The 71,658-nt window shown below is 46.0% G+C and overlaps 3 protein-coding genes and 1 pseudogene across 6 annotated transcripts; 2 read left to right on the top strand and 2 right to left on the bottom strand.

Annotated features, from left to right (window-relative positions):
- Positions 1–25,310: 25,310 nt before the first annotated feature.
- Positions 25,311–38,446, bottom strand: LOC109750690 (fructan 6-exohydrolase). Of its 4 annotated transcripts, XM_020309642.4 has the most exons (5): positions 30,085–30,335; positions 29,932–29,940; positions 26,612–27,471; positions 26,019–26,516; positions 25,311–25,935 (listed from the first exon to the last, which is right to left on the bottom strand). In XM_020309642.4, exons 1-5 carry the CDS (start codon positions 30,254–30,256, stop codon positions 25,702–25,704), a joined length of 1,773 nt encoding a protein of 590 aa, XP_020165231.1. In that variant the 5' UTR covers positions 30,257–30,335; the 3' UTR covers positions 25,311–25,701. The 4 variants fall into 4 exon arrangements, with proteins under 4 accessions (XP_020165231.1, XP_073365184.1, XP_073365183.1 ...); XM_073509083.1 differs by lacking the exons at positions 29,932–29,940; positions 30,085–30,335 and adding an exon at positions 37,949–38,446; XM_073509082.1 differs by lacking the exon at positions 29,932–29,940 and having other exon boundaries at positions 30,085–30,443.
- A 2,228-nt stretch (positions 38,447–40,674) lies between these two features.
- Positions 40,675–43,324, top strand: LOC109750715 (uncharacterized). The gene is made up of 3 exons (XM_020309666.3): positions 40,675–40,900; positions 41,028–41,104; positions 42,961–43,324. Exons 1-3 carry the CDS (start codon positions 40,765–40,767, stop codon positions 43,006–43,008), a joined length of 261 nt encoding a protein of 86 aa, XP_020165255.1. The 5' UTR covers positions 40,675–40,764; the 3' UTR covers positions 43,009–43,324.
- LOC109750693 (DEAD-box ATP-dependent RNA helicase 50-like) lies at positions 43,211–50,529 on the top strand (annotated as a pseudogene).
- Positions 50,530–50,663: 134 nt separating this feature from the next.
- LOC109750716 (uncharacterized) lies at positions 50,664–52,261 on the bottom strand. Its single transcript, XM_020309667.4, has 4 exons — positions 52,129–52,261; positions 51,341–51,547; positions 51,156–51,229; positions 50,664–51,067 (listed from the first exon to the last, which is right to left on the bottom strand). Exons 1-4 carry the CDS (start codon positions 52,174–52,176, stop codon positions 50,938–50,940), a joined length of 459 nt encoding a protein of 152 aa, XP_020165256.1. The 5' UTR covers positions 52,177–52,261; the 3' UTR covers positions 50,664–50,937.
- Positions 52,262–71,658: the final 19,397 nt, after the last annotated feature.

The following is a 71,658-nucleotide window of genomic DNA, read 5'->3' as shown; positions in this document are numbered from 1 at the left end:
ATCATGATAAATGCTTATTATTCATGCTAGAATTGTATTAACCGGAAACTTAGTACATGTGTGAATACATAGACAAGCAGAGTGTCCCTAGTATGCCTCTACTTGACTAGCTCGTTAATCAAAGATGGTTAAGTTTCCTAGCCATAGACATGTGTTGTCATTTGATGAACAGGATCACATCCTTAGAGAATGATTTGATGGACAAGACCCATCCGTTAGCTTAGCATGATGATCGTTTAGTTTTATTGCTATTGCTTTCTTCATGACTTATACATGTTCCTCTGACTATGAGATTATGCAACTCCCGAATACCGGAGGAACACCTTGTGTGCTATCAAACGTCACAACATAACTGGGTGATTATAAAGATGCTCTACAGATGTCTCCGAGGTTGTTATAACAGTGTGTAAAATAAAGGTGGATTAGGTTCAAGTGGAGGCAGCATGTGGTGCATCTCGAATCTATACTACTAATCCAAACTTGATCTAGTTTGGATTAGTAGTACTTTCGATGTGCACCACATGTTGCCTCCACTTGAATCTAATCCGCCAACACAAGCTATTTAATCATCATCATAGTCATTACCACCAACACTAGCTATTTAATCATCATAGTCATAGTGTAGCACATTATCATCTTCAAACTCATTCTAGCTAGCTAATCACTACCAACACTAGTTACGGTAGCTATCTAATCACCACCAACACTAGCTATTTAATCATCATAGTCATAGTGTAGCACATCATCATCTTCAAACTCATTCTAGATAGCTAATCACTCCTGCTGCTCTCTCACAGGTAAAATAGCATAAAACATGTGTAGCACTCCTGCTTCATCATATTGGAGCATGCAGATGAACCTGTCTCCTAATTGTGGGTTGCGCTTCTTATTGCTGCCCCCTAGTACTTCTCTGCGATCCTTCACAATTTTGCTCCAGTCTTTGACTATTAAGCATTCCTCGGTGTTAGAAATCCTGAATGCACTAAAGTGCAATGTAGGATGTCTTGGCCGTAAACTAACCATTCTCATGCGACCTTTAGTCTCGATCCAATGAGGCACAACATTCATCGGGAGTCCCTATTGAAGAACATCGTAGTAACATACTTAGCAATGAAGTTTACGTTAAAAAATAATATATGCAAAAGATGCACTGAGGACAAATAGTAAAAATCTTACCATCTTTCCTAAATAGATGTGACCGTAGTTCAATACGAACACTATTGGTCGCACGTTTTGAGTACTAAGATTTTTAAGTCCAGGAAAATAATTTGTCTTGACAGCATCAAGATCCTGAAGCCATGAAACCTAATGACCTATCTCCTCGCAGTTTAGTTCAGCCCTGGGACAGTGGACGGTCATGTCTACCAAGCGCCGGACATGTTTGCTTGAATGGAAATAAGCTGTCAATGAAATTAGTTGTCAACTATTTTTGAATAAACAATATCTGTGACATAAATATGGTTGAGAAACTCACATAGTGGTAGAACTGGAGGCGTCTACACATCGACCCAGATGTCTCTATTACCTTCAATATCATCTTCTGGATGAATATCAAAGGTGATAACCATATCAGGCTCAAATGCATAAGCCTTGCGTAGTGCTTGCCAAGTTTTGCATTCAAAATAGGTGTAGGTGTCTGCATTGTATAATTTTGCGTCGAAAGTATAACCATGCTCGGTCTTCAAGTAAACTCTCTTTACCTCCATAATTTTCATAGGACTGAAACCTATCTTATCCAAGACAAAAACTCTTGCATCGCAGGGGATACGCTAGTAGAATAGTAAAAAAAAGTATAAGTTGAAGCAAATGAAGCAGAATCATGCTTAATTACGAAAAAGACTTCTCGTTGTGACTTACTGTATCCACTTCGAAGGTCTCGTCCAGCTTGATGTTGAAGCGCCTACCATCAACTAGGAAGATTCTGTCGCACAGGCCGCGCTCGTCTTCGCAGTACTCGCAAATACCGAAATCCTTTTCGTCGTCAGACATTTCCTATGTTCATAGTTGAAACATTAATTGAAAATCGATCGAAGGCAACTAGTAGGAAACTCAACACACAAATCCGGGGCACTCGATATTTCCTACATATTCTAGCACAAGTCATCCTTAAATTCACGAAAAAATCCGGCATGACCTTTGCTAAAAATAGGACATATCGAGCGCCTGAAATTTGTCGGAACGGAAATGAATCAACACTCCGGCAAAACATAGGCCACTCGGATTTTCCCAGCGATACAAATATGTTCATAAACATACAATGATGCATGCTTAAACTTGCAATTCCATCCGGATCAATTATCATAAGCATTCGCACATGAGCTCACCGACTAAACACCCTAGTTCTACTTTATTCAACACACCGAGAAGTGGATAAAGAGGAGGTGGACTTTTAGCTCACCGACTCGGGTGTAGAGGAAGTAGAGGTAGCTCGGATGATGATCACTCCAATGAGACACGACCGTACAAAGCCTGCATATTCCACCGAGTAAAATTTTAATTAGATCATCAAATCTCATATAGCATTCTTTGATGACAAAGTGATAATGACATAAATTCAACTAGTTCTATTAATTCAACTAGTTCTATTAATTCAACTAGTTCAACTAAGCACTTGCCAAAAATAAACTACTTCTATAGTAAAATTTTAATTAGTTCATCAAATCTCATATACCTAAATTTACTTACTAAAAATAAAACAGTTCTATTAATTCAACTAGTTCAACTAAGAACTTACTATAAATAAAAATAATTAATTTTCTTACTAAAAACAGTAAAAAAAACTACATTATACAAGAACAGTACAAAAAAGGTTTAGGGTTTAGGAGAGATGGAGGGAGGAGGGAGGAGGAGGAGGGAGTAGAGAGGAGGAGGAGGGAGGGGAGGGAGGAGGGGGCGGCCGGAGGAGGAGTGGAGGGGGGAGGATGAGGAGGAGGAGGGAGGGGGAGGAGGGGGCGGCCGGAGGAGGAGGGGCGTGTAGAGGTTTGTAGGACAGTAGCAAATTTCCCTCAAGTGGATGACCTAAGGTTTATCAATCCGTGGGAGGTGTAGGATGAAGATGGTCTCTCTCAAACAACCCTGCAACCAAATAACAAAGAGTCTCTTGTGTCCCCAATACAATGGTAAATTGTATAGGTGCACTAGTTCGGCGAAGAGATGGTGATACGAGTGCAATATGGATGATAGATATAAGTTTTTGTAATCTGAAAATATAAAAAAAGCAAGGTAACTAATGATAAAAGTGAGCGAAAACAGTATTGCAATGCTAGGAAACAAGGCCTAAGGTTCATACTTTCACTAGTGCAAGTTCTCTCAACAATAATAACATAACTGGATCATATAACTATCCCACAACATGCAACAAAGAGTCACTCCAAAGTCACTAATAGCGGAGAACAAACGAAGAGATTATTGTAGGGTACGAAACCACCTCAAAGTTATTCCTTCTGATCGATCTATTCAAGAGTCCGTCGTAAAATAACACGAAGGTATTCTTTCCGTTCGATCTATCCTAGAGTTCATACTAGAATAACACCTTAAGACACAAATCAACCAAAACCCTAATGTCACCTAGATACTCCAATGTCACCTCAAGTATCCGTGGGTATGGTTATATGATATGCATCACACAATCTCAGATTCACCTATTCAACCAACACAAAGAACTTCAAAGAGTGCCCCAAAGTTTCTACCGGAGAGTCAATACAAAAATGTGTGCCAACCCCTATGCATAAGTTCACAAGGTCATTGAACCCGCAAGTTCATCACAAAAACATACATCAAGTAGATCACGTGAATATCCCATTGTCACCATAGATAAGCACATGCGAGACATACATCAAGTGTTCTCAAATCCTTAAAGACTCAATCCGATAAGATAACTTCAAAGGGAAAACTCAATCCATTACAAGAGAGTAGAGGGGGAGAAACATCATAAGAGCCAACTATAATAGCAAAGCTCGCGATACATCAAGATCGTGCCATATCAAGAACACGAGAGAGAAAGATCAAACACATAGCTACAGGTACATACCCTCAGCCCCGAGGGTGAACTACTCCCTCCTCATCATGGAGAGTGCCTGGATGATGAAGATGGCCACCGGAGAGGGATTCCCCCTCCAGCAGGGTGCCGAAATGGGTCTAGATTGGTTTTCGGTGGCTCTGGAGGTTTGCGGCGGCGGAACTCCCGATCTAGGTTATTTTCTGGAGGTTTCTGTATATATAAGAGGTTTTGGCGTCGAGAACAAGTCAGGGGGGTCTCCGGGCTGTCCACGAGGTAGGGAGGTGTGCCCAGGGGGTGGGCGCGCCCCCCACCCTCGTGGGCAGCCAGGGACTCTTCTGGCCCAACTCTTTTACTCCATGGCCTTCTTCTGGTCCCAAAAAATAAGCTCCGTGAAATTTCAGGTCAATTGGACTCCGTTTGATTTTCCGTTTCTGCAATACTCAAAAACAAGGAAAAAACAGAAACTAGCACTGGGCTCTAGGTTAATAGGTTAGTCCCAAAAATCATATACAAGAGTATATTAAAGCCCATTAAACATCGAAAACAGATAATATAATAGCATGGAACAATCAAAAATTATAGATACGTTGGAGATGTATCAAGCATCCCCAAGCTTAATTCCTGCTCGTCCTCGAGTAGGCAAATGATAAAAACAGAATATTTGATGTGGAATGCTACCTAATATATTTATCAATGTAATCTTCTTTATTGTGGCAAGAATATTCAGATCCATAAGATTCAAGACAAAAGTTTAATATTGACATAAAAACACTAATACTTCAAGCACACTAACAAAGCAATCATGTCTTCTCAAAATAACATGGCCAAAGAAAGTTCATCCCTACAAAATCATATAGTTTGGCTATGCTCCATCTTCGTCACACAAAATATCCAAATCATGCACAACCTCGGTTTCAGCCAAGCAATTGTTTCATACTTTAGCCTTTTCAAACTTTTTCAACTTTCACGCAATACATGAGCGTGAGCCATGGACATAGCACTATGGGTGGAATAGAATATAATGATGGGGGTTATGTGGAGAAGACAAAAAAGGAGAAAGTCTCACATTGACGCGGCTAATCAACGGGCTAGGGAGATGCCCATCAATTGATGTCAATGCAAGGAGTAGGGATTGCCATGCAACGGATGCACTAGAGCTATAAATGTATGAAAGCTCATCAAAAGAAACTAAGTGAGTGTGCATCCAACTTTCTTTCTCACGAAGACCTAGGGCATTTGAGGAAGCCCATCGTTGGAATATACAAGCCAAGTTCTATAATGAAAAATTCCCACTACTATATGAAAGTGACAAAACAAGAAACTCTATCATATGGATCATGGTGCTACTTTGAAGCACAAGTGTGGAAAAAAAGGATAGTAGCATTGTCCCTTTTTATTTCTTTTCTTTTTTTTCTTTTTCTTTTTTTTTGGGCCTTTCTTTTTTTTTCTTTTTTTTGGCCTTTCTCTTTTTTTGGGACAATGCTCTATGAATGATGATCATCACACTTCTATTTATTTACAACTCAATGATTACAACTCGATACTAGAACAAAGTATGACTCTATATGAATGCCTCCGGCGGTGTACCGGGATAGGTAATGAATCAAGAGTGACATGTATGAAAAAATTATGAACGGTGGCTTTGCCACAAATACGATGTCAACTACATGATCATGCAAGGCTATATGACAATGATGAAGCGTGTCATAATAAATGAAACGGTGGAAAGTTGCATGGCAATATATCTCGTAATGGCCATGGAAATGCCATAATAGGTAGGTATGGTGGTTGTTTTGAGGAAGATATAAGGAGGATTATGTGTGATAGAGCGTATCATATCACGGGGTTTGGATGCACCGGCGAAGTTTGCACCAACTCTCAAGGTGAGAAAGGCACTGCACGGTACCGAAGAGGCTAGCAATGATGGAAGGGTGAGAGTGCGTATAATCCATGGACTCAACATTAGTCATAAAGAACTCACATACTTATTGCAAAAATCTACAAGTCATCAAAACAAAGTACTATACGCATGGCCCTAGGGGAAGGGTTGGTAGGAGTTAACCATCACGCGGTCTCGACCTCCACACAAAGGAAGGCAATCAAAGAAATACCTCATGCTTCAAATTTGTCACACAACGGTTACCATATGTGCATGCTACGGGACTTGCAAACCTCAACACAAGTATTTCTCAAATTCACAACTACTCTACTAGCATGACTCTAATATCACCATCGTCATGTCTCAAAACGATCATCAAGCATCAAACTTCTCATAGTATTCAATGCACTTTATATGAAAGTTTTTATTATACCCATCTTGAATGCCCATCATATTAGGACTAAATTCATAACCAAAGCAAATTACCATGCTGTTCTAAAGACTCTCAAAATAATATAAGTGAAGAATGATAGATCAAATATTTCTCCAAAATAAAACCACCGCCGTGCTCTAAAAAGATATAAGTGAAGCACTAGAGCAAACGACAAACTACTCCAAAAGATATAAATGAAGATCAATGAGTAGTTGAATAATTATGTAACTATGTGAAGACTCTCTAACTTTTAAAAATTTAAGATGTTAGTATTTTATTCAAACATCAAGCAAAAACAAAAGAAAACAAGATGACGCTCCAAGCAAAACACATATCATGTGGTGAATAAAAATATAGCTCCAAGTAAAGTTACCGAGGAATGAAGACGAAAGAGGGGATGCCATCCGGGGCATCCCCAAGCTTAGGCTCTTGGTTGTCCTTGAATATTACCTTGGGGTGCCTTGGGAATCCCCAAGATTAGGCTCTTGCCACTCCTTATTCCATAGTCCATCGAATCTTTACCCAAAACTTGAAAACTTCACAACACAAAACTCAACAGAAAACTCATAAGCTCCGTTAGTATAAGAAAATAAATCACCACTTCTGGTACTGTTGTGAACTCATTCTAAATTCATATTGGTGTAATATCTACTGTATTCCAACTTCTCTATGGTTCATAACCTCCGATACTACTCAGAGATTTATCAAAATAAGCAAACAACATAATGAAAACAGAATCTGTCAAAAACAGAACAGTCTGTAGTAATCTGTATCAAACGTATACTTATGGAACTCCAAAAATTCTGAAATAAATTGGTGGACCTGAGGAATTTATCTATTAATCTTCTGCAAAAAGAATCAACCTAAAATCACTCTCCAGTAAAAAATGGCAGCTAATCTCGTGAGCGCTAAAGTTTCTGTTTTTTACAGCAAGATCACATAGACTTCACCCAAGTCTTCCCAAAGGTTCTACTTGGCACAAACACTAATTAAAACATAAAACCACATCTAAAAAGAGGCTAGATGAATTATTAATTACTAAACTGGAACAAATATCAAGGAACAAAAATAAAATTTGGTTGCCTCCCAACAAGCGCTATCGTTTAACGCCCCTAGCTAGGCATGATGATTTCAATGATGCTCACATAAAAGATAAGAATTGAAACATAAAGAGAGCATCATGAAGAATATGACTAGCACATTTAAGTCTAACCCACTTCCTATGCATAGGGATTTTGTGATAAAACAACTTATGGGAACAATAATCAACTAGCATAGGAAGGCAAAACAAGCATAACTTCAAAACTTTAAGCACATAGAGAGGAAACTTGATATTGTTGCAATTCCTACAAGCATATGTTCCTCCCTCATAATAATTTTCAGTAGCATCATCAATGAATTCAACAATATAACCATCACATAAAGCATTCTTTTCATGATCTACAAGCATAGAAAGTTTACTACTCTCCACATAAGCAAATTTATTCTCATGAATAGTAGTGGGAGCAAACTCAACGAAATAACTATCATGTGAAGCATAATCCAATTGAAAATTAAAATCATGATGACAAGTTTCATGGTTATCTTTATTCTTTATAGCATACGTGTCATCACAATAATCATCATAAATAGGAGGCATGCTTTCATCATAATAAATTTGCTCACCAAAACTTGGGGGACTAAACATATCATCTTCATCAAATATAGCATCCCCAAGCTTGTGGCTTTGCATATCATTAGCATCATGGATATTCAAGGAATTCATACTAACAACATTGCAATCATACTCATCATTCAAAGATTTAGTGCCAAACATTTTAATGCATTCTTCCTCTAGCAATTGAGCACAATTATCGGAATCCTTATTTTCACGGAAGACATTAAAAAGATGAAGCAAATGAGGCACCCTCAATTCCATTTTTTGCAATTTTCGTTTATAGACTAAACTAGTGATAAAACAAGAAACAAAAAGATTCGATTGCAAGATCTAAAGATATACCTTCAAGCGCTAACCTCCCCGGCAACGGCGCCAGAAAAGAGCTTGATGTCTACTACGCAACCTTCTCCTTGTAGACGTTGTTGGGCCTCCAAGTGCAGAGGTTTGTAGGACACTAGCAAATTTCCCTCAAGTGGATAACCTAAGGTTTATCAATCCATGGGCGGTGTAGGATGAAGATGGTCTCTCTCAAACAACCCTGCAACCAAATAACAAAGAGTCTCTTGTGTCCCCAACACACCCAATACAATGGTAAATTGTATAGGTGCACTAGTTCGGCGAAGAGATGGTGATACGAGTGCAATATGGATGATAGATATAAGTTTTTGTAATCTGAAAATATAAAAACAGCAAGGTAACTAATGATAAAAGTGAGCGAAAACAGTATTTCAATGCTAGGAAACAAGGCCTAAGGTTCATACTTTCACTAGTGCAAGTTCTCTCAACAATAATAACATAATTGGATCATATAACTATCCCTCAACATGCAACAAAGAGTCACTCCAAAGTCACTAATAGCGGATAACAAACGAAGAGATTGTTGTAGGGTACGAATCCACCTCAAAGTTATTCCTTCTAATCGATCTATTCAAGAGTCCGTCGTAAAATAACACGAAGCTATTCTTTCCGTTCGATCTATCCTAGAGTTCGTACTAGAATAACACCTTAAGACACAAATCAACTAAAACCCTAATGTCACCTAGATACTCCAATGTCACCTCAAGTATCCGTGGGTATGGTTATACGATATGCATCACAAAATCTCAGATTCACCTATTCAACCAACACAGAGAACTTCAAAGAGTGCCCCAAAGTTTCTACCGGAGAGTCAAGACGAAAACGTGTGCCAACCCCTATGCATAAGTTCACAAGGTCATTGAACCCGCAAGTTGATCACAAAAACATACATCAAGTAGATCACGTGAATATCCCATTGTCACCATAGATAAGCACATGCGAGACATACATCAAGTGTTCTGAAATCCTTAAAGACTCAATCCGATAAGATAACTTCAAAGGGAAAACTCAATCCATTACAAGAGAGTAGAGGGGGAGAAACATCATAAGATCCAACTATAATAGCAAAGCTCGCGATACATCAAGATCGTGCCATATCAAGAACACGAGACAGAGAGAGAGATCAAACACATAGCTACTGGTACATACCCTCAGCCCCGAGGGTGAAATACTCCCTCCTCGTCATGGAGAGCGCCTGGATGATGAAGATGGCCACCGGAGAGGGATTCCCCCTCCGGCAGGATGCCGGAACGGGTCTAGATTGGTTTTCAGTGGCTCTGGAGGTTTGCGGCGGCGGAACTCCCGATCTAGGTTATTTTCTGGAGGTTTCTGTATATATAAGAGGTTTTGTTGTCGAGAACAAGTCAAGGGGGTCTCCGGGCTGTCCACGAGGTAGGGAGGCGCGCCCAGGGGGGTGGGCGCGCCCCCCACCCTCGTGGGCAGCACGGGACTCTTCTGGCCCAACTCTTTTACTCCATGGCCTTCTTCTGGTCCAAAAATAAGCTCCGTGAAATTTCAGGTCAATTGGACTCCGTTTGATTTTCCTTTTCTGTGATACTCAAAAACAAGCAAAAAACAGAAACTGGCACTGGGATCTAGGTTAATAGGTTAGTCCCAAAAATCATATAAAAGAGTATATTAAAGCCCATTATAAACATCCAAAACAGATAATATAATAGCATGGAACAATCAAAAATTATAGATACGTTGGAGACGTATTAGGGTGGCCGGAGGAGGAAGGAGGAGCGAGGAGGGGGCGGCCGGAGGAGGAAGGAGGAGCAAGGATCAAAGGCACAAGATGATGATGGCCATATCATGTCACATATTTTGATTGCATGTGATGTTTATCTTTTATGCATCTTATTTTGCTTAGTTCGGCGGTAGCATTATAAGATAATCCCTCACTAAAATTTCAAGGTATAAGTGTTCTCCCTGAGTATGCACCGTTGCTACAGTTCGTCGTGCCGAGACACCACATGATGATCGGGTGTGGTAAGCTCTACGTTCACTTACAACGGGTGCAAACCAGTTTTGCACACGCAGAATACTCGGGTTTAACTTGATGAGCCTAGCATATCCAAATATGGCCTCCTAACACTGAGACCGAAAGGTTGAACGTGAATCATATAGTAGATATGATCAACATAGTGATGTTCACCATTGAAAACTACTCCATCTCACGTGATGATCGGACATGTTTAGTTCATATGGATCACGTGATCATTTAGATGACTAGAGGGATGTCTATCTAAGTGGGAGTTCTTAAGTAATATGATTAATTGAACTTTAATTTATCATGAACTTAGTCCTGATAGTATTTGCATAACTATGTTGTAGATCAATAGCTCGCGTATAGCTCCCCTGTTTTATTTTTGATATGTTCCTAGAGAAAACTAAGTTGAAAGATGATAATAGCAATGATGCGGACTGGGTCCGTGATCTTAGGATTATCCTCATTGCTGCACAGAAGAATTATGTCCTTAATGCACCGCTAGGTGACGGACCTATTGCAGGAGCAGATGCAGACATTATGAACGTTTGGCAAGCTCGGTATGATGACTACTTGATAGTTTAGGGCGCCATGCTTTATGGCTTAGAACCAGGACTTCAAAAACACTTTGAACGCCACAGAACATATTAGATGTTCTAAGAGCTAAAATTGGTATTTCAGACTCATGCCCGAGTCGAGAGGTATGAGACATGTGACAAGTAATTTGCCTACAAGATGGAGGAGAATAGCTCAACCAGTGAGCATGTGCTCAGAATGTCTGAGTACTACAATCGCTTGAATCAAGTGGGAGTTGATCTTCCAAATAAGATAGTGATTGACAAAGTTCTCTAGTCACTATCACCAAGTTACTGGAACTTCGTGATGAACTATAATATGCAAGGGATGACGAAAACGATTCCCGAGCTCTTCGTGATGCTAAAATAGATGAAGGTAGAAATCAAGAAAATAGCATCAAGTGTTGATGGTTAACAAGACCACTAGTTTCAAGAAAAAGGGCAAAGGGAAAGAAAGGGAACTTCAAGAAGAACGGCAAGCAAGTTGTCACTCCCGTGAATAAGCCCAAAGCTAGACCTAAGCCTGAAACTGAGTGCTTCTACTGCAAAGGGAAAGGTCACTAGAAGCGGTACTACCCCAAATAATTGGTGAATAAGAAGGATGGCAATGTGAACAAAGGTGTCGTGGAATTGTCATGGCAGATGTCCTTAGTGTCAGGACTTAGTCGCGAGGCCAACGCATCTATGCGGTAGCTTGAGAGGGGTTGGGCGGAATTGAGAGACACAACACAAGACAGGGATTTAGACAGCTTCGGGCCCCGGGAAACATCATCCGGTAATAACCCTACATGCTGTTTGAGGCTAGATCTCATTATGATCATGAGTGAATCGCCGGCTCGGCCGGCTCTTTGTGTCTAGCCCTAAAGATTGTTTTTTTGTCCCTCTTGGGGCGCCCTGCCCCTCCTTATATAAGTTAGAGGGGCGGGTTACATGTGGAGTCCTAGTAGGACTAGGACTAGTCTATCTTTTCTTACAAGTTGAATACAAGTCCGGGTCTTGCTTCCTCGTAAAGGAAATATTCGTCATCCCTTTGTTCTTAAGCCGGCCCATCATAAACGTGAGCCGGCTCTCTGGGCCTTGGGCCTTGTCTTCTATCTGACCCGCCATCGGGGCCATCCATGAGTCGTCAGGCTCGTGAGTCGTCAGGCCCGTGAGTCGTCAGTCCTCCGGCGGGTCATCGGTGAAGCGCCAAGTCCGGCCGGGTCGTACCGCGGGGTATATCCCCGACATTAGCCCCCAGTTTAATTTTGGATTTATCCATGTTAAATTGATCCTGTAAAACAAACACAAGAACAAATTTGACAGGTTGTGCTCCGGGTTAAATATTCTTGTAAGCCGGCACCTGATCATCCTTAAGTCCTTGACATTTTCTCCTGGAAAATCCGAGTCAATAGGTCAGCTTCATAATCCATTTGCTGACATTGGCTCGATTTATGATTGCCAAAGTTGCCGGGTTATAAATAAATGATGCCGGGTCATGATTGTTGCAGACACCGGGTTAATCTGGTCTGCTCCAAACCGAGAATTTGAAATTTTTTCCCTCTTATATGCATATCACCTGTAGCCCCCAAGTGTCGGGTTGTCATGCTTGCAGCAACCTGGGACTTGTAATTGCCTTATATTCTTGAAAACTTCAACCAGTGTAGCCCCCAAGGGCCGGGTCATTATGCAATAATGAGGAGGGACTTTGTAAATATGATCATGTAAACTTGACCAGCAACATGTAGCCCCCAAGGGCCGGGTCAGTAAGATATTACCGAGCTGGGACCTTGTATATGATTCATTGATAATAACAGCATATGATCTAATCTCCACCATGGGGCTTGAACCCACGTCCACAAGGTTAACAGCTTTGTACCCTACCAACTGAGTAGTGGATCTTTCAATATAACGGATTAAGGCTTGTGTACCTTGAATTTTCGACAGGAGCAATTGGTAGCCCCCAAGGGCCGACTCATTTAGAATGTGATGAGTCGGGTCTTCAATAAGTTGAGCAAAAATGACTTTGCATTAGCCCCCAAGTGCCATGGTATATGCTGGCAGTAATATGGGACTTGCATATTCGATATAATATCAATTTGAATAGTGTAGCCCCCAAGTGCCGGGTCGTAAGCCTGCAACGACTCGGGACTATTCCTTCCATTGTATAATAAATCATATCCATTGATAAAATAATAGCCAGTGCGCCAAAGCGACTTTGAATACCTCATCTGTTGATAAGTAAATCCGGAGTTTAAATACCCAGCGGCTCTTGGCCGATGGCAATTTAATATGCCTCCATTGTAAGCCGGAACTTTTATAACCCGGCGGCTTATAGCCTTTGAGAAAATCAAGAATTGATAACCCTTTTGAGACACCAATTTCAATCTTTAATGATGGGCTTGAACTTAATCATTTATGTAAGTCATAGCTCTGTAAATCCTGCACAGAGATTAAACAACATATGCCCTGGCGACTTAACGTCAAAAGCCAGGACGGGTAACCACCCAAATGTAGTCTTATCCTGCACACAAGTAGATCACAAAATCCCTTGACGGTTTACCGCAGGGCGGGTCATAATATCTCACATATAACCATTGTGATATTGAATTTGTACTGCCGGTTTACATGACTTGTGCAGTAAGGGTGATAACCCAATCTTTAGAAATCAAGACTTCCAAATGTTTATGATTGTCATATGATGGCGACTTATCATCCAAAGTCAAACCGGGTTAAATAGCAACCACTCATATACACTTTAGATATGATCAAAAGAGCTTCAAATAAAATCCAAAAACTGTTTGCAAAAAGAGACTTCAAAAATTTTGAGGCTTCTGATTCGAATACGATCAGAAAACCGTCCCAAAGGGGTTAGGCTAAGATTCGAATACGATCATATAGCCCCTAGTGGCTTTGGCGTTGCCGATCAAGAGGGTACCGACAGCTATGTTCTCTTTGGTTCGAATACGACCTATGTTTGAACAGGAAGCCCCCAAATGACCTTGAGAGTTGTTTAACGACGCTGATTCGAATACGATCCACGTCGGTTCCCAAAAGTGGTTGAGCTATGATTTGAATACGATCAAGAAGCCCCCTAGTGAGCTCGGCAGTGTGCCGATCAAGAGGGTACCGACAGCTATGTTCTCTTTGGTTCGAATACGACCTATGTTTGAACAGGAAGCCCCCAAGTGATCATGAGAATATTTAACGACTCTGATTCGAATACGATCAGGGTCACACCAAAAGGGTTCAAGCTAAATTCGAATACGATCAGCTCCCAATGGTCATTAAAGCAGGGTACCTATGTTTGGGTTGTGCTTTGTAAAAGACTCTTTTTGGTCCCTTTAATTTTTCCTGAGAACTCGAACTTTGCGAGAGATAAATTCTTTTTGAACCAGAAAAACCGGATATTGAGAGTTTCAAAGCTTTGTGATAGACAAATTTACCTTGAACCAGATTTTGAACCGGATTTGAGAGCTTCAAAACATTGTGGCAGATAAATTTCCCTTGAACCAGATTTTAAACCGGATACTAAGAGCTTTAGTGCTTTGTGGGAGATGTCAAGTCTCTTGAGCTGGATCTAAACCGGAATCCTTCTTTTTAAGCCGGAAATTTTCTGATGGCCTTTAAACTTTTCACCAGTATGGCGGTAGCCTCCGGGACCAAATTATTTTTCCCTCCAATGACCCGGAGTTCTTGAATGCATTGAAACCGACCAATGCTGCCGAGTCATATCATTGTAGCCCCCGAGTCTCAAGACGACTCGAGTTGTTAGCTTTGAGATTCTCCATATTGACCATAGCATAAGGTGTATATCATTGGTGTTGATAGCGCGATGTGAATCCACAGAAGGTTGAGGTAACTGCGGCGGGTTATAAATGATCCTGTGTGAGCTGTGTCAGCAACTCGGCCAATGGTCCCTTCCAACTGGCTGTTTGAAGTTAACCAAACTGTAGTGGCGGCGACTTGTGCGCCTGCCCATTTGAACCATCCAGTGCGGACGGCGGCTGATAATACATGATAATTTGCCTCCAATTTTGTTGGAAGAAAAAACCGGGCTTCCCAAGCCGTGACTTGCTCATACTCAATAATCAGCTCACGCAGACGGGTATGGCCCAGTATGCTGATATAGACCAGGCCGCGAGAGACGGACGAAAAAGATGACCTCAGCATCACAGGTGAGCCGGCCGCGGCGTTGTAAGCCGGTGCGGTCGGGCGAGTCAATCGAGGCGTTTGTAAGCCAGTGCGGACGAGAGAGTCGGCCCCGGTGTTGTAAGTCAGTGCGGACGAGAGAGTCGGCTGCGGCGTTGTAAACCGGCGCGGACGGGTGAGTCGGCCGTATGTTGATGTAGACCAGGCCGCGAGAGACGGATGAAAAAGACGACCGCTGCATCAGAGGCGGCTCAAACCGATGAATCGGCCGCGGTGCTGTAAACCGGTGCGAGCGAGTCAACCATGTTTGTTTTCATGTAGTGAACAATTGTCCTGCATCAACAATAGTGCAGACCAAGGCAAAGATAAACTGTTCTTTGACAAAAATAATATGTGCCAATAAAATATATCTTAGATGGATATCACCTGATGTGCCAGGCCGGAAATAATCCGCCATGAATTTGATGGTCACTAGGTGATGTTAAAATCACTCACGGGCGAGTCGGCCGCGGGTGCAGGTAGATGAGTCGGCCGCGGTCTTGTAAGCCGGTGCGGACAGACGAGTTAATTGCCGGTGCGGTAAGCCGCGCGGACGGCAAGTCAACCGCAGGCGTGGTAAACCGTGCGGACGGGCGAGTTGATGTAAACTGGGCCACAAGAACGGCCACTTGTGCACGTCCGTTCATCGGGTGGTGTGGCACGGACGAAACGTCGGACACAATGTTGCTAGTGCATGTTCCGTACCCGTGGTATAAACCACGTTTGTAGTGAATAATTGTCCTGCGTAAAAAAATACAATAGGGTGGAGGTAGTTGTTTGTCAAAGGAAATCAACAGGTACTAACAAAACATATAGGAAGGACAGCCCCTCATTTTTTGTCGGATGGACGCAGATGCTTGCAATGGAGAAATACGTCTCCTCTGGCCTCTTGCAAGAAGGTGGAGATGGCAGTACCTAGCAAACGCCCTGCAATACTGCTTTCTTTTTCTGATTCTTTTGGCTGACTTGACCACCACAACAGCATAGTATTTTTCTTTGATCTTTTGTTTGTTTCCACCAGCAGTCTTGAAACTGCAGACCGTTGCATGTCCAATGCCAGCACGACCCGGGCGGCACCAGCGCCGTGTTTTACTGAACAACCGACTTGATGATGGACCGTGGCATTATAGGTGACCGCTCTGGGCAGTTCTTGGCAGAGGAGGCGGAGTCCACAACGGCAGACCGACAGAAGCTTGGTGACTCAGCAGAGACCTGGCTGGAGCTTGGCACGAATCGCACGGACAGGACGCACAGTGGCGCAAACCGGCAGAGGGCGCACGTGGCGCAGCAGTGGCACAAAGCGAAGGGCGGGGTGGCTTGCAGAAGAGAGTCGATCGGCGACTCGAGGAGGAGCAAGGCCAAGCAGCTTCAGAGGCGGCCGGGCGACTTGGCCACAGCAGCATGGCGAAAGCGACTCAGGCGTGTGACAGCAGAGGCAACGGCGGCGGAGGCGACCAGCTTGGAGGTGATGTCAGCGGCCGATGACTTAGAACAAGGCTCCGTGATGGCGGCTTAAGGCGAAGCCACAATTGTTTTAGTAAGTCTGTAATAGCCTGGCGGCTCAGCGGCAGCCTGGGGCATAGACGGCTCGGTGAGGCCCCTTCCTGATTCCTAAACGAGAATAGTTTCCATCAATCCTCGGGAGTCCCGCCATGCAACAATTGTTTATTCCTTGGATCTCGGCCGGATACTGCAATATATCTTGTCCGGTCCATCTGCAGCGGGAAAACGATATGTGCTCGGATTGGCCCACTTGCTCAAACAAGCGGCGGCGACTTTATCTGGTAGTTTGTGCAGGCAAGAGCTCTTTAGCACTCCCGTAACTTGACTTGGATTGAAGGGAATCTCCATCACTCCATGGGACCCTTGAGCATACGATTGGAGTACGCTCATGATTGCTTTTAGGTAGTTTGGAAACTTGCGTCTGAACGGGACTTGGCTTCTTTCCCGACGACTTTTCTGACCGGATCAATCTGTAGAATTAGCAATATGGATCCGGTCTTATTTACGATGCACTGGCTGCTGCCTTTTCATGTTGATTCTGATCTGATTTACGTTGATGATGAAATTTTTCCTCGCCGGCTATTGCTCAACCGGCGGGTCATGGCTTCTCGATCCTTAAAAAGATCCCTCCAAGAACTCAACACCACCGTGCGCAGGCCCCACGGTGGGCGCCAACTGTCGTGGAATTGTCACGGCAGATGTCCTTAGTGTCAGGACTTAGTCGCGAGGCCAACGCATCTATGTGGTAGCTTGAGAGGGGTTGGGCGGAATCGAGAGACACAACACAAGACAGGGATTTAGACAGCTTCGGGCCCCGGGAAACATCATCCGGTAATAACCCTACATGTTGTTTGAGGCTAGGTCTCATTATGATCATGAGTGAATCGCCGGCTCGGCCGGCTCTTTGTGTCTAGCCCTAAAGATTGTTTTTTGTCCCTCTTGGGGCGCCCTGCCCCTCCTTATATAAGTTAGAGGGGCGGGTTACATGTGGAGTCCTAGTAGCACTAGGACTAGTCTATCTTTTCTTACAAGTTGAATACAAGTCCGGGTCTTGCTTCCTCGTAAAGGAAATATTCGTCATCCCTTTGTTCTTAAGCCGGCCCATCATAAACGTGAGCCGGCTCTCTGGGCCTTGGGCCTTGTCTTCTATCTGACCCACCATCGGGGCCATCCATGAGTCGCCAGGCTCGTGAGTCGTCAGTCCTCCGGCGGGTCATCGGTGAAGCGCCAAGTCCGGCCGGGTCATACCGCGGGGTATATCCCCGACAAAAGGTATATTTGATATACATGTTATTGATGTGTACTTTACTAGTGTTCATTGTAACCCCTGGGTATTAGATACCGGTTCAGTTACTAAAATTAGTAACTCGAAACAAGAGTTACAAAATGAACAGAGACTAGTTGAGGGCGAGGTGACGATGTGTGTTGGAAATGATTCCAAGGTTGATAAGATCACCATCGCATACTCCCTCTACCTTCGGGATTAGTATTGGAACTAAATAAATGTTATTTAGTGTTTGCATTGAGCATGAATATGATTGGATCATGTTTATTGCAATACGGTTATTCATTTAAGTCAGAGAATTATTGTTGTTCTATTTACATGAATAAAACCTACTATGGTCTTACATCCAATATAATTGGTTTACTGAATCTCGATCGCAGTGATGCACATAATATTGATGCCAAAAGATGCAAAGTTGATAATGATAGTGCAACATATTTGTGGCACTGCCGTTTAGGTCATATTGGTGTAAAGCGCATGAAGAAACTCCATGCAGGTGAACTTTTGGAATCACTTGATGCTTGCAAAGCATGCCTCATGGGCAAGATGACTAAGACTCCGTTCTTCGAAACAATGGAGCGAGCCACTGACTTATTGAAAATAATACATACCAATGTATGCGGTCCGATGAGTGTTGAGGCTCGCGGCGGGTATCGTTATTTTCTAACCTTCACAGATGATTTGAGCAGATATGGGTATATCTACTTAATGAAACACAAGTCTGAAACAGTTGAAAAGTTCAAAGAATTGCAGAGTGAAGTAGAGAATCATCTTAACAACAAAATAAAGTTTCTACGATTTGATCGTAGGAAGCAAATATTTGAGTTACGAGTTTGGCCTTCATTTAAAACAATGTGGAATAGTTTCACAACTCACGCCGCCTGGAACACCACAGCGTAATGGTGTGTCCGAACGTCGTAACCGTACTTTATTAGATATGGTGCAATCTATGATGTCTCTTACCAATTTACCACTATCGTTTTGGGGTTATGCATTAGAGACAGCTGCATTCACGTTAAATAAGGGCACCATCTAAATCCGTTGAGACGACACCGTATGAACTATGGTTCGGCAAGAAACCTAAGCTGTCGTTTCTTAAAGTTTGGGGATGCGATGCTTATATGAAAAAGCTTCAGCCTGATAAGCTCGAACCCAAATCGAAGAGTGCGTCTTTGTAGAATACCCAAAGGAAACTATTGGGTACACCTTCTATCACAGATTCGAAGGCAAGATATTCATTGCTAAGAATGGATCCTTTCTATAGAAGGAGTTTCTCTCGAAAGAAGTGAGTGGGAGGAAAGTAGAACTTGATGAGGTAATTGTACCTTCTCCCGAATTGGAAAGTAGTTCATCACAGAAATCAGTTCCAGTGATTCCTACACCAATTAGTGAGGAAATTAATGATGATGATCATGAAACTTCAGATCAAGTTACTACCGAACCTCGTAGGTCAACCAGAGTACGATCCGCACCAGAGTGGTATGGTAATCCTGTTCTGGAAGTCATGTTACTAGACCATGATGAACCTACGAATTATGAGGATGCGATGATGAGCCCAGATTCCGCGAAATGGCTTGAGGCCATGAAACCTGAGATGGGATCCATGTATGAGAACAAAGTGTGGACTTTGGTTGACTTGCCCGATGATCGGCAAGCCATCGAGAATAAATGGATCTTCAAGAAGAAGACTGACGCTAACGGTAATGTTACTGTCTACCAAGCTCGACTTGTCGCGAAAGGTTTTCGACAAGTTCAAGGAATTGACTACAATGAGACCTTCTCACCCGTAGCGATGCTTAAGTCTGTCCGAATCATGTTAGCAATTGCCGCATTTTATGATTATGCAATTTGGCAAATGGATGTCAAAACTACATTCCTTAATGGATTTCTTAAAGAAAAGTTGTATATGATGCAACCAGAAGGTTTTGTCGATCCTAAAGGTGCTAACAAAGTGTGCAAACTCCAGCGATCCATCTATGGACTAGTGCAAGCATCTCGGAGTTGGAATATATGCTTTGATAAGATGATCAAAGCATGTGGTTTTATACAGACTTATGGTGAAGCCTGTATTTACAAGAAAGTGAGTGGGAGCACTACAGTCTTTCTGATAAGTATATGTGAAAGACATATCGTTGATCGGAAATGATGTAAAATTTTCTGGAAAGCATAAAGAAGTGTTTGAAAGGAATTTTTCAAAGAAAGACCTCAGTAAAACTGCTTACATATTGAGCATCGAGATCTATAGAGATAAATCAAGACGCTTGATAAGGTTTTTCAATGAGTACATACCTTGACAAGATTTTGAAGTAGTTCAAAATGGAACAGTCAAAGAAGGAGTTCTTGCCTGTGTTGAAAGGTGTGAAGTTGAGTAAAGACTCAAAACCCGACCACGGCAGAAAATAGAAAGAGAATGAAAAGTCATTCCCTATGCCTCAGTCATAGGTTCTAAAAACTATGCTATGTTGTGTACCAGGCCTATTGTGTACCTCACAATGAGTTTAGCAAGTGGGTACAATAAAGATCCAGGAGTGGATCACTAGACATCGGTCAAAATTATCCTTAGAGGACTAAGGAAATATTTCTCGGTTATGGAGGTGATAAAGAGTTCGTCGTAAAGAGTTACGTCGATGCAAGCTTTTACACTGATCCGGATGACTCTGAGTCTTAATCTGGATACATATTGAAAGTGGGAGCAATTAGCTAGAGTAGCTCCATGCAGAGCATTGTAGACATAGAAAATTTGCAAAATACATACGACTCTGAATGTGACAGACCTGTTGACTAAACTTCTCTCACAAGCAAAACATGATCACACCTTAGTAATCTTTGGGTGTTAATCACATAGCGATGTGAACTAGATTATTGACTCTAGTAAACCCTTTGGGTATTAGTCACATGACGATGTGAACAAATCACATAAAGATGTGAACTATTGGTGTTAAATCACATGACGATGTGAACTAGATTATTGACTCTAGTGCAAGTGGGAGACTGAAGGAAATATGCCCTAGAGGCAATAATAAAGTTGTATTTATATTTCCTTACTTCATGATAAATGTTTATTATTCATGCTAGAATTGTATTAACCGGAAACTTAGTACATGTGTGAAAACATAGACAAACAGAGTGTCCCTAGTATGCCTCTAGTTGACTAGCTCGTTAATAAAAAATGGTTAAGTTTCCTAGCCATAGACATGTGTTGTCATTTGATGAACGGGATCACATCATTAGAGAATGACGTGATGGACAAGACCCATCCGTTAGCTTAGCATGATGATCGTTTAGTTTTATTGCCATTGCTTTCTTCATGACTTATACATGTTCCTCTGACTATGAGATTATGCAACTCCCGAATACCGGAGGAACACCTTGTGTGCTATCAAACGTCACAACGTAACTGGGTGATTATAAAGATGCTCTGCAGATGTCTCCAAAGGTGTTTGTTGGGTTGGCATAGATCAAGATTAGGATTTGTCACTCCGTGTATCGGAGAGGTATCTCTGGGCCCTCTCGGTAATGCACATCACTATAAGCCTTGCAAGCAATGTGACTAATGAGTTAGTTGCGGGATGATGCATTACGGAACGAGTAAAGAGACTTGCCAGTAACGAGATTGAACTAGGTATGGTGATACCGACGATCGAATCTCGGGCAAGTAACATACCGATGACAAACGGAACAACGTATGTAGTTATGCGGTTTGACCGATAAAGATCTTCGTAGAATATGTAGGAGCCAATATGAGCATCCAGGTTCCGCTATTGGTTATTGACCGGAGATGTGTCTCAGTCATGTCTACATAGTTTTCGAACCCGTAGGGTCCGCACGCTTAACGTTCAATGACGATTTGTATTATGAGTGATGTGATTTGATGAACTGAAGTTTGTTCGGAGTCCCGGATGAGATCACGGACATGACGAGGAGTCTCGAAATGGTCGAGACATAAAGATTGATATATTGGAAGGTTATGTTTGGACACCAGAATGGTTTCAGGAAGGTTTGGACATTTTCCGGAGTACCGGGAGGTTACCGGAACCCCGGGGGGTTAATGGGCCTTCATGGGCCCTAGTGGAGAGAGGAGGCAGCGGCCAGGTGGAGGCGCGCGCCCCCCCAAGCCCAAACCGAATTGGACTAGGGTTGGGAGTGGCCCCCCTTTTCCTTCTTCTCCTCCACCTCTTTCCCTTTCCCCCCTTCTCTGAAAAGGAAAGGGGAATCCTACTAGGACTAGGGAGTCCTAGTAGGACTCCCCCTTGGCGCGCCCCCTCTAGGCCGGCCGCCCCCTCCTCTCCTCCTTTATATATGGAGGAAGGGGGCACCCCAAAGACACACAAGTTTCTCTTAGCCGTGTGCGGTGCCCCCCTCCACAGTTTACCACCTCGGTCATATCGTCGTAGTGCTTAGGCGAAGCCCTGCGCCGGTAACTTCATCGTCACCGTCGCCACGCCGTCGTGCTGACGGAACTCTCCCTCGCCCTCAACTGGATCAAGAGTTCGAGGGACGTCATCGTGTTGAATGTGTGCAGAACACGGAGGTGCCATACGTTCGGTAATTGGATCGGTTGGATCATGAAGACGTTCGACTACATCAACCGCGTTACTAAACGCTTCCGCTTTCGGTCTACGAGGGTACGTGGACACACTCTCCCCGCTCGTTGCTATGCTTCTCCTAGATAGATCTTGCGTGATCGTAGGAATTTTTTTGAATTACTACGTTTCCCAACAGACATCAAGTAGGTAGGGATGCTGGCAATACAGGTGGTAAGGAGAATAAGCTTACATGTGTAAGATAAATTTCTCCCCAGCCAACTAGCAATGTTCCTAATGATCCTATAAATAATAGGTTGGATGTCCTTGTTGGGTAACGTAGTAATAATTCAAAAAAAATCCTACGTGTCACCAAGATCAATCTAGGAGATGCTAGCAACGAGAGAGAAGGAGTGCATCTTCATACCCTTGAAGATCGCTAAGCGGAAGCGTTGCAAGGAACGCAGTTGATGGAGTCGTACTCGCGGCGATTCAAATCACGGAAGATCCGATCTAGCACCGAACGGACGGCGCCTCTCGTTCAACACATGTACAGCCCGGGGACGTCTCCTCCTTCTTGATCCAGCAAGGGGGGAGAAGTTGAGGCAGAACTCCGGCAGCACGACGGCATAGTGGCGATGGAGCTTGTGGTTCTCCGGCAGAGCTTCGCCAAGCTCAACGGAGGAGGAGGTGTAGGAGGGGGAGGGCTGCGCCAGGGGCTGAGGTGAGGCTGCCCTCCCACCCCCCCCCCCTCTCTATTTATAGGGTGAAGGGGAGAGGGGCCGGTCCCCCTAGATGCATCTAGAGGGGGGCGGCGGCCAAGGGGGGTGCTTGCCCCCCAAGTTGGTGGGGGCGCGCCCACCCTTAGGGTTTTAACCCTAGGCGCCTTGGGCCCCTTGGGGGGCGCACCAGCCCACTAGGGGGGCTGGTTCCCACCCATATTCAGCCCACTTGGCCCCCCGGGGCATGTGGCCCCTCCCGGTGGACCCCCGGAACCCATTTGGTGGTCCCGGTACAATACCGATAACCCCCGAAACTTTTCCGGCGACTGAAACTGGACTTCCCATATATAAATCTTCACCTCCGCACCATTACGGAACTCCTCGTGACGTCCGGGATCTCATCCAGGACTCCGAACAACTTTCGGTAACCACATACAATTCCCATTACAACTCTAGCGTCACCGAACCTTGAGTGTGTAGACCCTACGGGTTCGGGAACCATGCAGACATGACCGGGACACCTCTCCAGCCAATAACCAATAGCGGGATCTGGATACCCATATTGGCTCCCACATGTTCCACGATGATCTCATCGGATGAACCACAATGTCAGGGATTCAATCAATCCCGTATACAATTCCCTTTGTCCATCGGTATGTTACTTGCCCGAGATTTGATCGTCGGTATCCCCATACCTTGTTCAATCTCGTTACCGGCAAGTCTCTTTACTCGTTCCGTAACACATGATCCCGTGGCTAACTCCTTAGTCACATTGAGCTCATTAGGATGATGCATTACCGAGTGGCCCAGAGATACCTCTCTGTCATACTGAGTGACAAATCTCAGTCTCAATTTGTGCCAACCCAACAGACACTTTCGGAGATACCTGTAGTGCACCTTATAGTCACCCAGTTACGTTGTGACGTTTGATACACCCAAAGAATTCCTACGTCATCCGGGAGTTGCACAATCTCATGGTCTAAGGAAATGATACTTGACATTAGAAAAGCTCTAGCAAACGAACTACATGATCTTGTGCCATGCTTAGGATTGGGTCTTGTCCATCACATCATTCTCCTAATGATCTGATCCCATTATCAACGACATCCAATGTCCATGGTCAGGAAACCACAACCATCTATTGATCAACGAGCTAGTCAACTAGAGGCTCACTAGGGACATGTTGTGGTCTATGTATTCACACATGTATTACGGTTTTCGGTTAATACAATTATAGCATGAACAATAGACAATTACCATGAACAAGGAAATATAATAACAACCATTTTATTATTGCCTCTAGGGCATATTTCCAACAGTCCTCCCTTCTGAGCTTCTTATAATGCAAAGGAACACCCAAATACTTGAAGGGGAAATCCCCAATTTGACAACAAATGCCTCTAGGGCATATTTCCAACAGTCCTCCCTTCTGAGCTTCATATAATGCAAGGGAACACCCAAATACTTGAAGGGGAAATCCCCAATTTGACAACAAAAGATTTGAGCAAAGTTCTTAGAAGTCGCCTCATCTATATGGATAGTATGAAGATCACTCTTATGGAAATTAATACACAAACCAGAAAGTTTTTCAAAACAGGCCAAGATCCACTTGAGGTTCCTAGCATGATCAACAGAGGCTTCTAAGAAGAGCAGGGTATCATCAGCATACTGCAGGATGGCCACACCATCTAGTATTACATGAGGTAAAAGCCCCTTGATCAAATCCTGACTAGCAGCTTTCTTAAGCATCTTAGAAAAGACATCAGCTACCAGATTAAAGAGTAAAGGTGATGAAGGGTCTCCTTGTATAAGACCTTTTCCACCCACAAAATGAGGGCCATTGGTATCGTTAATCCTAACAGAAAAAGTCCCTTGGTGTAAGCAACTACACACCCATCCAATCCATTTATCCCCAAAACCTCTAGATCTAAGCATTTCCACGAGAAAATCCCAATTCACCTTGTCATAGGCTTTCTCATAATCAAGCTTCAAAACCAACCCACTAGCCCCTGTTCTATGAATCTCATGGATCACCTCATGGGTCATAACCACACTTTCCAGAATAAATCTCCCTTTTATGTAAAAAGTACTTTGATTGTATATATTTTCCTGTCAAACTTTTTTTCGAGGATAGAACCTCTGCTCTGGATAATAATGGAACCCGGCTCCCAAGTCTAGGAGGCGTATGAGAAAAGATTGAACAGGACGCACATCGATTTCATAATAATAAAACTTGTATATCTGAATATTATTTTTTACAACTCAGCGGATATCATACTTTTACATGACAGCCGCTTTCACCTTGGAAATACACTCTTAATTTGATGCCAAATACCCAACATGCAGGGCATGCGTGCTAGTACTACTTACTACTACTATTATTAACACTATCAAAAACTTCAACACCTAGACACAAATCTTCCTAGAATCTTTTTCCTTTGCAGCATCCTAGAATCCTTCTTCCGTGCTGTTCCGAGAAACAATGAGGGAGCCTCCATTTGTACACCTGAGCCACAATCGGGCAGGCAAATCCAATCGGCCGTAGAAATTCACAATGGCCATCCATCCATCCATCCGTCCACCGACCGAAAACCCAGGTCCCGGATCCTAATAGGCCTGAGCTCTGCCCACCGAGCTCGCGGCGATCAGCCCGTCGGGGAGCACGTTCACGGTCGCCGTGGCCATCTCCCACGCGTCGAGGCTGGACACCTTGACGGCGCCGGTGCCGTTGTTGAACACGTACAGGTGGCTGTTCCCGTTCACGACGTGGTCCGGGTACACCCGCGCCGTGATGCACGTCCGGCCCCCGCCGCCGAAGCTCTCCACAACCGAGTGGTCAACCTGTCCGTCGAAATCACAAGTGTTATACTATGAAACAGAGCAAGAAGATTCAGGCTGCGGCGAGCCGGCGACGAGGAACTCACCAGTGTTCTGAGGGAGATGATCCCGCCGTGCGCCTCGATGTCCATGTCCACGAAGGCCCCGTACGGCGGCTTGTACACGCCGTCTCTAGTGCTCGACCTTGAGAGGTCGGTGCACATGAGGACCTTGTACTTGTCGTTCTGCCTGAACACCCTGAAGAAGACGGCGGTGTGCTCCTGCATGTCGCCGGAGGCCATGACGAGCAGCCCGAACGGGCCGACACTGCCCGGCACGGACGCGCCCTTCTCGCCGCACAGGCTCTGCGGGTCCAGCAGCCAGTTGGGCTCCAGGACGTCGGCGTGCTCCAGGGCCGGGACCTCGAACACGACCTCCACGTCCGCCTGCGTGCCCATCACGCCGATGATCTCGTTCACGCCGCCGGCGTTCACCTCCGGTATCAGCAGGTTCACTCGCTTGCTCCTCAGCGTCTCGATCTCCTCCACCGGCCACTGCCGCAGCTGCTTGCCGTCTTCGTCCAGCCATATCTTCCTCGGAACAGTCTGCGCACATCACATCACACGAGCCAATTAATTAGTATGATCAGCTGATCGGAAAATTATTGATGCACTGTGTGCGCACGGCGGCGGCTGCGCACCTGAACACCGGACCATCCCCTGACGAGGTCGTCGGACACGCTGTCGGACTCGTTGGCCCAGCCCCAGAGCACGCGCCGGTTCTTGCTGGGGTCGAAGAAGGACTTGGACGCGTACACGTGGCCGTAGTCGAGGCGGCGCCAGCTCCGGCAGTCGTCGTCGTCCTCCGGCACGAAGGTGTCCGCCGTGTCGTCGTAGCGCCCGACGACGTAGTAGTCCTGGACGGTGTCCATCACGCTCATCTTGAGCACGTGCCTCGCCCCGGCGCCGCTCGCCGGGAGCCCAACCTCCACTCCGGGCTCAGACACCGGGAACAGGTCCGGGCACTCCACCATGCCGGCGGCGTGGGCCAAGTAAAGCGGGTCGGCGTTCCTCTCCCATCGCAGGAAGTCCTTGCTCCGGTAGATGAGCGTGGCACCCCCAACATCGTGTACACGGGCCGCGACGGCGATGCGCCACAGGCCGTCGGCGCCGAGCCACGCCGTGGAGGGGTCGCGGAAGTCGTCGCGCTTGATGTCGGCGGGGACGGGGATGACGGGGTTGTACTCGGGCTTGACCCACTCGACGAGGAGCGGGTCGGAGGCGTTCTTGGGGAAGGCGACGTTCTGGACCTGGTCGCCGCGGGCGTCGATGCCGGTGTAGAGCATGACGGGGCTGCCGTCGGGGAGGATGGTGGCGGAGCCCGACCAGCAGCCGTTGGCGTCGAAGGAGCGGCTGGGCTGGAGCGCGGCGTCGAGCGCGAACCAGTTCACCAGGTCCACGGACACGGAGTGGCCCCACGAGAGGTTGCCGTTGCCCCACGTCACGCCGTCGGGGTTGTACTGGTAGAAGAAGTGGTACAGGCCGTTGTGGTACATGGGACCTGCAAAGCACAGCACAAAACAACCGCCGTCAGGTAAAATTACAGTGCTCTGTTCCAGAACTGGAGCTACTACTAAGCAGTCAGCAGGTAAATAATTCCAGATTTCTAAAAGAAAAAAGCTACTGCTCCGTCACTGGTCCTTGCCTGACTGAATAAGCAAAGTTTGATTCAATTTGTCAACATATCAGGATGCCATGTCTTTTTAACTTTAGCAAGAAACTTTGCCATTTTGTCCATCACAAAATGAACACTTGGACAGAAAACCCCAAAGTGCAGGCCACAGAAGCCTCGGCTTGTTTAGGATAGCTCATCCCTTTTCGTGTTATCTACTATGGTCGGTCTAGAAACTGGCCGGTGTGTGGATAAGTTGAGTGGTGTTCACTGACGGCGATGTTGCGCCAGCCAGGATAACTCCACGTTACCCGGACACCAACACCGGCCGGACCGAGCTGCCTTTCGCCGCGGACCACACACGCATCACCTTGTTCCGGATCTCCTCGTCCCATCGTCTACTGTGCATATGGGCTATGGATAAGTTGAGTGTTCACTGACGGCGATGTTCCAACGTAGAAGCAAAAGGTGTTCAGACGGGAAACTAGCAGAATCAAGTACCGATGGAAGTCGCTCAAGACTCTAAACACACCTCCGGAAAAGGAACTACTAGTCCGGTGCAAAAATCAAAATTGCCATGTTTTTTGTACTCTCGAAAAAAAAGTGCCATGTTCTTTATCTTCTTTATTTGTGTGCATCGCCATGTTTTTTTTATCTTATCTTATCTTACTGGACAACCAAATTTTAAACTTTGGTCAAGACCAGGAGGCAGAAACAATTAATACACTTGCCAACGGTAATGACCAAAGGATGCAGGCCGGTGAGGAGGAGGGAGCTTTACGTTACGTGTGGGTGGGTGGCCATGCCATGTCATGTCACACAAGCACCGGCTTATGAAGGACCTCTTCTTCCTTTTCCTGTTACCTACTGTGGTCGGTCGGTCTATGGACAAGTTCAACCATCACTGATGGCGATGTTCCTACGACCACCATAATTCCACGCACATGCTTGAAAAACCAACGACGAAAGCCTAATCACATCTCGAAGGTACTACTAATCTTGCGGAAAACGTGGCTTGCCCACAAAATCAAAAAAATTGTTGCTATGTTCTTTCATCTAATTAATGGCTTCCAAATCAACAACTTTTTGCCATGCTTTTGTCTCACCGCATGGCCATTTTTTTTTTCGGGAAAGGAACTTTTCATCCCACCGCATGGCTTGCTTGTTTTAGATCATTATTAAAGTAATGACCGCAAACGTCTTACATTTGTTTACAGAGTAAATATACTTTTGTTTGTTTGACAGAACGTGTTTTTTGTCTAAAAAAAAACGTGTTTTCTGTCTGACGGCTGAACAACCAAAGCTCAACGAATCGGGAGCGGGAGATAGAAACAATATACTCCTGCTTGCCCACAAAAAAATTGTTGCCATGTTCTTTCATCGTCTAACTAATGGCTTCCAAATCAATTTTTTGCCATGCTTTTGTCCCACCGAACGGCTTGCTTGTTTTAGATCATTAAAGTAACTACTAGTAAATGCGCACGTGCAACGCACGTTAATATTTATTTAAGCAATATATTAATTGCACATGGATATCAGGTAGTACGCTATTATTTGTGTGATAATTCTGTAATTAGTGCAATATTTGGTAGTATGATATTAATTGCACGTTAAACATGTTGAACACTCATCATTGGAGCAGTGTAGGTCGTTGGATTGACCTAGTTTGATGGTCGAGATCAGTTGGATCTGGCCCTTTGGGTCTTCTTATATTGATATAGATGATCTGAAACGTCTTACATTTGTTTAATGAGTGAGTATAATTTTGTTTGTTTGACAGAACGTGTTTTCTGTCTGACGGCTGAACAACCAAAGCTCAACTCTCTCGACGAATCGGGAGCGGGAGATAGAAACAATATACTCCTGCTTGTCGTGCCCTTGTAGCGAACCTAAACATGAAACTTTACCATTTTGCCCACGAACGGTAGTTGTGGGGGGCCTGCCTATGCGTACGTGGCCATGCGAGCAGAGGCGAGCACGCGCACGCGCAAGCGGCAGAAACACTTGGACATGGACGCCGTATCTCGGCGGGCCACACAACCTACCACCGGCGTGCATGTTCAGGATGTCCCCTTCCCACTCCTGCTCACCAATCCATGGATGGATAAGCACGAGCGCTCGTCCGGTGTTCACCGACGGCGACGTTTCATTCCAGGTCGTCGTGCCAGTTCACACGGGAATCCATCTATCTACCTAAATTCTTTCTTTTAACGAAACTATCCAAATTCTGAACATACGTTCCAGTGTATTTTTCCTGTTTTTAGAAGATTATATCATTGCGATCTGCTCAGTGAAGGAGCCCGTGAATGGATTAGCAAAGAGGCAAGGAAGAAAGTAGCTGTGGCGTACCATTGGGATCTGCTCAGCACACCACCAAGAAGAGAAGCCACCATGAATGGATCCATCCGAACCAGCCGGACACGAATACAAGATTCAGGTTAGCCAACGTTCATAATCAACAGCGGCGGAAACGAGAGGAGAGGCGTCAGTTCCTATGTATACCGTTCTGCCAGTTCTTGGCGGGCTGGAAGTGGTAGGCGGACCTGGTCCTGACACCGCCGGCCGTGGTCACCGCCGCCGATTTGTCCGAGAGCCAGCGGAGGGAGGCGGAGGAGGAGATGAGGAGGCAGAGGTGGAAGACGACGGCGCACGCCGCGAGAGATAGCCGGGCCATGGCCGAATGTCCTTGCTAGGCTGGTGGTGGTAGCTGGCTACTTGCTATGCTCCCCAGCTCGCTGGAATGAAGGAATCGGCCTCGGAGCCTCCGTATTTATAGCGCTCCGACGTGCCGACGTGGAGCACATGGGCAGGACACTTGGCTTCGGCCCTCCCATTTACCAGCAGTTTCTCCTTCTCTTTTCGGACCTTTTGGCGCGGGGACCCGAACCGCCGGTCAATTATTTCCTTCCTCGACCGGCCACCGGCCGGGCGACAAACGGGTTGGGATCAGCAGTGGTTGGTGATGGCGAACGGGATCTACGCCGCCGCGGTGCCACGGTGGACGGTCCTTCCTTCTTATCCACCAGAGACCGACGTGGCAGATCAGCACTCAGGTCCCAGCCTTATAGATTAATAATCATGTTACATGCCATGTTCTCTTCCCCTTCTGGCAAACACGAGAGGCCGTCTTGGCCCACGGGCACGCCGGCGAGGCGGAGCCCGGCCACGGCCACGGCCACAGTGCGACGATAGCCGGCCATGCTCTGCTCTCCGGCTCCCGTAATACTCTGCGTGGGCGCAGCAGGGTGGGCATATCGGACGGCCAAACCATGGGAAAAAAAAATTATAACACGGATGATGACAGGTGGCATTCACAAATCATAAAGCATCTAATCTCTTCCTCCTGATTTTAAGTGAGGGGTGGGTAGATGCTTTATGATTTGTAAATGACACGTGTCATCTATGGCCAAACCATAGTCGCGCTCCGAAAAAAAACACTAACGTTTGTGGCCAAATTTACACCGGTGCAGTCGTACTACCATGTGTTTAGCTGACTTGGCTTCTTTTTAGTTTTACATTTTCTGCCATTTCGGTCAAAATTGTACTAGTATGACATGTTTTAGGAGGAGACTTGGCTTCGATTTAACAGGGTTTTCTTTTTCATTTTGGGTGGTTTGGTCGGTCATTCTTTTCCCGGAAGGCTACCGGCCGGACGACTAATCAAGATCCAGGTCCGGCGACGGGATCGGGATCTACATGCCGCCGCTAACCGATGTGACGCCTTCCTAATAATAACGCTAAGCGGCCTTTTGTTAACCGAAATGGCTTACGTCGTCCACGTGTGCTCGGGGATGCCTTCTTATCCAACACGGAGGAGCAACGTGGGGCTACAGTGAGCAGATCAGATCAGATCGTCCAAGAGGCCAGCGGGGAGCACTAGGAAGCCGGTGTCTGTCGTGGCCCCTGTGTCCTGCGGACGCGCCAACAAATGGGCCATACTTCGAATTACTTCAGGATTTTTATTTTGGCGAATCAAGCACTTGTGTTGCTCAGATACTAAGTGCCACAATCATGGCGACATAAATCCACGAGTCATCTTCAATTCTACTCCCTCCGTCTCAAAATGTAAGTGTATCTCAATTAGACGTCTTTTAATGTCTGCCGACACGTAGTTACAATCATGGCGACATAAATCGTCGCAATTCCTTAGACAACCGTCCTCAAATATCCGTGGACACGTCCATCCTTTTATCTTCAGCTTGTGCGTTGTGGGCTAGTCTGGCTAACAGTGGGATGGAAAAAACAAAGGGAGCGGCTAGGCGACAGTCGACTGAAATTTGAAAAGGGACAGTCAATTCTGTTTCTTCTATCTCAACCGTTTGATCAAGATCCAATGAACGCCGTTCGTCTTCAACCTCCTGCCTCTTCTTCCTCTCGCGCACCCGCCGATCCAGCCCAGCCCTAACCGCCGGCCCCCGCCTCCCGCGACCGCCTCGCCGCCCCGCCTTCCCCTAAACCACCCTCCACCGCCGGTCTTCCGCCGCCCCGGCCATCCCTCTAGGACCCCCAACACCGAGCTTTTTCTCCGGCCACCGCCCCACCACCACCACCCCCACTCTGAACCCTAAGATAGATAATGGGTGATGACGACGAGCCCATTCCTTCTCTCCGGCGAGGCCCTTCCTTCTCCTTCCATGATTCAAAAATTGACTGACGCAAACTCAAAAAACCAGTCGACTGAAATCTAGCTAAACTGAAAAACAAAAGAATAATGAGTTGAGTCGGGGAGAGGTGGTTTGACTGACATTGGGTCAGACAAACCATCTGAACTCCCTTATACCGCCCCTCGGCCGGCAAAACTGCAGTTGGGACCTTTAATCTACCAAAGTTTGCCAAAAATAAAATTTGGATAGCAGAGTTTTAAGGATGTCTAACATGAGGGGCAATACTTCTACCGGGACTCTTCACGTGTTGATGAATTTCATCAATCAGGAAAAAGAATAATAGCGCTTGCGGTTCCTGTCATTTCTTGTCACCATTCTAACCGCTTCCACGCAATCGCTAGAGAAATTTTATACCAGGACTAGACTAGTAGTACTAGTGGTAGTACACGTTTTAAGAGAGTTGGCTTTGATTTTAGTAGGGCCCTGTTTGGATACTCTAACTCAGTTAGAGGTTAGAGTTAGATTCTAACCCTGAACTAACCCTAAACTAACTCTAACCAAAGAGCTGTTTGGATGGTAGGGTTTTGACAATAAATATTCTTTCTCAATCATTTGATTACTTTGTACCATGTTTAGATGGGAGGGGCAACTTTTTTTACTATTTTTTTTAGTGGGTTACCCAAATAAGCTCCTCTAGTGTGGGCTAGTTTTTTGAGGTGGGTTAGATCCTACTAACCCAAACTAATCCATCATGTTTGAATACTTTTGGGTTATTTGAGCCCCAACTAACTAAAACAAACTCTAACTTAGGGATCAAACAGGGCTTAGGTTTCTAGTTTCGGACTTTGCGTCTCGGTGGACGTCTGACCGGCTGGCAGGCCGGTCATTCTTTTCGTCGAAGGTTACAGGCGAGATGACAAATCAAACGTCCGGCGATGGGACCGGGATCTAGTCCGCCGCTAGCGATGTGACGCATTCTTTTGATTCTAAATGTTAATATTAACCAACCGTTTATCGATCGAAAATGGTTCCATCATCCACGCGTTGCCGAGTCGGACGCCTTCTTATCCAACACGGGTGGTGTTAGGTGGAGCCACAAGGCAGGGCAGATCATGCAGCTCACCGGCGGGCGGCCAACCGCCGACGTTGCCGGCTCTGCGTTCTTTGCGAGATGGAAGGTGTCATGGCCTCAGGGGTGACGCGCCAAAGAAATGGCCGCCATACGGTGGCCGGGAATGCATGCATCATGGATCTCTCCGGCCAGTTGACGGATGGGCACTGAATGCTTTGTTTAGTATGTTAACCGGCCACCGTGGGATCTTTGGTCAGTTGGTGCGTGCTAATGGGCTTTGCTAACTAACGGCCACGTCGGAGCCGCACGCCCACTTGGCCACCATGTCCTGCCTGCGCTGTCTGGCCCTGCTTGGAGAAGCTTGGAAACTGAGTGCAGAAGAGAGAGGCGTGTAAGGAAGCGCGATGAGGTCTCCGAGGCTCCTCAAGAAGCATGATTGCTACTGATACAGTAGACAGTGCATGCTGATGAGAAAAACTGCGTGTAGAGAGTAAGTAGCGTGGAAGGCAGATTCGCCTCGCGGCCGGCATTCGGCAGACTTTTGGTCTACGACGACTGCTATCGATGGATACAGTTGAGATTACACTACTTATTACTGTCCTGGTGAGAATTGCACTCCCTGATAGTTCATGCCTTGTCACATTAATCACCCGTGTGATTCATGTCTCTTCACATGCACGTCCGTCGACGCGTTATTATCGTTCAACACCCGGCACAAAAATCGCCATAAGAAGGCTTGTTCTTACGGCTGCAAAAGAAGAATGGTTTCTTCTAACTGACGAGCCCCGCCGTGACAGTGAATAATTCAGATGAACTCACGTTACACGGTCTCTGTCTCCCTCTCCCTCTCCCTCTCCCTCTTCCGTTTGCGTGCACGCGTTTTTATGTTGATCGACAGGATTCATGCCACGTCTTTGCACGCGAATTTTGGCAAGACATTCCGTTTCGAAATGAATAAATTTGTCAAGACATTCTAGAGGAAGAATTGCGTTGTTACTAGTAATGCAAGAGAGATTACATGCAGTCCTGCTGAGAAACAGGGTGCAGAGAGTAGCGTGAAAGGAAGTTCCACCGAAAGCATTGGGCAGACTTTTCGTCTGTGACTTGTAAGGGTAGATTAGATTAGAGATTACATATAGTCCCGCTCAAGAATTGTACTCCATGCTGGCTGCTATTATACTACTCCCTCCGTCTTTTAAAGAGTGTACTTCCATAGCTGCTATTATACTACTCCCACCGAAAGCATTGGGAGTACTCGTTAGGTGTGCAAGCAACTAATTTTAGGCCCCTAGAGACGTGCTTGGAAGAGTAAGATTGACCAGAGCAGAACCGGTAGCCTGCCGTCCACGGGCACGTTCATGTCTTGTCCCTTTATAATTCTGATGAAAACATGTGGCCGGGAAAGAAGAGTGTTCTCTATTACTCCCTCCATTTTTAAATATAAGTTTTTTTAGATATTTTAATGTAAACTACATACGAAACAAAATGAGTGAATCTACGTTCTAAACTACTCCCTGCATCCCAAATATAAGAACGTTTTTAACACTAGCATAGTGTCAAAAATGTTCTTATATTCTGCGACAGAGGAAGTATGTATGTATGCATCCGTACGTAGTCTGTATTGAAAGACTGTATTTAAGAACGAAGGGAGTAATTCATATCACACCATTTTGGACACAAAATTTGGTACGAGTAGTAAAACATTTTTCAATGGAAGAAACGGGCGTCACACCGCGTGCTACGGTCCGGGCCGTTTCCAGAAAAGTCCAGACCAGCCTAGACGACGGCCCAGCATTGAGGAATCATCCTGAAGCCCCGTCGTCCGTGTGAACCGCGAAGACGTACGTGCACGCAAGGGTACAAAAAAGCTTTGGACCATTCGGACGTGGTTCGCATGTCCGTTGCTCTGCTTCTTCGAGCTCGCACCGTCGTCGGACTCGTGGATCAGCCCTCTTCTCCGGTCGATCGCCGCGTGTTTATTGCTGTGTCGGCCGCTTGTCGCCATTGTTTGGCACCGACAGGTAATTTGGTGGTTAGATATTGACATGCCGCCTCGGATACACGTGGAAAGATCCACCGAGAACACGTTGGGCCGGCAAGGCGCGGACGGAATGATCTCTAGCCGTGCGTGGATCGCCTGAAGATGATTCCAAGATCACCGGCACCGCCACCCCGGAGAAAAGGTCAAGCGAAACTTCCGGACTCCGTTTCACTGGACTGGTCGCGGTGCTACATCCAGCCAGTTCTTACAGGATAGGACACCTGTACGTGAGAGTGTACTCGTATCGGACCATCGGCAATAGTATTTGCTAGGTCGACGAGCTAGCGCGTGAAGATGATCGTTTGGTGCTGAGCATGCATGGAGCTCAAATGCGTACTTCAAAGGGAGGCCCATCGCAGTTCATGGGGATTGACATGGGGAAGGAGGAGGAAGACTCTTGCCGCCGGAGATAGGTGCTACTGGGGACGGCGAAATTGCAAACGAATGATGACAGCAATGCTATGGACGAAGATTGAAGAATTGCTCGAGTTCCACGTTTATGCCTCAAGCTTTGTTTCTTCAGTGTCGGGTGCTTTTGAGAGGCGACGACTCGACCTCCCCCCAACCCCATACAATATACTCCTTCCGTTCCCAAATGTAGTCTTTCTAGATATTCCAACAAATGACTACATACGAAGCAAAATGAATGAATCTACACTTTAAAATATGTCTACATACATCCGTATCTTATATTTCATTTGAAATGTCTAAAAAGACTTATATTTAGGAACGGAGGGAGTACATCCTCCATCTTGAATTACTACCGGACTCATATTTATCTAGATACGGGCTAGCATTAGATGCTTCCCTGTGGTCGGTTGTTAGCACTAGATGCGGCATCTTTGACGAGGCTTGTTCGCTGGAACTTCTATGTTTGTAGTTGGCTGGCAACTTTCTTTTATCGAAACCGAAGCAAAAGATTTACCTTGTCTGTTGATTAAGAAGGGAAGAGAGTTTGTTACATACGACCCTAACACAACATAAAAGATTACTCTCCCAAAATTAGAGCCCCAAGCTTTTTTCCTCCCGCTATCACCCAAAGCCTTGCCTCCTTTATAAGGTTGAGCAATATTGTCGGAGGAGCGCTTTTTCGACGAAAGACCCTAGCATTGCGCTCGTTCCAAATTGTCCTAGTGACAAGAATTGTGAGGGAGGCCATGCTTTTCTATTCGGAGAGCTATCATATTGTCCTAGTGACAAGCATTGTGAGAGAGGCCATGTTTTTCTATTCGAAGAGCTATCACCGGTCCCTCAGTCCTCTCCCTCGTCGCACCCGTAGGCGACAGGGAGGGCCCCCCGTCGCACCCGCCGGTCGCCCTCCCCCACGCACTCCTTCCTCGCCGCCGCCAGAGGGCGTGGCCTGGCAGCACCTGGCTCGCGTCGGCGGCGGCGAGGCCCATCTCCTCCTTGCTCGGGGGTGCTGCGGCGGGGCGGCATCCTTGGCCAGGGCGCCGCGCCGGCGTGGGGCGCGTCGAGGATGGCGGTGCTCAGTTCCCTGCCGTGGCGGGGCGCGAGTGGGCAGCGGCCTGGAATTCCTCGCGATGGTGGGGCGTGTCTGCACCTCTGCTGATCTGGATCCAGCGGGTTGCGGACGACGCGGGCGGCAGTCAGGGCGGCTCCCCTGCTGCGCGGCGGCGATTGGAGCCTCCATGGCCGATGGTGTGGCGGCTGCGGGCAGATGGATGGCTTTGATGGCTGCGGATCTGGCATCCTATCCAGATCCGTCTCAGTACGGCCTTGTCTGGCCGGTGGCGCGAGAAGGACCGATGATGGGCAGCTGAAGGCTCCCTGCCGGCGTGCCGACGGTGGCCCTCGTCTCCACGGCGAGGCTCCGTTCGGTTCCACCCAACTGCGAGTTCAGGGAGACGTGACTTCCAGTGAAAATCGCGCCGACTTCGGTTATAGATACAAGTGTTAAGCACACCGAGGTCCCCAAACTCAAATGGCCGACAGACATCCTCCTAGTTCACCTTACACTTCGCTCCCGTAGTATCCGATCTGGACCAAAGGAAAGCTCTCTCAAGCTTATTGGCATATTGAAGCGTGCTTGCCGGACCGATGAGGGAAGTGATGAAATAAATTATTTGGGAAAAAAGGACGGACTTGACAAGCACTGTGCAGCCAATGGTGGAGATGTTGTTGCCATCTCAAGGGACAAGCTTTCTGGTGATCATATAGAACAAGAAGGAGAATGTTTTCTAATTGTCCATGAGACGAACTAATGACAGAAATACGTATTTCAAACAAATTACTTGTAACACGGTATTTCTCGTTTCCGTCTCTGTATCTCTTCCTTCCTCCTGTGCATCATACGCGCGTTTTTCTCGGTGAGAAAATTTTCATGTAACATCTAAATTGGTCAAGACATTTCAGAGTTCAACAAAATTCTAGTGGACATGTTCTAGGGAACGCAAGTGCGCGCGCGCGTTTCTTTCTAATTTTTGGAACGAAATTCTAGAGGGACAATTGTGTGTCACAGTCCGTGTTACAGTTTGGGCCCTTTGTCTAGATAGAAAGGCCATTCTAGACGGCCCAAATCTGTAATTGAGACGATTAAAACCCCACTCATGTCACATGCACAGAAAGAAAGAAATGGAGGAAACACATGCACGGAAAGAGAGACATGAAGAAAGGAAAAGTAGCGCGTACCATTGGGATCTGTTGAGCGCCATCCGGAAGTCACCATGAACCCAGCCGGACCACGAATCCACGATCGATCGGACACACACAGAGAAGATTCAGATTAGCTTTAACCGGGTCAAGTAATAGCGGAGCAAACTGAGTACGTAGCTAGCGTTCCTACGTACCGTTCATCCAGTTCTTGGCGGGCTGGAAGTGGTAGGCGGTCCTGCCACTGCCATTGCGGCCCGTGCTCTCCTCCGCCGCCGCGTCGGGGGCTACCGGCAGCACCCGGAGAGAGGACGACGACGAGAGGAGGAGGCAGAGGTGGAAGAAGGCGACGGCGAGAGGGAGCCCGGCCATGCCCATTCGTCCTGTGAGGCTAGAACCAAGCCAACCAACGACTGGTTCCTATGGCGATGGTGTGGTGGTTGCTTTGTTCCGAGTCCACGGAAGGATCCTGGATTTATGCATGGCCCGTCCGAGTCTTCACCGGGTCTCTAAGTTTACGCTTATCGCAAGTATTCGCTCGTACGAGAGGCGCCAATTTGATATGCAAATGATGGAGTGATGGCCTCCCGCTTGAGGGATCAAGATTCCAAGTCACCTCCAGCTTGGCCTCTGACTTTTGGTTTAAAAAACCCGGCCTGCTGTGTATTTGTTTTTTGGTCAAAAAAACACCGGACGAAGGAGAAGGGGTATGGAAAATGGGATCTACTTCGCTGCAAGCGATGCCTTCTCCCGCGAAGCAAGATAAAGCGTAACTTAATCGCATCCCGGAAAGAAAAATTGTAGCTTTATCACAGACTGGGACATACTTCGTTCACAGATCATTTACAAGGAATCAACATCCATGTTTGGCAAAACAGTTTCTTGGCCTTTTTTTAACACTGTATAATCATAGATGCCCACATACACTCACCCCTATGAATGCATGCACGCACACCCTATCCCTATAAGTACATTTGAAATACTGAGACGACATCACATCTTCGATTGACGAAGTCATCACGGACGTCTCGTAATCAAGAGAATGTCTTGTTCTACTGAAGGAACATTCCAGACAACTAGAAATAAATCCAGCAAAATGCGAGACTTGAACTCTTGTAGGCCGGTTCCATCACAAGAAACCTAACTACGTTAAGGGGAATACCACACCTGAAATGCTCTCATGATACTAACTTCAAAAAATCAATTTTAGATGTTTAAAAAATTCTGATTTTTTTTGTGAATGTTGACAGTGTACGTGACTACAATCCCTAAAAAAAAATAAGATCCAAATTCGAAATACAATTGAGAAAAAAAATGACAAATCAAAAGCAAAATTGACACTATTCACATCAGGATTTTTCTTTTTTGTTTCTCAATGTACGTTTGGAATTTGAAGCTGAAAATTTTAGGGGATGTAGACACATTCCTTGTGAACATTCATGTTTTTTTCAGAAATTTTTGAAATGTTTAAACTTGATTTTTTTTGAAATGGTATCATAGGACAATTTAGGGTGTGGTATCACTGGATATTCTCCCCTACGCTCAGTTCGCTTCTTGGTCATTAACGTGTGCCTAGTCATTTTTTCCTTTTGTGGCCTATTTTACAACATGTGAGTAAAATGGACCTGATCATGGGCAGCCTAATTCTTTTTATTTTTGCCAGAATTGGCACCCTAACTCAACGCCTAGTGCCTAAAAAGCATGGTTCAAAATTAAGGACAAAATCCCAAAATGACTAAAAGGTGAATTTTATTTTGAAACCATCTATAATTATATTTTTATTCTAAAATGATTAAACCGATTTAAAAAGGCAGTGCTAGTGTCTTTCAGCCCAGGCTCAGGCTTGGTCTTTTGAGATTAAGGTTTCTTAAGCCCAACATGAAACTAGCCAATTGCCTGGGGATATGATCAAGTCTAGACCAATAACTCCAAAAGAAAGTGTAGTCCAATAATGTCACGCTAAAAAATGTCAATAGGTTTGCTTCTGCAGCTAGCCAACTAGGATGCTCCTGATTTTTTTGTGAGTTTTTTGACTTTCGGCATAGCCCGCTTTTATTCACAAATGACACTTGGGTATCACTTGATCATGCATGTCCTATAGCTGAACTTGTCAGAGTTCATGTATTTTACAAGATGTTTTTTAACAAAGTACATTCGCAGATGCTCACATATATGTAAATACACTCACCCTATGAACTCACTTGTATGGCTGCATGCATCATTCTAATGCAGAGGCCGGATGTGATCCTCCTTTTCAAAAAAAAGTGAACTCACTTGTATTTTACAAGATTACAAATTAACTTGTTTATCCGGAAGTCACCAGTAGCATTTATTTTTTTCCCTACGCACGGGCAGTCGGATCCAAAGAAGAATCTGTCCTAGTTGTTCATTATATGATATGAAGACCATGAGATTGTGACACTGAATAATTCAGACAAAATCATGTCACACAACCTTTCTCCTTTTTTCCCCTTTATATGGGGGAAGAAATCATGTCACATTCTTTTAGCAAAAAAAGTTCCCCATTTGTGTTCCGGTGTAGGGAAAAAAATAAATTGGCGTATTTTTTTTGGGAGGAAAAAAACAATTGCCACATTTCCCAGCAACAAAAAAAAGGCTAATTTCTCAAAAACAATTGTCGCATATTCTTGGCGTGTTGCACTTTGGGTCCTTCAGCTAGAAAAAAGGCCCGCGTAAACGGCCCAGCAACATTTGCAGTTGAGCAGAGCAAGGCCCACTCGCGGCCCGTGTGAAGCCGTGCACAGAAAGAAAGAAAAGGAAAGTAGGACACCAAGGCGAAGCCCAGGAAGAGAGCGCAGTGGAAGGCGAGAGGAGGAAGAAGAAGACGCGGCATCATGGCGGCGGCTCATGCGGCAGAGGCGTCCCCCACCCACCGCGCGTCCATCCAGGCGACGTCGACCCCGCCGTACCCCAGCGCGGCCCGGATCGCCGACTCCTCCTGCTTCCCCCAGTACACCGCCTCCCTCAAGTGTACGCATCTACCGCCCCTAATCCTAAATTTCTAACCCAAATCACCCCCGGTTCACTCTCTGGCCATGATTTCTGGAAAATTTCGTGTGTATTTGATGAAATCTCTGATGATGTGCCGTGTCCCCAGGTCTGGAGACCAACCACCAGGACAAGAGCAAGTGCCAGCAGCAGTTCGACGACTACAAGGAGTGCAAGAAGAGGGAGGTTCGTTTTTGTTTCCCCAATTCCTCTCTAGCCTTTTCTGATGGTGTATGATGGATGGCTTCCAATTGATGCGCGCATCTGTTTATTACTCCCTCCGCTCCAAAATACTTTGTACTAACTGTACAAAGTTGAGTCATCTATTTTGAAACGGAGGGAGTAGTAGGTAAAGTAACATGTGTTTGTTTAGTGCTCTTAGAAACTTGCTGTACTGGACCTGGAGCTTAGTTCTTCAAGTATAACCTTTTAAAGCAAAAATTAATGCACCTCATTGTTAAAAAAAATTGCTTGCGCAACTGCTTTAAGCACTGTTGGTACAACATGAACTGGACTTCTTGCGAAGGAATCAGTGACTGTGTGCTGTTAATACTCAATGATATCCAGGAAATAATTTTCTTGCAAAATGCTTTGCTCTAACATGATTGAGTGTGTATACAAGTCATGTTTATTGTCGGGTAAGTAACAAGTGCATAAGCATTAACGTTAACATCCACGTGCAGAAAGTTCATTGTGGCATGGAATGTCAAATCGCCAATGAAATGCAAACTGCAATCTACAGTACTGACTTTACTGAGTTCATAACTACGAGTGCAGACATGCACATGCCGAAATATATTGAAACTTGATAGTACCTCCTCCTTTTGATACTTCCTTTCTTTGTAGTGAGCTGGTATATACTACCTCTGTTCTTAAATATAAGACGTTTTGGCAGTTCAAATTAAACTACCAAAACGTACTCCCATCGGAGTGAGTATTATATTTAGAAACAGAGGGTGCAGTATCCACTATCCTGTACAAGTCTAGGCTTGGGAATGTGCTTACATTCTGTTCTCAGTCACCAACTTCCCTCCTGCACTGCAGTCCAGTTATGTGCATACGATCTCTTCTGATTACAGAAACAAGCCTCCAGGGTGAGCCAAGTAGCTACCTTTGGATGCTCTATTGAGAATTTATAAGGTCGTGTTTGGTTGCCTGCATGAGCCCTGTCCTGGTCCGCCAGAACTCCCATTTGCTGATGTGATCAGTCTTCCCACCGTGTTGATGCTGTATTAATTTGTTCACTCTTTGATATTGCTATCACAGTTCTTTATTTTAGAACATGTCCATAGAAATAGGACACGATAGAAGGGGTTTATTGTTCATATTTTATCATTCATTCCTTCTTGCTCCATGGGAACTAACTTTTGGTCAAACCACATAAATAAAAGGTATATAGTCCTTAAATATATGAAATCCATTACCATGGGCTTCTCTGAAATCTAAATTCTTTACATTCCTGATCTATATTTAGTCATCTTGTGGTCATTTATTGTACAACTAATCTTCTAGCTACTCACTGGAACCTTCCATGGTGCTTCTTTACCTTGCTGAGCTCACTTTCCGATCTCAAAGCATCAGTGCGTCATCATATACAGTGGTGTCACTTGTACAGGGTAGCACTCTGACCCCAACCTGTGTGATGTCTTATATATTTGACGAAACATCTAGGGATACACATCTCCTTACATCCCTCTCATACATCTTTAGCAGATCTCATAAGATCTGAAACCTGGAAAGTGTTTGTGTGGATAAGGATATAAATAAGACCCAAAATGATATCATCATTTCAATTAGGTCTGCATATAAATTTCTGGGTTTCTTAGCAAGTCTGCATGACATACACTTCATTCAAATACCACACATATATTTCAGGTTACCTGAACTAATGTTTATCCGAATTTCACTTTTAAATATGAAATTTTCCTTGTATGTAAATGATACTGAACAGTTCTATGTACATATGCTAGGTCGCTGCTTCATATTGCTTCCTTTTTCTGAGAGTTGTATCTCACATTACGCTTGCACTTCATTGTTCACAGAGGGAGGCTCGGCTGGAACGGAACCGGAGCCGGACATTGTTCGGGTGAGAAATTGGAGGAGCACTGTGCAACTGGAAGAGTTAATGCTAGTGAAACCATGACTCAGTTGATTTCCTGATGTTAATTTAAGCTGTTGAAGTTAGAAAACAGTAGAGCACTCTGGGTTCAGAGAGATGTAAGGACAAGATGTCACTAGAGAGTTTAATAAAATTGTACCCCCCCCGGAAACGCTTGAAACCGCGTCAAGCCGATGTGGGATGTTTTTGTATTTCAGTAATTTATGTTGTTTTGACGTCCTATTGAATTCTGAAAGACTGTAAGAGGTTTATAAACAAATAGTTGGAAGAAGTCTTGTGATTGCGAAGTTTCGTCGGAACAAAGAGGATATTGGGGTTGTTCTCTCCTGTGCCAGGCAGAACACTTTGATGTCAAGTGCTGTGCCTGATGTCAAGTGTTTTAAATAGGAATTTTTCCTTGTATACTTGGATTGAACTTGGGGACTTGAGGATGTCAAGTGATTTGCTTGATATCTTCAGCCATCTCAAAACCAAAATTAAACTTAAACACCGGAAGAGCATCATTGTGTGGGGGCGGCGGTCCTCTCCAGGATCACTGCCCACTGCTCCGCATCCAAAGGTTCGCTGAACTATGCCGTCAATTTGGGAATTCAAATTCGTTAGGCGAATCTTAGAGAAGTGTGTCCATGTCAGAGATAAATTTAGCTGAAATTCCATGACGTTTGTAGAGTGACATCCTGTACTTTTCCTGAAGATAACACAATTTTTGTCACTACACGTGCATAGAATGGCTTTAGTACCGCAGGTGTTCTGGAGCTTCATAAGACTGGAGACGCAGAAAATGCAAGCTTTAGTTAGGAGATCAGCAGCCCAGCTTCAAGAGGGAGGGCACTTGTGGCCGCACAAGCATCGCCCAGCCTAATGAGCCATCTTCTGCTGACTTTGATGAAGAGGGAAGCAATTCTGGAAGAAGAAACTTTGTCTCAGACACCAGCGCGCCGCGCAAAACCGAATGGTAACTCTAGGGACGAGAGGACCAGGGCCATGTGTTCTCAGAATTCTGTCATGAGGCAATACAAAGCCGACGATGATTCATATTTTCGCGATGAAGAGGCTATCTGGCCCCAAAGTTTGAGGTAAAGCCGTGATGTTACGTCTTATAGAAGAGAAGATCAGAAGCAGAAGGTCCCTTTAGATACTGGATTTTTCAGTTGCAGACATTTGGGTTTCCTCAATCATCACATATTCAGGTAAACACATTTTTCTTTTCTTTTCGTTTTGTTTACTGCACTGAAAAACATATTGAATTGTTAGCTTAGTGTCCATAAATGTTGCATAGTTCAAAATTGAAGGAAGGAAGAAGCTATGGGGATCCACAAATCATCTCCCAGGAACCCACGGGTCATAATATCGGCACCTACTGCTGAACTTTCTTCTCAGGTATACTATACTACTTGCTGAATGTGATGGTTATGAGGCTTTATGATAACCTGCTGAGTCATTTCTGCAAATACCGGTCCTTCAGAATTGCCGCTCAATATCAAAATCTGGGGTTCCCTTCAGGTCTATGGTTGCAAACGGTGAAACGGTGGATTTCGACATAAGACGCAGCTAGAAAGCCTTGATGAAGACCTAGATGTACTATAGCAACACCTGATCGTTTCTTGTATCTGCTTCAGGAAGGCTTTCATGCAGCTAAATAACCTCAGATGGTATGGCTGCTCCTATATCCAGTCATTTTTTAAGTTGAAGAGAGAAAAATAAGTGGATGCACTAGCTAGATAGCCTAAGACCTAAGTTAATACGTTGTTCCCCCTAATTGCAGTGCTGTGTTCGATTCGATGAAGTGGATATTGTTAGATGTGTATAGTTTCTCTTGCACTTTACCATACACATGTATATGTACTGGCTTTTGGCCCTCCTGTCAATGTAGTTGCCCATTCCTAACATGGTATCAGATGCTTAGGTTCCTCTCCCGCTCCCGTCCCGCACGCTCGCAGCTCCGTGCCTAGCTCCCCCGTCACCGGCCTCCCTCTACCTCGTCGCCGGCGCCGGCCACCTCCTCCCTCGCCCCCGCCTCTCTCCCTCCCCGCCACCACGCCGTCTCGCCCCGAGCTCGGCCGCGGCCTGCCGTCGCTGCCCCGCGCCTTCCCGTGCTCGGCCGCGCCCGGCAGCTACCTCCCCGCGCCCGGCCGCCTCCTGCTGCAGCCGGTGCTGCCCAGGGCCGGCCCCTCCCACGCTCGCCCTCCCCCCCCTTCCTCCATCGGGGCTGGATCGAGCCAGCGCGAGCCCGATCCCGATCTGGATCGGGGTCTCCTGTAGCAGTCTACTGTAGCAGTTGACAAAAAAAAGAGCTCCTCATGTCTTCTTTGGGCTATGTCGCCGTTCCTCGGTGCTCGGTGATCTTCGATGGCACCAACTATGCCGAGTTTGCGGGCTTTATGCGTATCCATATGCGTGGTCTCCTTCTGTGGGGTGTTCTCTCTGGCGAGGTCCCCTGTCCGCCTTGCCATGTTGCTCCAGTGGCTCCTACCCCGCCAGCACCGCCGGTTCTTGCTGCTGATGCTTCTCAGGCTGATCGTGATGCCGCCAAGGCTCTCGATGATACTGCAGTTGATGCCTATGATCAGCACATGTCAGCCTATTCGGATGCCCTTTCTGCCTATCGTGATGATCTGTCTGCTTACACTCAGTGGTGCAATGATGATGCTCGTGCTGCTGCTGTTCTTACTGCGAGTGTCCTTCCTCAGTTCGCCTCGGAGTTCATGGGACTTGGCACAGTTGCAGCGATGTGGTCTTATCTCTGTCAGCGCTATCAGCCCTCTGGTGATGCTCTCTACCTATCTGTGGTGCGTCAGGAGCATGCACTCCAATAAGGTGATTCCTCTGTTGATGAGTTCTATTCACAATGCTCTGCCATCTGGCGTCAGCTTGACTCTCTTCGGACCGTCGTTTGTGGAACTTGTCGTTGCTGTCAGACTACACGGTCCGATTTGGAGTTTCAGCGGGTTCACGAGTTCTTATCTCGTCTTCGCTCTGAGTTCGAGCCTCGCCGTGCTCACCTGCTCGCTCGTGGTCGTGTTCCTATCTCGGAGGTACTTGCTGAGCTTCGTGCTGAAGAGACCCGCCTACGCTCTGTTGGGTTACTTGTGGTTCCATCAGTGTTGGCCGCCCGAGCTCCTATGCCACCTGCTCGCCTCACCGCTCCACCGCTCTTGCCTACTCCTTTAGGGTGGGTGGGTCGTCCTTCTTATGCTGAGAGGGGCCGGTCGCGCCGTGACACCTTCTGTGGCTAATGCTCCGGCCAGGTCACCCAGAGTCTGATTGCCGTGAGAAGAAGCGAGACCAGAGGCGCTCCTCTTCTAGTGGGACTCCTGGATCCTCCTCGACCCCGTCACTCACTGACCAGGACATTATGAGGCTCAAGCGTCTCTTAGCTTTCTCAGGCTCTTCGTCGACCGGTTCCGCTGCTGCTGTGACTGCAGCCACTGCTCCACCACCGCAGGCATCTACATAGTCAGGTACATCTTCGTGGGTTCTGGATTCTGGAGCCTCTTTTCATATGTCTTCTGATTCTTTCGTGCTGTCTTCTCTCGGACCTCTTGATTCGCCTGTTAATGTTCTTACCACTGATGGCACACCTCTTCCTGTTGCTAGCCGTGGTCTTCTTTTCACTCCATCTTTTTCTGTTCCTAGTGTTTCACATGTTCCTCGCCTCACCATGAATCTTTTTTCCGCTGCCCAACTTACTGATTCTGGTTGTCGTGTCATTCTTGATACCGACTCTTGCTCCATTCAGGATCGTCGCACCAAGGCTTTGGTTGGTGCTGGCCCCTGGCGCCGTGAGTCAGAGGGCCTTTGGGAGGTTGACTGGCTTTGTGTTCCTTCCGCTGCCACCACTTCAGCCAGCTCCCATGCTCTTGCTGCCCCTTCGTCTGCGTCCTTCCAGCAGTGGCATCATCGCCTTGGTCACATATGTGGCTCTCGCTTGTCTTCTTTAGTTCGTCAGGGCCTCTTAGGGTCTGTATCTGGAGATGTTTCTTTACATTGTAATGGCTGCAGACTTGGCAAACAGACCCAGTTACCTTATCCTACCAGTGAGTCGGTATCTAAGCGTCCTTTTGACTTAGTTCATTCTGATGTATGGGGTCCTGCTCCCTTTGATTCGAAAGGTGGTCACCGCTACTATATCTTGTTTATTGATGATTTCTCTCGCTACACTTGGCTCTACTTTATGAAATCTCGTAGCGAGGTTCTCTCTATATACAAACGTTTTGCTGCCATGGTTCACACCCAGTTTTCCACGCCCATTCGTACTTTTCGTGCTGACTCCGCTGGTGAGTTTATCTCCCAGCTGTTGCGTGGTTTTCTTGCGGAACAGGGTACTCTTGCCCAGTTCTCATGTCCTGGTGCACATGCTCAGAATGGCGTTGCCGAACGTAAGCATCGTCATCTACTTGAGACGGCTCGTGCTCTGATGATTGCCGCTTCTCTCCACCTCATTTTTGGGCAGAGGCTGTTTCTGCATCCACCTATCTCATCAACATACAGCCATCGACTGCTCTGCAGGGTGGTATTCCTATGGAGTGTCTCATTGGTCGCTCTCCTGACTACTCAGCTCTTCGTATGTTTGGATGTGTGTGCTATGTCCTTCTTTCCCCGCGAGAACGCACCAAACTGACTGCTCAGTCGGTTGAGTGTGTTTTTCTTGGCTACAGTGATGAGCACAAGGGCTATCGCTGCTGGGATCCTGTTGGTCGTCGTTTGCGCATCTCGCGTGATGTGACCTTTGACGAGTCTCGCTCTTACTACCCACGTCCTTCTACCTCGAGCTTCTCCGTGGACGATCTTTCTTTTCTTCTTCTCCCTGATACACCCTGCTATGTGCCTCCTCATGTTTTTCCTCCTCCGCCTGCACCTCTCCTTCCTTCTCCTTCACCACCGACACCATCTTCCCCATCCTCCTCCTCCAACTCTCCACCATCATCTCCAGTCCGTCGCCCTCTCTCACCATTTCCTCTTCACTATACTCGTCGCCCTCGTTCTGAGGATGTTTCCCCTGATGCGCCTTCCACCTCTGGTGCACCTCCTTTCACGCCTCCCCCGGTTCATAACCTCCGTGCTCGGCCTCGCCCCCCGCCTGATTGCTACTCTCCTGATCGGTACGGTCTCTCTGTTATTGCTGAGCCCACTTCCTATCGGATTGCCATGACTCAGCCTGAATGGCAGCTTGCGATGGCCGAAGAGCTTGCTGCCCTTGAGCGCTCTGGCACATGGGATCTGGTTTCCCTCCCTTCCGGTGTCCGTCCCATCACCTGCAAGTGGGTCTACAAGATTAAGACTCGCTCTGATGGTTCTCTTGAGCGCTACAAAGCGCGCCTTGTGGCCCGTGGTTTTCAGCAGGAGCAGGGACGCGATTATGATGAGACATTCGCTCCTGTGGCCCACATGACCACTGTTCGCACTCTTCTTGCTGTTGCTTCTGTTCGTCATTGGTCTATCTCTCAACTTGATGTTCAGAACGCTTTTCTTAATGGCGAGTTGCGTGAGGAGGTTTATATGCAGCCACCATCGGGGTACTATGCTCCTGATGGTTTGGTCTGTCGACTTCGCCGCTCCCTCTATGGTCTTAAACAGGCCCCTCGCGCCTGGTTTGAGTGCTTCGCCTCTGTGGTGACTGCCGCTGGCTTCTTACCCAGTGATCATGATCCCGCGTTGTTTGTTCACACGTCTCCTCGTGGTCGGACTCTGCTCCTTCTCTATGTTGATGACATGATCATCACTGGTGACGACTCTGACTACATAGCCTTTGTTAAGGCTCGCCTTCGCGACCAGTTCCTCATGACTGATCTTGGTCCACTTCGCTATTTTCTTGGGATTGAGATCTCCTCGACCTCTGATGGCTTCTACATCTCCCAAGAAAATATATTCAGGATTTTCTTGCTCGCGCTGCTCTCGGTGATGAGCGCACAGTTGTGACTCCTATGGAACTCAACGTTCAGCTTCGTGCTTCTGATGGTGACCCTCTCCCTAACCCCACTCGCTATTGTCACCTTGTTGGCAGTCTTGTCTATCTTGCTGTTACGCGTCCTGATATCTCCTATCCTGTTCATATCCTGAGTCAGTTCGTTTCAGCCCCCACCTCTGTCCACTATAGTCATCTCCTCCGTGTTCTACGATATCTTCGTGGCACGCTCTCTCAGCGCCTTTTCTTTCCCCGCTCCAGCTCTCTTGAGCTCCAGGCCTACTCTGATGCTACCTGGGCTAGTGATCCCTCTGATCGACGCTCGCTGTCTGCTTATTGTGTCCTCTTGGTGGCTCTCTTATTGTCTGGAAGACAAAGAAACAGACTGCCGTTTCTCGCTCGAGTACAGAGGCTGAGTTGCGAGCCATGGCTATGCCGACGGCTGAGGTGATCTGGTTACGATGGTTACTTGAGGACTTTGGTGTGTCTGCTACTACCTCGACTCCCTTATTGTCAGACAGTACTGGTGCTATCAGTATTGCGCGTGACCCGGTGAAGCATGAGCTCACCAAGCACATCGGTGTGGATGCCCACTTTGTGCGTGCTGCTATGCAGGATCAGACTCTCGCTCTTCACTATGTGCCCTCTGAGTTACAGTTGGCGGACTTCTTCACGAAGGCACAGACTCAAGCGCAGCATAGTTTTCTTCTCTCCAAACTCAGTGTTGTTGATCCACCATGAGTTTGAGGGGGTGTTAGATGTGTATAGTCTCTCTTGCACTTTACCATACACATGTATATGTACTGGCCCTTGGCCCTCCTGTGAATGTAGTTGCCCATTCCTAACAGATATTTCATTTAGTGAAGAAGGCCTTGAACAAGTGTTTCATCAGTTGATTACTGTTGCATCAGTTGATTGCTCACCTTCTTAATTTCTGTAACCTTGTACTCCCTCCGTTCCTAAATAGTTGTCTTTCTAGAGGTTTCAAATGGTGACTACATACGGAGCAAAATGAGTGAATCTACACTCTAAAATATGTCTATATACATCCGTATGTGGTGACCATTTGAAATCTCTAGAAAGACAAATATTTAGGAACGGAGGGAGTACTATGCTGCGTATACTTTCTGAAAATGCTTCTAGGAAATATACTCCTCAAGTGACATATCCCTTGTTGCTACTGATATCGTTTACAATTTTAGATTTTTTGCATAAGATACAAACGACTCAGATATGTAATTGCATAAAACAATGGTATTGGTATCATGTGGTATTGTTCTCCTAGAGTGATTACAATTTACATTGGTACTGTTACACTACAGATACTTGTGGACTGCAGTGGAAATGATGATAAGTATCCGGAAAATGCCTTTTCGAACAAGAGAACAACACTTCTAAAGATTATTGGGGAATCTCCAGTTCGAAAAACAATTATTTTCTGCAATACGGTACTAGGTCCTCTCCCCTGTTTATCTCTGTATATATCATTATTCATCAATACCAAATATAACTTGCTCAAAAAATAAAAAATCAAACATAACAAAGTCCCACTGTCTGTCAACTAGTCACATGATTTATGTTCCCAGATTGAAACATGTAGTAAGGTTGAGAATGTGCTGACGCGGTTCGACAAGAAAGCGTCACAGATCAAGGTTCCACCATGCATTGGAACAGGTGAAACGCATCGCAAACACGAAAGAGTTCCTGAAGACAGGTGCGTATTCAACTAAAGTGCAAAGCATTCATGTTCAGATTCAGAAGTGGCAACTCACTGTTGGTGGCAGATTCATACGAGCATACAGTAATGGTAGTACTACATCAAACTGGACTTGTTAATGTTGCTGTGCTGATAAGTTCAGAAAGATAGTAGAAAGCATGCAGAAGAAACAGGGAGCTGCTGCTGTTGCATGCAGTTAGACAGTGCTGTTGGATGTCTTGCCTTCGCTGAAGATGTGTGGAACAGCTAGCTGATCGAAGCAGATTGAACTCGGCTGGCTATTCGCGGATGTGGAAGAGCTGGAGCTGGGCGTTGTGGAGGATGGCGCGGGTCCGCTCGTTGGCGGCGTCGCGGGCGCGCAGCTCCCGGATCTCCTCCTCCCACTTCTCCACCCTCTCCTTGTGGATCCTGGGAAGGCAATACAGCAAACAGGTGATGGGCAACCGAGGAGCGAAGCACGGCGGTGCGATGCCGCTTGCTGCGGCGAGTTTCTTACGTGCACAGGCGGTCCTCGAAGTCGGCGGCGAGGTCCTTGAACATGGCGCGCCCGGAGTCCAGCATCTCCGACACCTGCAATGCAATGCCACCCGCCAACCGTTCATGTCTCCGGCCAGGCCATCGCGGGCCGATCATGACGGGATCGATGGAGGAGGAGGAGAGCGTGAAGAGGCGGGGGTGGACCTTGCGGGTGAAGTTGTCGATGGCGAGGAGGATGCGCTGGACGTGCTCCTCCGTCTCCGCCGAGCCCACCACCTCAGCCTCCGCCGCCGCCACGACGGCCAACTCCTCCCCGTCCATCTCCGCCGCGCCGGTCCTCACGGCGACCCCGGAGGACACCGCCGCTGCCCCTCCCGCGCTCCCCTGGCTCCCGGCGTCGTCGTCGTTGCTCTGCACAAACGCGAGGAGCTTCAAGTTGAATATAAGCTGGTAAAAACTCGAATTAAACTCCAAAAATCGACGAGTAGTTCCTCATCAGCGAGGGAACAAAACACAGCGAGGCACACCCACATCCCATCAGATCAGGTTCGATCAGTGTCGAAATTCGAACACGAACCGGAAACCCCGTCCCCAATCCGACTCGAATGCTCTGCTCTACATCACATGCCCCGCCCAAAATGCCGAGGTCGATCGGGGTCGAATTCGAAATCTCCCCAAGCCAAACAAAAAAAATCCCCAGTCGCTCACCACCGCCAGGGAACAGACGAACAACTCGTCAGAGCCCAATAGCCAGACCAACGCACGCACGAGCGCGAGCAGAGCAGATCAAGCTCACGTGAGACAGCACGGAGGGGGAACAGCCACGGTCCGCGTCGCGGCCCCGAAACCCTCGCGCAAAAACTGCTCGCGGCGAGCGAGACACGCGCCGACGCACCCCAAATCGGCGGACGCGCCCGGGAACACGAATCTAACAAGCAGGAGGGGGGGGGGGGGGGGGGGGGGGTAGGGGGTCGGCCGTAAGGTGCTCTCACCGTGCCGGCCGTGCGCGCCCGCTTGGCGATCTCCCGCCTCGCCTCCATTCCCTCGCGCTCGCTCGCTCACAGCAGAGGCGGCGAGAGAGGGTAGGCAGCAAGAGTAGAACAGCAGGGAGATGGCCGGATCACAAGGAAGGATGGGGTATATGGGCAGCGTAAGCGGACTGAGAGCCGGGCCGTTGGGCAGGGCCTACTGGGCTTCCACAGAACGGGCCTCCTTCCGGGCTATGTGTCAAAAGGTTTACTTGGCATGCAAGTTTGGCTGCCAGCTTGCGACAGCGAACGAATTTGGATCAAACTCTGCTGCCTATATTAGTTGAAAAAAAGTGTTTCTAAAAAAAAGATGAAACAGTAAGTAATGAGCCAGAAGTGGATTCTGGATCCTTAAATGAAGGACGTCAATATCCACCACACGTGTGGCATAATAGGTATTCGCGCACACATCGTGTATGGCATGAGCAAGGGGCAGCCCACACAGGCTGTGTGTGGGTGAATAATAGAACTGTCCACACGTGTGGGCGCAGCTACTTCGTGCCACACGATCAACAAGTACTACCCATCCTCACCCCGCGCGTGTGCCACGAAGCAAATATGCCCACACGTCCTGGCGCAGCTACATTAGGTAGCCGCGGGTTGACGATTTATTTGCCATCCGGGATGACAAATATAGTTGTAAAAGCATGGCAACTCTCTCTGTTTTGGTTAACTATAGTTGCCATGTCTAATTTATGGTAGTTACCACATGTAATCAAAACATAGTTGTCGTGTGTGATTAACTACTTGTCACATATGGTCAAACAATAGTTGCCATGTGTGTTTACCTAGTTTCCACGTGTGGTTAATTACGGTTGCCATGTATGTTTACCTGATTGCCACGTACACGCAATTGCAGTTGCCGTCCAGCAAACGAATCATAGTTGCCATGTGTGTTTACCTAGTTACCATGTACGCACAACTGCAGTTGCCATCCAACAACGTACGAATGTCATGTGGGCGAAAAGCAGTTCACCCACACGCGCGTGGACTAGGTGGTGGCTGTGTGGGCAGAAACTAGTTCGCCCACACAGCGCAGCTGGCAACCGCGTGCTGTGAGGCGTGTGGGCGACCTCTCCAACGCCCACACACCGGCCTTGTCCTACGTGGCACGCGAAAACTGTCTTGGTGTGTCAAGATTCGTGCAAACTTAACTGGACGGTGATCCAGGCGTGTGGGCGAGTTGTAATGTTGCCACACGTGTGGGCGTTAGTATTTTCGTAAATCTCTACTCCTAATGTCTCAGTTGGTAGTCCGCGTTCCGGGTTTTATTTTCGTCCCACCTAATATGGTCTTTTTTGGTACTTGCTCCCACCTCCCGCTCAGCCGCGATGAACCAAGAAAAACCCTCCGGTCGAGTCCCCCACGCGCCCCACGCGCCAAACCTCCCGTCGTATCCAACTGACACGAACGAAAATAAACTAGCGAAAACAAACCGGCGAAAATTAACCAGCGGAAAAAAATCGCAAACCAATCGCCCGCACGTACGAGCGAGGTCTCGTGCCCTCGAGCGAGAAACAGTCGCCCGACTCTGTGCCCTCCTTCGCCCGCCGCCGCCCTTCGTCCCTTCACCGCCACCGCTCCATCCCTTCGCCGCCGCCCTGGCCAACGAGCCTCCCTCGATCTGTTTCCTAAGATCTCTCGAGACCGCCCCAGCCCCGAGACAGGCAGCCACCGAGATCCGAGATCGGAGATGAGCCGCCTCCGCTGAGGAACGAGAGGAGCCGCCGCCTCCAGGTCGTCGTTGTGCCACACCGCCGCCTCCAGGTCGCCGCCGTCACGCACTGCCTCAGGTCCGTTGACCACTCCTCTCCTCGCCACTCCTCACTGCCAGCCCCGCACAGCTCTGCCTCCACGGCGGGGATTCCCTTTATGGTGTCCATGAGAGGTGGCTGCAGCCGCCATGGTGCTGATCCGGTCCTTGCTGCTTGATCCGGCCCTCTCCACTCCTCCTCCCGGTCCGATCCAATGGCGACCGCACGACGTCGACCTCCCGGATGGCGTGAGGTCCCAGCGGCAACGTCAGGCCCCTTGCGGTTGGGGTCGATTTGAGGTGGCTCCGGTGGAAACATGGACCACGTCACACTGTTACAGGGGCTCCCGAGGCGACATCCAGTTGCTCCGCGCGCGGGGATTATTTTCACCTCTGTTTACTTTTGCGTTTATTTTGCAGGCCAAAAACAGGTGAGCGAATCGGGATTCAGCCGTGCGAGATTTTTTGTGATGATGTTGCTCCATGTTCTTTTTGTGATTCAGGTGTTCGTTTTGCACATGTTCATAGTGGGCAACCTCGAGGTCATCGTCACTTCGAGCGCGGCGAGATCCTCGAGGTCGTCATCATCACAGACAAGGGCACTGGCAGATCCAATGGCGGCGGATTCGTGAGTACCCACCCAAACAAATCTCTCTTCCCCTCGTCATCGACTGATCTTCAGTAGTTAATTTTCTTGCTTAATTCAGTCCCGTTAGTTGATGCTATGCCCTGTTTGATGCTGTTACATTTCAGGAGGCGGAGGCGGCCATTAGGGCGTGCTTCAGTCCGTACCCGATGATTGGCGGCCGGAGGGCAACTGCAACCTCGCATGCCTCGGGTCCAGAGGTCCAAGGCACCACAACCAACTGCCTCTTCAGCCATATGCTGGTAATTAATTAGTTCGATTATTTGATTAACGTAAAATTCACTGAAATATATGAATTATTAGTTTTAGTGAGAATTAACCGCGATGCATTTCATAGTTTGATTGTTAGTCGTTGACCATTAGCAAGAATCTGTCAATTAACTTATATGTAATGGCAGGGTGTCCGTGTTGAACGTAGCAGATGGTTGCCCTTCAAGCATCAACAAATTGGAAATTTCAAGCCCTGATGAGATTACAAGCAGGGCAGAAAGGGAATCAACACCATCACGCCAAAACATTGAAGGTGAATAAGTGAACCATTATTTAAGTAAATAGACGAATCATATTTTGTTAGAACTAACCAGTTGCTGCTAATATAATCCTCTCTAGGAAGATCAGTTTCAGACAATATAATCTGCTATTTACTTTCTAATTTCTATGTATTTAAGCATGTTCAAACTCAGTACAATTGTACAAATGGATATATTTTGATTTGGTGACTTGCTAGAGACGATTGTTCTGGACAGAACCTGGACCTTATGATATGTACCTATATATATGTTTCTGGCCGCATGTCTACTTATTCTCTTAAGGCCACAGTAGGACCGATCGACACTAGATATATCTAATAACTGTATCATGGTTTTCGCAAAAAAAATTAAAAAATAACTATCATGGGATCACATGCCATTCTTTTTGCTGAAAAATCACCTGGCTTTATTGGAAATGAATTACCAGGACAGATCCTGTGCACATTATGCTTGGTTAACACCTTTCATTTATCACAAACTGATGGGGAATAAACACTAAGTATGCATGTCTTTCTATCCTTCTGATCATAGCCATCTTTGGTGTCAAGTGATATTAAAATTCTGAAACTACACACACATAGTTTAGGGGTTGTTCATACAATAATCTGCATAAGTATGTGTCTATAAAATCAGCAGCAGTGGTTGTTCCTTTAGGTTGCTAGAAATGCTTTTAGCTACAACATTATTTCTGTCAAAAACATTCCAGCTGCCACATGTGTACTCGTTTCATTGTGTAGCGTATTTCCGAAAATGATAATTCCTACGATTCAAAGTTTTTGGACAAAGTTTGAAACTCGAAGGACGACTGCCGTAGTAGGATGAAGAAATGATGTCGCGCACTGGAGGGTGTTGCCGTCGGTCGTGCGTTAGGCGTCTGTTCTACTGAAAGTCGCTCCCAGGAGGGCGTCCATGTTCTATGCCTCGAGAAGCAAAGAAGGGACTCCAACTACATCATTGACACAGCAGCCGAGCAGAGCATGAAAGCATGTCGTTGATACAAATATTCAGTTGCCACGGCCATTGATACAACAGCGGGGCAGATCATGAATGTCAGAGACACGGTGGAGGTGACGCTACCTTTCTCGTCTTGCCATCATGCAGATACTGGTAGTTTAGATGTTATTTGCCACACCGCGGAGATCTCATGTTCAAGCCCATCGGAAGTGCATAATTTTGGTAAGATAATCATGATTTCGGTTCCTGCTTAGTAGCCCTTTTATGGACACATCTGAGAATTGTCTCAGTCCATAGGAAATACTGCTTTTGATGTTGATGATTACATACTAATTCATATTAATTCTAAGGTGAAGGTCGATGTAAATGATTTTACTTGAGCTAACACTTCTCCTCCGGTCTCATTTACCATCAGTATTGGAATTGGATGTCGTTCCTATTACACAACAAAATGGGCAAGGTGTGTTTCGTAATTTTCATGCTTTATTTTAGACGCTCGAGTTATGATTACTTGATAACACACCTGCATACTGCAGAACAATGGCATGCGTTTGACCACCGAGTAAAGGAGCATTTAGTACTGTTGAGAAAGTACTTAATAGTACTGAAACTGAAATTCAATTGCTAGCCCCCTCCACCGATTTTCTCAATGCTAGCCCACCTCCCGTCTGATTTTTTTTCCAAAGAAAGAAAAGCCCACCGATTTTCCTCTGGTTTTTTTCTAGCATACCCAAATGGATGATCATGAGAGCCCCACCCAGCCCGATCCATCCCCGTACTAATCTTTCCTTGCAAATCTTAACTTTCCTTACCCAGGCCACATATTCCTAAATCACAAACCATTCTACTGAGTACAGAGGGTTGACATTTGCTCACTACAGTTGATGCTCTTTCTCACCTTCATGATCTAGGCAAACTCAAGAAACAAGGATTGTAAGACTGGCTAGAAATTTCTTAGTTAATTCCATGTTATGAACGGTGTCCTGTACATATTCTCCACCTACATTTCTTATATTCCTTTGATATTTGCGTGCCTGATATATATTAAATTTTACAGAGGGTTGATTCATTTGCTCACTAGGATTATCCTTTTAATTTACTTGTACATTATGTGCTGCACTAGGATTATATATTTGTTTTGTGCTACAGGTTAGGTTGCGGTTCAGTGTGGCATTCTGGCATATGTCTCGGGGTACTGGAGGAGATCCTTTTGGTGCACCTACAAAGAACTGGCCTTGGGAGGATGGCACAAATTCCCTGGCCATGGCTAAGAGAAGAAGTATGGGAATTACCTGATCTTGTGTCTTAGGTCCATGGCTGGAATCAACAACTTATGCTTCGATTTCTGTTTCGGTGATATCTCAATTCGAGTTCATGAAGAAGCTTGGAGTTGACAGGTGGTGCTTCCATGACAGGGACATCGCCCCTGATGGGAAAACACTCGCGGTATGATTTTATTAGAATGATTCTTGAAGTTGCAAGTTGCAACCTCGAGTTAGGGGAATTGAGACGGGTAGTGACCGACATTAGAGCAGGTTTATTATGATTGTATTTACAAGGGTACATGACTATGTTTTCAGCACAAGGAATATGGTTATTGATGGTTTACGCCCCGGCTGCGCCCACATCGTCCCGACACCAAGTTCAAGACCAAGTTCTGACCCCTGTACCCAATCTACCTCCATGGATCGTGTCTCTCACTACCCAAGAGCATCAATTCAACTCAACAGATTGACAAAAGAGATGAACCTAGAGTTTGAGGCTTGGGTAGTGTGGACATTGACCTGATGATGAGTGTTGTATGGTGGTCAAGTGGTGCCACTTCCCCTCGCCACACGCTGCTTAGTCTGCTCATTGAAGGTGCTCTCTGTTGATGTTTGGCTGCTGCTGCTACTGTAGGTCAAGGTATGTACGTAGCATCTTCTTGCAATGGATTTTGTTTTATGGCTATATACAAATTATTTTGGTATAGATTTGTGATTTTTGTTCCGTCCACTTAACCCAGTATATAGTAGCAGCTTTTGATGTCCTTTCCTCACCGGCGAATGTCAAAATTTATCATGTGTGCAATTTTTTTTGACTGTAGTACGAATAGTTGTAACATATTCTCTTTAGCCTTGCAGCTCATAGCATCCGCTTGATTCAGTGAGTTTGATTCAGCTATACAAGTTAGGAATCCAAAGAAGTTGGCTCAGAATAGATAAATATGTGTCCACAGATTATTCACAGTAATTTGGTTACTTAAATGACTAGGATTAGATGCATAATATTGTGTGAGCACGACAGGACAATTTTATAAAAAAATGATCTGACCTGAAGCCTATATGCCATTTAAGCATTGATTTTTTTTCTAACTTCAGAAACCTATAGCTGTTTCCTGCTCTCCAGTATGCTTTGTCATCAAATTTGTGTATTTAAATCTGAAACAGCAGAACTATGAGAATGCAGATAAATAAGAATTGTTCATGTTTTACCAACAGGGCATGCTATGATTACTTTGGTGGAGACATATTTAAGAATGGTGTTATCACTGAATGCCCTTGATGTCTGCCAAGGTAAAATAGCGAAAAAAGAACATTTTCTTTATCCTGCAGGAACAAGCCAGTAGTTATAGGAATTTATCTTTATTTCTCGATATATGCAGACAACGATGTTCACGTAGGTAGTTTTGGAATAATTATCTTTCGTGCTTACTGGAAGGTAGAAATATGGTTGACGATACACACCCATTGGCAAAGTTTGAACCAGAGACAGTTACCTAAAACCATTGCTTCACACCGAGCCGACCTACTTCCCAAAAGATTTTATTTCAGTTTACTGAATAATTTTTTCTTGCTGAAACTAGAAGAAGGGAGAAAGCGGGAGAAGATTATGATATTGCTGCTATTGGGAGATGCAGTAAAATATGGACAAGTTCCTGTATTTTATGGAAGGTGTAGTATTGAAGCTTCTTGCACTGATCTAGAATGGATCTTGACTTCGCCCAAGAGTGAGGTATATTGAGATTAATGGCACACAGTTACATACTGATAGGAGAACTGGTTGCGGTTTGTCACTTTTTCCTTGCATCTACAGGTAGCTCATCTACTTTTGGTTCATGCAATGAATATTTCGTGTCTACAGTTTGTCGGATGCACCTACATATCAAGAAATATTTTATTGGTGCAAATTGATATTTGAATTTTAAATAGGGACGTCAACTTCAAAAAAGCATTAGCAGGCTTGGTAAATGCATGAAGTATTGATCATGAGCTATGTTAAACAGAGTAGCTTAGAAGGATGCCCAGAACTCACCCATTTCAGTTGAGGACATGCAACCTAAGCCTTCCATGGTTCTGTTAGATGGTTCTTTTAGTTTCTATGGTTGTGTATAGATAATTTGGTTTAAGCACTGATATGTTCAGGTTATCGTTTTTGAGCATCTGATTACTATTCCTATTATATATATTTATGTGCTTTTTCAGATGTGAAAGCGCATGTTACATAAGAAATCATTATCTCTGAAGCATACTCACATTGGACCAAGAACTAGGCGAGGTTCAGACTTCAGAGAAATGATAACAAGGTTAGTTCCTCGCTCCTCTGTTGGACTTTTAGTTTCAAGTTCACATAACTTTGATGATTTCTTATCAGCTTCTCAAGTCTGTATGTTTGCTGGTTCGTACTTGATATGTGATAACCAGAGCCAAAACAAATTTGGTCATGTTATTGAGGGGTTTGTCCGAACTCCAGCGCAAGGACTTTCTGGTTAAAAAAAACAACTTTTGGTCTCTTTAATTACAAATTGATTGCAACATCGTGTTAGTCATCCATGGTCTCTAAAAGGATTTGCTAATAACAATAAATAATCAGTACCACCACTAACCCTTTACATGATGCAATGTCAATATATGTTTCACATCATGTCGCATCCATTCTCTTAGTGTAGTCAGAGTGTTCATCATTTTTTGCAATTGGCCTGAAAGATATCGAACCTCTAATATGTGGTTGTAAGATGTGCTTTGGTTAAACATTCTATTTACCCACCTTCAGGAGAATTGTAAATGGCATCTGGTTATTCATGTATACCACCAGTAGGACTCATGGGATTTATGGATTGTCAATAGCCCTCATCTGATTCCTTGATGTACTTATATCGCTTTCTTTTCAGTCTCCTTTTCATTCGAGCGGGGCGATGAGGGAAAGAACTGGTTGTGGTGAAAGTCAGTTTAGTGCATCAAGGATTGGAGGTTCCGAGATTTGCAAGAGGTGATGGAGGATGTTTAGTTACTTTGGCTCCTGATAGAGTACTGGAAGATGAGTACAAGCATAAGCTTATTCAAAATCTGAAGTTCCTGACTGCATGAGACATGTACTCCCTCTGTTCCTAAATATAATTCCTTTTAGAGATTCCACTATAGAGACTAGATTCAGATGTATATAGACGCCTTTTAGAGTATATGTTCGCTCATTTTGCTCTGTATGTAGTCTATAGTGAAATCTCCAAAAGACTTATATTTAGGAACGGAGGGAGTATTTTGTAATCTTTTTTTTTCTTCTTTTTCATTTTCTTCTACTTATTTTCAGTTTGAACGAACGGAGGGAACAACATGAAGATGGGTAGCACTATACAGTTTTATAGCAGTAACATTTTGCAAGCTTCTTAAATTTGGTATCTATGAATAGTTGATTTGTTCGTTTTGATTTATAGCCTTGTAGATGTTCACCTCTCTGCCAGATTTCCATAATGGAATGTCGTCCGGTGTATTCGATGGGCAGCTCAGCTTGCACGTGAATTGGACGTGGCAAAGCTTATCTTGGAGCAGACTCAAAAACAGTGGCGGCTAAATTAAGAAGCTCGGAAATTGATAGATCAATCTATGGCCTATTGCCGAGGAGGTAAAGGAGTGCATGCCATCAAGAGAGGAGTTTGAGGGTGGTATGGGTGAGATGCTTGACTAATGGAGCTTCTCTTTGGCTAACTAAAGAGGATTGTGCAAATAAGTTATGTGAAACTTGGGCCAGGTACATATCAGATCGTATTTGTGATGTTTTTGGTCTCGGATCGTGCTGAAATGAATGAATAAAACAAAACTCATTTCAACTAAAAAAACATGACTGTTTGAGTTGTCAATAGGAGCATCTATAGCCGGATTTAGCAAATCCACGCACCCTAAAAGTCCACAGAAGCGCCCAGTCAGTGTCCGTTTTGAGCCTCTATTTGTCCGTTCATGCAACCATACTCCTCATTTTGTCCCTTATATATCCGGTGACGTGCATTTGCTTGGTGGAGATGAAGAGAGAGAAAGAAAAGAAAGAAAAGGTAGTCCATGGTGGGCCACATCCTACGTGGCGGATCGACCATGCGCGTCTATGAGCCTCATATACTCCCCATATTTGGTGTCAATGTGAGAGTTTGCGGATAGCCTGGACCGGGGATGATATAAGGGTCGGGTTGGGTTACCATTTTCCTTCTCTCTCCTGTGCAGTTAACGATCGGGCGTGTCCGTAGATTTGAGGGGACCAGCTGTATGTGCTCTAAGATTATTGTGTTTAATAATATGATGTGTGTTAGCCGACTGTCGAAAAAAATGTGAGTTAGCTTAAACGACATTGTTCTCGGTAATATTAACTCAGTGAGTAGCACCTTATCTTTTTTCTCAAAGGCCCGTGGCAACGCACGGGCGTTTTACTAGTGAAAAGGTAATGAGCCAGTTTTGGGTTAAAAGTTGGACTATATCTTCTTTGCAGAGACAACCTTGCACTTTGTACAAATTAACCAACACTTCACAGCACACACTCCCATAAAAATCTGTATGTTTATTTATTTGGCCCGAACAGAAAAAGGTTTTGATTTCAGATCCATTTGTAGTGTTTTGCATATGCCGCTTATCCTGGGATCGGCTTTGTAAGAGGGTCACCTCACCACCTTGTATCGCTCCGGCCGTGTTCCTTGTTCGGTTGTTGCTTTATATAAAAAGCGGGACGAAAGCCTGGTTCGAGACTATGTGGCGTACACTTACTTCTTGGGCAGGAAGGTGCTTCAGTACTTGGGTGACCATTGCCCCTCGCAGGGAGATTAATTTATTTTCTGGCCTGCAGTGTGGGAGTCAATGTGTACACACCATGTAGGTTTTATCTGCTTCTAGATGGGAACAATATTTGTATTGATTTGAGTAACTAGATAGGATAAACTTTAATGAACACGACTATTGAGTTTATACTTCATAGACATCTTTTTATGGGATTTTGATGTATAGGGAACAACAAACTAGAGGTAGAATTAAGAGCTACTACAAGAGTTGGAGAAAGTGAGTTCTTCATTCCATTTTTGGTCTTTTGTTGTAAAACCAATCCTTGTTCTGGTCGGGCTTTTACATGAAACGGGTCTTTGCTATGGGTTCATGGTTTATTTGCCGAAATTACAACAGAAAAATATAACCAGAAGTGATTTTCGATCAAACTCTGCTACCCACCCCACACTGTCACCTTCATTTGATTGATGGAGCCTATTATGCATGAATAAGGTTGGCCAATAAAAATCAGGTTCATGCAATCTTGTTGTCAGGTTAAAATGTTGAATGTAGTTTTGCACTCTAATGCCATTTAGAGGTTGTTTTGGCATCCATCATTTGGGCCAGAATTCGCTGAATTCATTCGTGAATTCCGACACCTACATGTTTGGATGTCCCAATTGGGTGTCGGAAATCATTCCACAATTCCAGATGATTGAAACCGTATGTAAACCAAATCCCGTCCAACAAGCTGTCATTTCCCAAATTAGCTCGCCCCCGACGCCCTCTCTTCTCGCTCATCATGCTCCTGCCGCCCCACCGCCTAGGTAACCCACCGGCCACCGCATCTCGTTCGCCTCGAACCCCCTCTGATCTCTCCCCCGACACGCGGCCTCCTAGGGAACCCAACGCTGTTGTTGTCAGAGTGCGTTCTCTAGACACTAGGGATTGAGGATACCATGTATTTGTGAGTTCGACCAGGGGCTAAAACCCCTAGTCAATCAACTCTCAAAGGCACACAGAAAGACAAGGACGCAAGGGATTTTATACAGGTTCAGGTCGCCATCTTGACGTAAAACCCTGCGTCCTGTTGGTATTTGATATAATCGGGAGAGTACAAGTGCTCAAGTGTTACGAAAGAGGTGGTCGGGGTACTAACTAGAGTGCCAGATCACTCCTAACTCTCTCCTCTCTCATGCTTTCTTCTAGTCCTACTGAAGATGAGTGTAGTGATATGTGTCTCCCTATTCCTGCTTGTCTTCCTTTCGACCACGGTCCTCCCCTTATATAGGACTGGGGGGCGCGCGGGGGGGGGGGGGGGTACCACACTTGGTCTGTAAATAAATACAAGGCAATATACAAAATTATAGTCGCCTCAATTAGTCCACTTGCTCTTGACGAACGACAGTAGATGAGCTGACACTGCTCAGTGTCAGGTGCTCAAGTGCCTTCCCCAACGTGACGCGCCGCACCGCCCTTCTCCTGCTTTACACAGCTCCAGCATTCCATCTTGTCATACACCCCTCGGGTTGTTGTGAACTTGTGATGATGACCCTCTACGTAGCCCTGCGTCGGGCTATACTGGGTAGACTGACCAGGCATTTAATGCCTGGTCGGTAGAGTGCGCTATAAGGCTAGCTTCTCGGGCCGACGTGTGTCCCATCTGATCGGGGAATCAGCCCTTGACTGCGTCATGACTGACGTCAAGGTCCTCCTCGAGGATCTTCTGCGACTATTTTTCTCTAGGTTTGTGTTTTATGTCTCTCAAATTAACCCTTTTACTACTGTATCATTTTCGCGAACTTGGCTAGCATTGTATAATGTTGGATTTTTTCCGAGCAGGCACATAGTCACAACATATTGTGTATACCCCATCATTTAATGTTCCGTCAACTGTCCCGTAACACCCCTCCTCAAACTGTACTCCCTCCGCCATCGATGACGGTGCAAAATACCGTTAGATCTCTCGGTGGGGGTCCGAGCACAGTTGGAAGTCTTAGATCGGAGATCACACGAGGGGCTTGCCCAGGTTCGGGCCTCCGGAGAGTAATACCCTACTGTAATGCCCCGGACACATCCGCCGGTGGTCGTTACTCCTGGCGGGATCTAGACTGGCCCCACAGATCAATACTAGTCTTTTCTGCGCACTTTGTCCTCACTCGTGCGCACCCGGGAGCAACTTCCCGGTCGGTCACCCATCCTGAAATTACTCCAAGCTGGGCATGCTTAACTTTGGAGTTCTTTTCAAATGGGCTCCCGAAAAAAGGAATTCCTTATTAATATGAGTAGTCTATCATCCCTAATAAGCCATGCTATCACACCTACATCCTACTTGTTTTGGTTATTTGTGGTCGATGAATACCTCGAGTTGTTACAATGGTGTATGAGATTGTTACATAGAGTTTCCATCTAAGAATAGATAATCTATGCGAGCCCCCTAGCCTCCCCTTATATAGATGGTGGAGGATAGGGTTTACCGAGAGGTAGATGCGATCTATGTTGCTGCCGCCCTTGCCTTGGAGGGCCAAGGCAAGAAGATTAGGCCTGCTACTACTAAGTCTCCACTAACTAGCCAGAGAACACCGCTGCAAGACGAAGCCTGACCCCCGCAGCCCACCGCCATTCGCCAATCCCCGCCATCGGACGCCCAGATGTGCATGGCCCGCCACATCGCCGGCTGCCAGTCCCTACCGTCCGCAGAGAACGGGGGACTGCTAGAGAGAGCCCCATTGCCGCTGTCGGCCACATGGGCTTCGCTTGGCGGCGGCGGCAGGTGGGAAAGGGGTGAAGGGCGGCGGTGCCTAGGGTTTGAGGGAGTCGCCCTGGCGTGGCCTGTGCAATCGGGGTAGAAATTGATAGTATGTTGTTTCCGCCCGACTATGTTTGTGTAGTCCTTTCGAGTTAATTGCAAGGCACTACCACACTTCGGCACGTTGTGACGAATTAGTACCAGTAGTCACTTTTTTTGCCATGCAGTGCCAACTCTAAGCCTAAGTGTTGCAAAACGGTCTGACAGGCATATAAGCTCGTATTGACCACGTATCTGACCGACCGAGCCCAATTGTCAGGTGCCACGGTGGCCTACCTGCGCGCACCCGCTCGGTCACTCGATCCAGCCCGGGTCGGTCGCACCAAGTAGCTGGGTCGGGTCGAATCGGACCGGACGAACCCTAGTTTCCTCTCCCCCTCCCTCGTCTCCCTCTCCCCTCTCAGGCAATGGCGGCGGTGACTCCCGGCGGCGCCGACGGCGCGGGCGGGTACGGAGACCTTCCTGGCCTCGGCCCCGATGACCACTTAGGTCTGGACGACGTCGACGGCTCCAGTTCATACTACTCCAGCGCAGACGAGGATTGGGAGGAGGAGGCCGCACTGTCCATGCAGGAGGACAGGCTGAAGCTGGCAGAGATATGGGTGGCCCACCCTAGCAGTAGCCATCAGTGGACCAGTGGAGTTGCTGGCGGCGTGCTGTAAGTCGTTCTCTTCTCAGCTTCTTTCTGTATATTGCAAAACAGGGGGCTAGGGTTAGTGTTGCTCATGTCAGTCTAAATTTGTGCTGTCAATTGTAGTTTGGATGATGCTGTTTGGGATGTCCGGATTCATTTCGATGCACAACACAATCTGGATAGGAAGATATGCAGCTCAGATGTGACATTTCTTAACTTATATGCACTGATGCACACACAAGGTTATTCCTTCTCTGATGAACTGTACCACATGAAGAATTTAGGCAGAGGAGAGGAAAGAGAGCAAGGGTTAGAGTTAATTGACACAAACATCAAACTGCAACAACTTAAGAAGGAATATGAGCATAGTTTAGTTCTGAATTTGCTAGTGAGGGCAACATCACCTTTTGTATGTCAGATAGAAGAAGATTTAGTGAGACCAAACTACAGCAATGTATGTCAGAGGAGAGAAGAAAATTTAGCAACTATATTGTATAGACCACCTGTTGTGTATGATCTCAGTGAGCCTGCAGTTCTTGCATTTGATCAACAAGGTGTTGTTTTTCATAGTCAGTGCACACAAGAGAGCAGAAATTTCAGTAAGGAGAAGCTCAAAGCTGTAATGGAGGAAGAGGCAGTGCTAGAGGAGGGACATAATAACAGTGATGACTCTGAGGCTGCTGCATATGATAGTGATAACAATCCTTTCTGCATGGAGAAGTACAGGATAATTAAAGACACAGAGATAATTGAGGGGAATAAACTAGCAGAGAAAGAAGTTGAATATGAAGATTCAGATGAGGATTCAGAAGCGGAACAATTACATTATGAGGGTGACACTGAGGTTGAGGACTTGTTTGAGATGGAGGAGGAGGAGGAGCAGGAGAAGGAGGATGAGATCAATGTTGTTGCAACAGAAGAGGCACCAATGCAAAAACCTGCAAAAAAGAGGAAGAAGTTGGTAGTTAGGAGAGGCCATACTACTAGGACACATTCAAGTGTGTTGGAGGAGGTGCAACCTGATTTCATTCCTTCATCAGATGAAGAAGATGATGTGTTGCTGTTTGAGGATGAAGATGATGGACATGAGCCACTGTCATTTGTTCTACCTAAAGGGAGGAAGAGTAGGGCCAAGAAAAGGAAACCAAGGATCTGGTACAATGACAAACATAGCAACCACATCAGCAGTTATGTCTGTACATGTGCTTCAAGAATCAACAGGAATTCAGAGATGCTTTGTTGAGCTTGCACATCACACAGGCCAGAGACTTCAGGTATCATAGAAATTCAGACCAAAGGATCATTGCCTGTTGTAAGCAAGAGCACTGCCAGTTTTGCATAGTTGCTGCAGTTATCAAAGGGGAGAAGACTTTTGCTATTAAAAAAATAAGGCTGGAGCACACTTGCCCTAGCAGCACTGAGACATCTAGGATTAGTGTCAAGTGGCTTGCAAAGACCTATGAGTCATTGTTCAGGTCTGATCCAACCACCAGCATACACACTCTGATTGACAACTGCAATGAGAAGTATGGTGTTGATGTGCCAAGGCACATGGCCTATAGGGCCAAAAACCTAGCTGTGGAAGCTGTGCTAGGAGAGCACAAGAAGCAGTATCCCAGGCTAAGGGATTATGCTCAGACCATCATGGATACAAACCCTGGTAGTAGAGTTTTAGTTGCAACAGTTACTCCAAGACCAACTACAAAAATACCACATCCAGGACCAAGGTTTCATGCTATGTTCTTCTGCATAAATGGAGCAAGGGAGGGATTTCTCAATGCATGCAGACCATTCATTGGTTAGTAATGCTTTATAGTTCTTTCTCAATTGATGCAGTGGTTCTTTATAGTTATTTATACTTAAATATATAGTTTAGTAATGCTTTGTAGAAGTTTAAATTGTTCTCTGGTTGCAACAACAGGTGTTGATGGATGCTTTATTAAGCTCACCACTGGTGCTCAAATCGTAGCTGCCACTGGAAGAGATGGGAATAATAATATTTTCCCACTTGCATTTGTTGTTGTTGGACAAGAGGACACAACTAACTGGTGTTGGTTTCTACACCAACTGAAGATATGCCTAAGAGGAGAAGTTGGCAAATTTGGGCCTTATACTATCATGTCTGATAGACAGAAGGTATCCATGCATCTTTCTGTTATGTTATTGCTATTATGTTCTTCTGCATTAGCATATTATGTTCTAGATGTAGTAGTACAACAGCTAAGTCTAGCATGCTATGTGAACAGGGGCTACTAAATGCAATAAACCAAGTTTTTCCAAACTGTCATCAAAGATTTTGCCTTAGACACCTCTATGCAAATTTCCAGAATGCTGGGTTTAGGGGGGAAGATCTTAAGAAATGCATGGATAATGCCAGCTATGCTTATAACCAGCACAAGTTTAACATTGCCATGAATGACTTGAAAAATGAGAGTGAGGAAGCTTGGAAGTGGCTAAGTGGAATACCTAAGCACACATGGGCTAGGCATGCTTTTGACACTAACTGTAAGACAGACTTGGTTGTTAACAACCTGTCTGAGGTGTTCAACAAGTACATCCTAGATTTTAGGAAAAAAACCTATTAGGACCATGATTGATGGTATTAAGGACAAGCAGATGGTGAGGTGGCATAGAAACAGAGAGAGAGGAAAGGCATCTCTGTGGGAGATCACACCACATTATGCTGAGAAGCTTGAGGAGGAAAAGGAAAGGGCCAGATTTTGCAAACCAATTCAAGCTGGTGTAAATCTTTGGGAAGTGACCAGTGGGCAGCAAACACATGTTGTAAACTTGGAAGCTTATACATGTGGCTACAGAAAGTGGGACCTGAGTGGCATACCATGCAACCATGCAATATCAGCAATTAACAAGGCAAAAAGATTTCCAGAGGACTATGTCTGCAATTTCTTCAAAAAACCTTTTTACCTTGCTGCATATGAACCAATGATATATCCAGTTCCTAGTGAACATGATTGGACAAGGACAAGTGGACCAGACATAGAGCCACCCAAATTTCATGTGAAGAAAGGGAGAAGGAAAGAGAAGAGAATAAAGGGCAGATTTGAGGTTCCAAAACCAAAGGACAGTTCAAGAATGGCCACTATAACTTGCAGCAACTGTGGGCTCCAAGGCCATAGGTACACCAACTGCAAGCAACAGTTGAGACCAGAGTTAGCTTTGAGGAAAAACAAGCATGTGGTAAACCCTTGTGAATTTTACTTACTAATTGGTCTTCTTTCCTTCTATGTTTTTTGTGCTAAACCTTTGTGACTAACTAGCATGTTTCCTTGTAAATGTTTGCAAGGCATCTGCGAGATCAAGGAATGAAGATACTCCATCAGGATCACAGCAGCCACCAGCAAGGTCTGCATCTGCAAGAACTGCTAGTACAAGATCTGCTAGTGCAAGATCTGCTACTGCAAGATCTACTTCAAGATCTGCTAGAGTGTCAGCTAGTGCAAGTGCAAGATTTGCAAGGCCTTTCACTGCCCCAAGATTTGCTGCAGGAGCTTCATCTTTTGGTCATTCTACTTCTGGTGCTCCTTCAAGTGTCCCAGGGAATTATACTCGCTTGATGTCATTCTTTACTGCCAGTGGTAACACTTGAGTGAGAGAATGTTGCTACTTGAGTGAGAGAAGATGTGAACTAAGTTATTTGTGCTACAAAACTGATGTATGTCCTAATGAAGTACTAAGTTGAGTCTGATGTGAACTAAGTTATTTGTGCTACAAACCATGTATTTTCTGGTCATTTGTGGACCTGATGCTCCTGTGAACATATTAGGCCTGCAATATCTGAAATATTTGGCCATTTGGCACTTGTGAACATATTAGGCCTGCAATATCTGAAATATTTGGTCATTTGTGGACCTATGATGCTCCTGTGAACATATTAGGCCTGCAATATCTGAAATATTTGGTCATTTGTGGACCTATGATGCTCCTGTCAAGATATTTGTTCATTTGGCTTTTGTGAAACAACTCAATGCACATGTGTCAAGAAACCATGCACAAACTGGATGACAATGCCACAATGGCCACATACTTGATTACACCAAATCTTTTTTACAAAGACACCTGACACATTACTAGGATCAACAACAGTAGTGGCACTAACTTGCAACACCTGACACTAACTTAACAACAGTAGGATCAACAACACAGTAGGATCTAACCTGACACTAAATTGCAACACCTGACACTAACTTAACAACAGTAGGATCAACAACACAGTAGGATCAACAACACAGTAGGATCAACCTGACCACAACTGACACTAACTTGCATCTCTCCTTAGCAAGGATCAACCTGACCACAACTTGCATCTTCAGTACTAAACAGGCTTACTGCAGCAGCATCTTGGCTGTCACTAAACCTACCACAAAGACAAGAAAAAGAAAGACAACATTGTGATATTTGTCCTTCAGTGCATCTATCTCTACATTTTTCTCCTTGAGTTGTTCTTCCAAAGCCACCACCTCTCTTCCTCTTTGAGCTTCAGGCAGAGCCACAACTGCACTATCATCTTCAAACACACCAACACTTGATTCACCTCTCATCCTACACACTTCATCTCGCAAATCTCCAATCAAATCACTCAAAAACTTCGGCAAAGGATCATCATGCCATTTAAGGAAGCCACAACCACCATGCTGTACCAACAGAAATCAGGGTTTGAGAAGGGAGAAGATCTAATGAACAGAAAAGTAGAACAAAAATGAAACTTACCATGGCATCCATGCAGGCGTAGTACCTCCTGCCTGGGTTCTGACGGCTCCATGAGATCCATCTCGGCGCCTTCCTACGCGGCCTGCACCAGCATAGCTTCTCTGGCTCATACGCCATCGGGCTCTCACGGTAGGGCACCAGCGACCTCGATTCGTCCCCTCTCCTTCCAGAGGCTCGACGGAAGCTGGGAGCCTCAGAACGACCCGAAGACCACGACATTGACATTGACTTGGACGCAGCCGCCGCCGCCGCCTGCGAGATCGCCTCCGCCGTCGCCTAACCCTAGTTTTCCCCCAAATGCACAAATTGTTTCCTATTCGCCCTCGCGCATTGCTTTAATAACCAGGGCCACCACTCAAGGCAACCCCTGTTGACAATGGCCACGTCAGCGTTTTTTTTGCTCTAGTGTTTGATTTGGCCAGGGATTCGTTAGTTTATAGGTAGAACTTGAGCCATCTAACTTGAGCATTAGCTAAATATTTCATCCGAGGTTCAAGAGGAGATATAACTTGAGCATTAGCTAAATAACATAGCATACTGGAGTTCAACATAACCATAGATTCTTACAGCCATAATTACTAGATTCTTACAACATTACCTAAAGACCATACCATAGTGGAGTTCAACATTGTTCACAACTACTACATCCATACATTAGACTTAACTAAACCACCCTTCACAAAAGATTAGCAAAGCCTTCTACCAAAGCAACTTATATCATGATAGGTATGCTCTGCTTCATCTACCCAGATCATCTTCATCTACCTCATTCCTTCAGGATGTCATGGATCAACTTCAACTTCTCTTTGCTCTTCTCCAGTGACTTCAACTGAACAGCAAGCTGGAGCTTGTTGGGAATCGTAGCATAATTTAAAATTTTCCTACGCTCACCAAGATGCATCTATGGAGTCTACTAGCAACGAGGGGATAGGAGTGCATCTACATACCCTTGTAGATCGCGAGCGGAAGCGTTCCAATGAACGTGGATGACGGAGTCGTACTCGCCGTGATCCAAATCACCGATGACCGAGTGCCGAACGGACGGCACCTCCGCGTTCAACACACGTACGGTGCAGCGACGTCTCCTCCTTCTTGATCCAGCAAGGGGGAGGAGAGGTTGATGGAGATCCAGCAGCACGACGGCGTGGTGGTGGATGTAGCGGGTCTCCTGCAGGGCTTCGCCGAGCTTCTGCGAGAGAGAGAGAAGTGTTGCAGGGGAGGAGGGAGGCGCCCAAGGCTGTAGGTTGCTGCCCTCCCTCCCCCCCTTTATATAGGCCCCCTGGGGGGCGCCGGCCCCAAGAGATGGGATCTCAAGGGGGGCGGCGGCCACAAGGGGGGGGAAGGGGTTGCCTTGCCCCCCAAGGCAAGGGGGAACTCCCCCCTAGGGTTCCCAACCCTAGGCGCATGGGGGGAGGCCCAAGGGGGCGCCCCAGCCCACTAGGGGCTG

Source organism: Aegilops tauschii, chromosome 2 (assembly GCF_002575655.3).
Source record: "Aegilops tauschii subsp. strangulata cultivar AL8/78 chromosome 2, Aet v6.0, whole genome shotgun sequence".
Lineage (NCBI taxonomy): Eukaryota > Viridiplantae > Streptophyta > Magnoliopsida > Poales > Poaceae > Aegilops > Aegilops tauschii.
Note: the sequence above shows the minus strand (reverse complement) of the source record. Positions and strands in the feature narration are given on the sequence as shown.

What these genes read in the sequence shown, in the direction of transcription:
- LOC109750716 (XM_020309667.4), bottom strand. Translation starts at nt 52,176, where the DNA reads ATGGAGGCGAGGCGGGAGATCGCCAAGCGGGCGCGCACGGCCGGCACG. An exon ending in TCGACAACTTCACCCGCAAG is followed by an intron (nt 51,230 to 51,340) that starts GTCCACCCCCGC and finishes ATTGCATTGCAG; the next exon opens with GTGTCGGAGATGCTGGACTC. An exon ending in TTCGAGGACCGCCTGTGCAC is followed by an intron (nt 51,068 to 51,155) that starts GTAAGAAACTCG and finishes TTGCCTTCCCAG; the next exon opens with GATCCACAAGGAGAGGGTGG.
- LOC109750715 (XM_020309666.3), top strand. Translation starts at nt 40,765, where the DNA reads ATGGCGGCGGCTCATGCGGCAGAGGCGTCCCCCACCCACCGCGCGTCC. An exon ending in GTACACCGCCTCCCTCAAGT is followed by an intron (nt 40,901 to 41,027) that starts GTACGCATCTAC and finishes CCGTGTCCCCAG; the next exon opens with GTCTGGAGACCAACCACCAG. An exon ending in AGGAGTGCAAGAAGAGGGAG is followed by an intron (nt 41,105 to 42,960) that starts GTTCGTTTTTGT and finishes CATTGTTCACAG; the next exon opens with AGGGAGGCTCGGCTGGAACG.
- LOC109750690 (XM_020309642.4), bottom strand. Translation starts at nt 30,256, where the DNA reads ATGGCCCGGCTATCTCTCGCGGCGTGCGCCGTCGTCTTCCACCTCTGC. An exon ending in GGGGATGGTCCGGTGTTCAG is followed by an intron (nt 26,517 to 26,611) that starts GTGCGCAGCCGC and finishes TGATGTGCGCAG; the next exon opens with ACTGTTCCGAGGAAGATATG. An exon ending in TCATCTCCCTCAGAACACTG is followed by an intron (nt 25,936 to 26,018) that starts GTGAGTTCCTCG and finishes TTCGACGGACAG; the next exon opens with GTTGACCACTCGGTTGTGGA.